This window comes from Amblyomma maculatum, chromosome 4 (assembly GCF_055883805.1).
Source record: "Amblyomma maculatum isolate TAMU_Amacu chromosome 4, ASM5588380v1, whole genome shotgun sequence".
Lineage (NCBI taxonomy): Eukaryota > Metazoa > Arthropoda > Arachnida > Ixodida > Ixodidae > Amblyomma > Amblyomma maculatum.
In genome coordinates this window covers 178788354-178860150 of record NC_139347.1, presented here as the reverse complement: position 1 = coordinate 178860150, position 71797 = coordinate 178788354, and the positions used below count along the sequence as shown (strand labels likewise).

Sequence of the window (71797 nt, the reverse complement as noted above, 5' to 3'; positions counted from 1 at the left end):
TGGCGCAAAGCCTTTCGTTTAGCTCGGCGAGAAAGTGCGAGATCTTGCGCAGATTTCGTTCTTTTGTACTTCCTTTCAGCCCGCCGACGAATCGCGCGAAGCCGCTCGAATTCCACGTCGATGCTGAGCACTGACGTCGGCACACAAAAATAGCGAGTGTTCTCATTGAGAGAGGAAGTAATAAGGTCCTCTATTTGAGATGGTGACTGCAAGTTCATGCTGGAAGTCTCCACCGATGCCCTAAAGGCGCGCCAGTCTGTGTATTGCACACGAGGCGAAGTGGCAGGTGCGAACCATTTGATGCATACGTACGTTGGTATGTGATCACTCCCATGTGTTTCCACATCACTACACCAAGAAACAGAGGGAAGGAGGATTCTGGAAACAAACGCCACATCTAAGCAGCTGCTGTATGTTGTTCCGCGTAGAAACGTCGGTGAGCCGTTGTTTATATTGACGAGATCTTGCGTATGCATAAAGTCTGCCAGGTCTCTTCCTCGATTGCTCATTATGGCACTACCCCACTGAGGGTGGTGAGTATTAAAGTCCCCCACAATAATACGAGGAGCTGCCCAACCTGGATTGTTGAAAATAGGTATGACTTGTCCAAACCATCCCTCGGTGGAATATAAGCGCCAATTACAGAGCATACTTGTCCTTTCAGGGTTAATGTCAAACAAATGTAGTGATTCGTGTTGTGGGGCTGTAGAGCGTGGCGTACGTGCGCAATGTCTTGGCGTATACACACCAGCACTTTGCTTGTTTCGTTTGCTTCCCGAGACACTGACAGAACGTATCCAGAAAGGCTGAAAGCAGCCGGCATGTTGGGCTCACAGATCACAATCACAGGAAAGTGGTACTTCTGTACCCGCTGTCGGAAGTCACTTAGCTGACCACGCAGGCCTCGGGCATTCCATTGCATCACTACACTGCGGGGCAAGTGCATCGTCACTGAGCTGGCGTTAGTTTGTTGCGCCATTGTGAATTATTGCAATGCCGCCAAGAGCGGCTCAAATGCGTCCAGAAACTGAACAGCAAACTTTGCTGTTTGCGTGTTGATGCTAGAGAGCAGCACCCGCATTGAACGAACAAGCTGTTTCAGCATTTATTTCACCTGTTGGCGGTCGGGGTTGTCGGAATTTTCAGCACGTGTGGCAACCAAACTGGGATGAGGCCTGGCAATGGCCTTTGATGGTAGAGCAGGCCACTCAGCATCAAAAGCGGCAGGTAATACAACAGCGTCTGTCTGATCATTGGTCTGTGACATTGCCTGCGACATTACAGCCACAGTATTCTTGACGGGATTGGGCTCAGTCTGTTGTGTCACCTGAGCTGACGTTAACTGTAGAGTTGTCTTATCCAGGCTAGATTTGCCTTCTGATTCCTTGTGTCGGCGTCGGGAAGGGTGCTTGTGACGACGAATAGACGCAGCCGCTTCTTGATGAGTGGAATTGTCTCGCACCATCTTCTTTAGTATACGTCTTTTGTTCCGAATTTTAGGACAGTCCTTAGCCGTCGCTTCAGGGCACCCGAGCAGTTCGCACACTTGACAGTCTCCGTCTGGCATGTGTCATGAGTGTGCGTACCGCCACATCGACGGCAGGATACCTCGATCGTTTCGACATACGGCACTCACATGTCTGATCCTGTTGCATTTGTGGAACTGGACAGTTCTTGGAACATACATTCCAACTGGATGTCTCACATAGCCCACTTTAACGTAGGATGGGAGGGATTCAGTTTCAAAGACTAGTTTAACGCACTTTGAGTGGCCGAACCGATGAACATCCACAATCCGCGCCGTAGATTTGATCAGCATGCAGAGATCGCTTTCACTTATCTCGGGGTCAACGTCAATTATGACACCTAGCTGCAGTAGTCTTTTTCCATGTGCAAGAAAGGAAACTACCGGCATGTTGCCAAGCGCACCAATTCCTTTCAGCTTGTCCACTGTAGCCTGGGACTTGACATCCACGGTGAGGACATTCTTCCAGGGATTAATTCTGACCTCCTCAACGTCACCGGGAACCAGCTGGTCGAAAAACTGGGTCAAGTGCTGTCGCTTTATAACATTCACATTTGCCGTCGCCGTTGTTGGTACGAAGGCCACGGAAAAGATCCCTTGTTTTTCAGCATTCTTTATCGGTGTTTCACTCGTTATTGATATACGGCGCAGCTTCCTTTTCAGGCGACGCAACTGTACAGGCATGTAGCTGCTGTCAGAATCCATCTCAGTCACTGTGTAGTCATCTGCCGAGTCCGGAAGCTCCACGTCCGCGATGTTGAGGTGACCCGTCGAGTATGCCGCAGGCTGTTCGACGGTGGCGGGTGGGCGCAGGGGTCGTGCGCCCGCCATCCCGAAGTATGACAATATCACAAATAGCTCACAGCAATAAAAAATCCAGAAATGTGGAAGAGCGCTAGCTTCAGGCGTTCGGAAACGTTGCCCTTCGGCAACGTTTGTATCACAATGAGCTGCCAATAAAAAGAAAGTGCACAAAAGTTTGCCTGCGGCGTAATAGCGTATAGGGCTCGTTTGACCGAAAAGCCGTCACTGTATCCAGCTTTTGAAATATTTCAACGAATAGTGGAACGATGGCCGAAAAGTTCTTTTAAGAGTAGATGAAGAAAAAGTGTTTGCCTCTCCTGGTCGTGGAAGGGGCAAAGGTAGATGACGACGAAGTGGAACTGGTTCGTGGTGCTGCTTGCTGCTATGCTAGTTACGCTTGTCTGGTAAATATTGTTGCGAAGAAGATCGGCAGTGGCGCGAGAGGAGTCCTCGCTTTAGGCCAGCCATTTAATGATCTTTCATCATGTCGCCACGATGTGCCGTCTTCTTGCTTGTTGCCACATAACATTTTGGTTGGAGGTGCGTGGTACGTCATCCCCATGCTTGCCTTGGAGCATCGATGCCATGCTTACGCCGGTACCATCGACCGAGAGCTCTGGGATATCGCCGCGCAGCTTCTCCCCTGCCATTCCTGCCCAGGCCCGACCAACTACCACCGCCCAGCCCCCAACTCAGATCTGAAGACAAGGCGCACACATGAACTGACCAGAGACCAGACCGGAGCAAAGACCTGACGAACCCGAAGAACCAAAAGACAAGAACACGCAGCTCCTGCCCCGCCCAGCCGCCCGCCGCGACCTCGAGCCATCGGTCCCATGGATGCTTTGGTGGCGTTTGGTTGATGAACTCCAGGCGAAGTGGATCACCCACGCATTATCCTGCTCATCGTCATCGTGGTGGCAAGCGCATCAATCTCTTCTATCTTTTCTTGAACATCTGCACTGACACGTCACCATCGACTTCAAAGAATCGGGACGATAGCTCGGTGGCCCCGGGAAGTGTTGCTAAGAAGACGATCGGCAGTGGCGAGAGGAGCCCTTGCAGTAGGCCAGCCATTTATTATTCCTTCATCATGTCACCATGGTGTGCCGTTCTGTTGTTTGTCGCCACGTAACAATATCCTGCACATGCAGTAATCCGTCACGTAACATCTTAGTGAAGATGCAGGGACAATGTCCATCAGGAATATAGGGTACACAACCGAAAGTGACGTACGTTGCGGCTTCAGGTGGCAGGCGTACAAAGTCGACACCACAAAGGCGGTGCACATCGGGAGAGTGCAGGTAAAAACCAGAGGCAAGGTCAAGCTCAACAGCGCTTGTAGCATAGTCTATGGTGGATGTGTTGTAAGAAAGAAAGTCAAAGCAAGAATGACGGCGTGAGGGCAATGCTGTAGAACTGAGAACAAGACGATAGTCAGGCCGCCAGATATCGTTACGCGGGCAGGGTACAAGCCAACGAACTTTGACGTTGAGCCGTCTACGATAAGCACAACCTGTGTAGCGGCAGAGGTCAGCCCCTTTCGCAAGCTGCAATGGAGTTCAGGCCTATTTACGGAAATTTGCTCTAACGTATCAACTAGGGCTTCAAAAACGAGGGTGGTGAGCAAATTACGCCGCGCACGAGGAGCTAGACAAGGATTTAAGATTGTGGCGTCACCTCAGCATCACATCTAGACGCTGCAGCACCTAGTTTTCCATGGGGAGCGGCAATAGGGACTTGGAGAGTAACCGCGACGGCGTTTGGGCGAACGGGATTGACGGTGGTGTGGGGAGGACGATCGGTTGATACGGGAAGGCTCGTTATCAACGGCAGTGCTTGAAGTGTGACAAGGTGGAAAGAGACGCGAGCGGTTATCGCATGAGAAAAAGGGTGGAACACGTAGCTTTGTGGCTGGAACCATCCGCTTCGACAATAAGGATGTCTGGCGCAGGGGCAAACGAAACCTGCCTGTGGCTTAGCTCAGCTAGGCCAGGTGTACGTAGCGAAAGCGTGTGTACTAGCCACTGGGCTGCCTACTTCTCTCCAATCCAATTTAATTCCATCCAATTCAAACCAACTCAGTCCAATCAAGTACGGGTTATTCCAGTGAACTAGAATCCAACTAATAGCGTCAATTTCATTCCAAACCTGTCTAATCCAAACCAGTCCAATCGAGCCCAATCCAATCCTGTCCAATGCTAAGTGCACGCTCACCCGAAATGCGCCGCTGACTAGCCTATCATCATAACTACTATCATCCTTACGCTATAGAAAGAGAATTAAGATGCACTACTCACTATGCCTAGATATATTGTTGTTCCATTAAAGACGATACGTCTTGTTTTTCTTCTAGTTGCTTGTTGATTGCCAGATGGCGTGGCGAGCGCGCGGCATCCGCCAGCTGCGGCGGCTGCTAGGCAACGAGTCTGTTCCTCCCGCCACGCGAATCTCCTCGTTCCTGGCCAATGTAGCTTGTGCTACAAAACAACTACGCATGTTTCAACAAATAAACAGGCCTGCATGTCACGATATACCGGCTGCTTCCTCTAAATATGTTACAACGTAGTCGCTTCTGCGCCCAAACAAAGATCTGATTACGTGCCATAAAGAAGACCAAACGAGTTATTCGCTACCTTTGAGCAGGTAGGCCGATCTGGCGTAAAAGTGAATAAGCGCTAGCTTTGCCATAACAAGGTGTCTGCTGCTTATTCGATGAACCAACGTCGGTATTAGTCGGTATCCAGCCTTCTCGCTTCACCGCGGCGGCCATCTGTTTACCGCGACCTTCGCCAGCAAGAAACCCGTGCAAGCGTACTAAATTTCCCTTTCATTGTCTTCCGACACTCTGCACGCCGAGGAAACTAGACGGCATGGTGCTGTTTTTTCTTCGGCAACAGCAAACAACCCCGCAGTCACTGTATCACAAGCGACTGATTTTTGTTTTGCCTACCACGCGAAAGTCACTGACGGCGACTGCACCAATGCATTTTCGTGACGTAGCCAGAATGAAGAAAGTCGATAATGCAAAATCCCACCGAACAGATATAGAGTGTACAGTAATGATTATGCGTATCCTCTATAGATCAAGCGGCAACTGAAGATTTGCTCATACATGACTGGTTTTGAATGTTCAGGTCGTTGTGCTCCTATTGTACCACAGTCCCGCTGAAATCGGGGCATCCAATGTTTTCTCGCTCTCCAATCTAGTCTAACCGAATCTAGTCCAATCAAGTACAGTTCGTTTCAGTCAAATAAGATCCAACCAATCTTTTCCAATTCAACCCAAACCTGTATAATCCAAACCACTCCAACTGAGTCCAATCCAGTCCAATCTAAACTAGTTCAAGTATGTCCAATGCTGAGTACACGCTCGCTAAAAATGCGCCAATGACGAGCCTATAATCATTACTACTGTCATCTCACGATAGAAAAGGAAAACTAAGATGCGCTACTCACGATCCCGGGTGTTAGTCTCGTTGTCTGGCTGTGTTGTTGCATTAAAGACCATACATCTTCCCTTTACTTCTTGATCGCCAAAAGGCGCGGCGAGTGCCGCGGCGTTCGTCAGCGGCGGCGGTTGCTAGGCAACTGCTTTATGCCTCCCGCCGCACGAAACTCCTCGTTCGTGGCCAATGCAGCTTTAGCTACAAGAAACATGCGCCAATTATCGGGTGTGCGCCAGTCGTCGGGATTACCGCGACTTGGGACGACATAAGCAGGTCAGGCAGAGTAAAGAGCGCGAGCGTGGGCGGGAGTGAGTGGGTTGATAGCAGCAACGTTCTGTAGACCTAAGTTGGCGAGCTCTTGGCAGACATTGGTCTAATTTAAGGAACGTGCCGATGGTGGCTCTCGCCAAAATGTGGCGGAAAGGTAGCGGGAGAGATAGCGTAGAGTTCGCGGCGGACGATACGGTTTATATTTTCTGTCTATATCGGCAGGTGTTGGGGCTGCAAATCTTGACACGAAGATGTCGTAGTTTTGGGAAGCGGGAGAATAACGGTGCGATGCGACGGCTTTTGGCGTCTTCAAAACGACGGCATTCTTTTGTAATGGTATCAAGAGTGCCGCAGTCTTTACACACAACAAATTGAATGCATTGTCTGCGATAATCTTCAAGACGTGATCAACTTTATCGAATTCTGACATTTAGTCATCTACTTTGCGGCAAAGGGCGAGAATATCCTGAATCACGACGAATTCATAAGCCACTTAAGGTTCGGTAGATGTCTGGGCACAGGTCGCGAGGGTTCCCTTTACGGTAAGCTGTCGACCAAGCGGTTTTCCAAAGATTTCGCGGAGCTTCTGTTTACAAGTATCCCAACTTATCAACTGCTCTTCTTGAGTCTTTTACTAAGCTAGCGCCGTGCCCTCGAGGAACAAAACAACGTCGGTTAGAATGATTGCGGAGTCCGAGCGACTATATGTGACACGCTAGAACTTGCGTATCCATTTTTGACGACTTCAGTGTTAGTGCAAGTAAAACAACCAGAATCGCGCTAGTGGGTGAGGATGACCGATGGCAAGATCTCGATTGGTGCAGGGATGGTATTCTGAAGCATCGTCCAGTAGGGAATCAGGCGGATGCCAGGATGAACGGCCACACCTCTACCAAGATGTTGCCTCACGGGAGGGGAAAACGTACATGACAACGAAGTTTCGTGTTTCGTGGTGCTGCTTCTTGCTATGTCAGTTGCGGCTATCTTGTATATATCCTGCAAATACATTAAGCCTCCACGTAGCAGTATCCACATGATTACTTATCACAAAGCGTGATGCAACATGTTTTGCCGCAGCGTTCAGGAGGGTGTCAACCACTTTGCTTTCCATTTAGCGTCTATCTATTAGTTAAGGTGGAGGCTAGTTTCCGACAGGGATTCGAACTTATGGCATACGTATATATCTCCAACTGTATGCCGGCAATTGTAAGTTCAAGAGTCTGCGCGCAAGTAAGACAAATATTGCGCCTCACCTTCCCCCCAAACCAACCAAAAAGCGGAAAATCGCAGAATGAAAAAGCGGCGTTAAAGGCGCCATGGCGTAGTATATACCCACAATTCTTTCCTTTTTCACACCATGGAATATGTTAGCCTGTTATTGCATTAAAGTTTTATAACCTATGTAACAGGTATTATATATTTTGAACATACTGCCGGCTGAGTGCCCAAGCAGGAGTGGCATACCTTTACATAAAATTAAAAAAAGCATGAAAGCACAAGGTACAAAACACACGAACACATCGAGTAGACCAGTTGAAGCGGTTATTATAAAATATAAGCACAACAACAGCAAGAAAAAAAACTGACACAATCAAAACCGACACCCAAGAACTGACAGTGGGCAAGATTTCATAAGTCACTACAAACTTAATTCCAGCATATCTAAAGAATAGAGGGAAGAAGCAGGCAAACTATTCCAATCTGCAATTGTATTAGGGAAAAACGGGAATTTGTATAAGTTAGTCCTTGCAAAGTGAGGCGCTAAAGACATGGCACGAGAGTGGCGTGTCTGCCTAGTGGTCGCATATTTCTCGCGCAGATAAATACGATCCGGACTACCACAAAAAAGAAACTGCAGGATGCCTGGCAAATGTTTATTATCAGGAGAAATCGTTCTTGAGTGAAGCCTTTAAGAACGATACAAAGCAATTTAGCTTTGTACTCCGACTTGTGCTATGTTTTAGTGGCAGCAAAGATTGCGAGGAAAAACTCAAGATATGGTATTTGAACACCTCCTTCAAAATATTGCAATAAAACATGCCATCCAACTCTACAATTAAAAAAAAAAAACTGCCTCCTAGCCTATGTGTGAAGAAATCATTGGAAGGATACAAGACGAGCGCCGCGACTTCTGCTTTTGGCCCTAAGTAGATGAAACGGCATATTTATTTATTTATTTATTTATTTATTTATTTATTTATTTATTTATTTATTTATTTATTAGTACCTCACAGGCCCCGAAGAGCATTGGGTGAGGGGAGCAAATCGGTACAACAATATCGTACAAGAACGCGGTACAAGTCAAATACAAGAAAGGAACACGAAATTTATACAAAACCGAGTTAAAATAACATCAGACACGAGACACGAAAAACAACGTTAAGAACAAATGAAACTGTTGTACATTTCGAACATCACTATGGCAATGGATGTATACATAGATGTTTTTTAAACTCACCAGGATCAATGAAAGAGATTATGTTGTCAGGAAGATCATTCCAGAGTTTTATTGCTCTAGGTAATGCAGAGGAATTAAACGACAGGCTCTTCCCATATATCCGGTTGAAGCTGAGTTGATTGTGTAAGCGTTGTGAAGAGCGGAAAGGTGATGCCAGAGGTAACAACGGGAAGGGACGGTTTGTTCGCAACAGTTCGCAGCGCGAAAACATGGAGCCGGTTAAAAGACAAGACTTTTTCTTGTATGCTCAAAGCTTTGGGCAGAGCAAACAGCGAAATTATAGCCTACCTTTTTAATCAATCCTTGAAAGTCGCGTGCATAAATGACGCGTAAAGCAGCAAGGTTTCGCTTCTTTGATACGGATGCTGCAACCTCTATGAAAAGAGCCGCACGTCTGAAAAAACATTTTTATTCGAAGTTAATCCGTGCTACCTTCTCAGCTCCACCATATTTGGGAAGGACTCAGAAAGCATTCCAAATATGTTAACGAATTTATTTATTTAGTCAAGGATGTGTCCTGAAAGCGCATTCTCGGGTTACCAGTTGTTCTTTTCCTGACTGGAGGACCCGTTTGCTAACGTGGCGGAAATGTTTTGAATACTACGACTGTCACTTGTCGGTCCTAAAGATTGTCATAAGTAGTTTCCCAGGTAAGAAGAGGGCTTTCACCAGGAGGGTGCTACGACAGTCATTTTTCTGACCTAAAGATCACCATAGGCAGTTTCCCAGGTGAAAAGAGGGCTTTCATCAGTAGGCCGCATATTTCCTTCTCTCAGGACAACCCGATAGGACATCTGGCGGAATTTTGCCACGGCTTCAGTTCTCTCACGACTACTACCAGAAAAAATAGAGGGGGGAGGAATGAATTAAGAGTTTGTTGAATTGAGAATGTACAGCAGAGAATCACATTTTTTTTCTTGTAGGGACGTTATGAAAATTTTTTCGGCAAATTGCAGTTCACCTTGGGCAAAATAGAAGGGTTTTCAGTGCTTAGGCAGATTTGAAGAGTAAATGTTGGCTAACTTACAGAATTATGAAGAGCAAAGGCTTCGAATGTTTCCAATTTAAAACGGGTTCTTGCAACATTCGTTGACATAGAGTATTTCTTTTCAGTGTACATTTTTTGGGTGTTTGAAGGGGAATAGCTTGAAGCCCAATAATCAGGAGATGGTGTTTGCGTGCTAGTGACTCTCTGGACGTAAAGTTATTTATAGGTGGACACTATCAAGTCACAAATCAATGCGCTTGTTATTTTTCTCATTTTAGGCTGATTTGCGCTGACCTTCAGATACTATATAATGATCACTTTTGACAAAGTTTCCGTACCTATTTTTCTTCGTTCGGTGCCTAAAATGGAATTTTAGCTGCTATTTTCGGCGCCAAAAGCGTGAATTTTAGTGCCTGAAAATCCGGCCTCTAGAAATAAGTAGTAATCACTAAATGACTACTAATGACATGTAATGACCAATATGTCTAATGATGACTTGTAATGACTAATTTGATTATATATAATTAAAATGCTTAGTATTGAGTAGTAAAAACTTGTAATAACTACAAATGACCAGTATATCTAACGACTTTTAACAACTACAACTGATTAGAAATGACTAAAATGATTAGTAATGACTAATAATGACTATTAATGACTACTAATCTCTTGCAATGAGCAATATGTCTAACCACTACCTTAAGCTACAATGAATTTGAAATGCCTAAAACACTTAGCAAGGAGTAGAAGCGACTATAATGGCTACTAATGAGTGGCAATCACTACTAATGACTACGAATGTCCAATTTGTCTAATGACGACATTTAATGACTACCATTCATTATAAAGACTAAAAAATGGTTATTAATAGGTAATGACTAAAATGAGAGGCCAACAAAAAGAAGGAAAGAGAAATAGGTAAAAGAAGAGACAAGAAAAAGTGGCGAATGATAAGCGGAGGAGGAATGGACTTTTGCCGTTCACCTCTTGGGATATCTCAAGAGAGCCTGTAATTTTTTTCCAGGATACATTAATCAAAGAAGAACTTCCTATTTTGTATTGTATCACATCTCTTGAATTTAAAAATTCGCATACGACCGTCGCCCATACTAATGGCATTCGTTTAGTCCGCATGCACAGCATCCAACGTGTACAACGTCGCGTTCATGGCAATAATTCTGAAGGATTATTTAGTGAAAGCTCGAGCCTGCAGGAGCGGGTTCAGTCAACTCCAGTGCTTTACTGTGAGAGGATTTCGCCTTGCGTTATTTTTTTATTTTGACTGTCACAGAGATCTGCCACTCTTCCTAGGACGCTATTTTCAGATTCTACTAGGAAGAATATATTGTTATTCCTAAAGAGAATGATTTCTCAGACGACGGAAAGAAAAGCGCCGTGCGTGCCAAGAAATGCTGTTGCAGATGGTTGTAAATATTCAGAATTTTACTACACAATTGGCCGCGAAATTGCTTGCTATGCTAAATAATAGTGCTACTCAGAAATCCACGTTGGGAAAAATACTTCTACAATAAATCCATGCTTCGTGATTCTGATGCCAAATAAACATTTTCTACTCTAACATTCTTTTTTTTTTAATGGCCGAGGCTTCGTTTTACTAGTGTTATTATTACCTCTTGAATGCGCTGTGTTGCAAGACTCGTGGTCACTCAATCAACCCAATCGCATTTCACCTTCTCCCACAGCGTGGTGACGCGCAATGTGTGGGCTTGGCATCGTTAACATGGAGTCGCTCACCTTCGAACTTTAACTGCCCTTTCTTGCTTACACAAATATCCTTACACAAATAACTATCTATTGGTTACTTGCCAAAACCGCTGAGTGAAAAATTTAGCTTGCCTCATTGGGCGCCTCGTACACTGTTTGTTAAAGAAAGGCACTGTTAATACTAACGGATGATCATATCATTGATTAGATGCTTGGATGGAATTAGGATAAATTGGGATTTGCAATCTTAAAGCGGCGAATTCTACGATGCCCGAGACCATCAGAAATAAATTCATTCACATTGTTCTGCATTTGAAAACACACGCACAAATCTCAACACTTGTACAGCACATTTCGCTGTAAGACGTGTCAAGGGTTATGAAAACAAATTAATGGAAGAGTCGAAAACTTTGCCTAAAGTCGACATTTGAACTGTACGGCTCACAATGTGCTGCAAGTTCAGATTTGACTACAGAATTAACCTAATGGCTTCAGAATTAGCCTCCTGTGCGGGACGGGAGAAGTTTAGTTAGTAAAAAAAGAACAAGTGTTTAAATCGACAAGGGTACAGGTGAGCATTTTGCGTCCTTGTCCTTCTGTCATGTGGAGTAGCGTAATGGACACTTGAGACAGCACCTCACAATGCTCCAGCCAGATACCACGGCCGATATGAAAAAGCATTGCAGCCAGGGCTGCAATGTTGCAGAAAATCAAAGACCGAAAGAGAAATGTGCAAACATTTAAAATAAAGGACTTAGGCACCAATAGAGTGAGTGACAGTACCGTCAGGTTTACAAGGACACAGTACAATTTCATGAAAGGGACATGTGTTTTGACACCCCACAATGAGCTCCTGCGCAATTATCTCTTTTTGGTTGTTTAGGTGATGCATTTGCTTGAAGGAATGTGCGTACGGCTCTGCGTGGCAATTTTCTCCCAGTAAAATGGAGTTCTGTTTCCATGGTTTGTTAGCCTGTGTACTCCTTCTGTTTGTGAATGCGTCTTTTTGTGCTCGCTTTTTTCGTAACTGTGTCCGAGAGGGGCCAACAAGCTATGCTCCCGAGTGCGCTCTGTACCTGTCTCTTTTCTCTGCCTCTTTCTCTCTTACTTAATGTCTACGTCATGTACGCTACTGCTGTGTAGGTGCTTACCAGTGGCGAAATGAAGAGAGTGGGAGAAGGTTTCTTCACCGACAGCCTTCATTGTGCGGTTCACTAAATATGCATGAAGTCGGAAATTTCAGCAAAATACCTACGTTCCTGCAGCATATCAGCCAATGACTAGCATGGATTAGGGCATAGTTTTGTTTTCGGACAAAACATCTCTAGAAGGGTCTTTGATCCCACCACTTGTGAAGATTATCTTATTGGACAAGGTGCTCTTTGACCGAAGCTCCGCTGTGCTCGATGGCTAATAATCACGACCAACTAAAATGCTGAACTGTGAGGTTAACCATCTTGAATTAACGCAAGACTTACGAAGGATAATATTTCCTCTAAACAAGCTGTGAATATTCAAAGACTTGGAATGGGAGCAGTTAGGGATAAGGGTAGATGGAGAATACCTCAGTAATCTGCGATTTGCTGATGACATTGCCTTGCTAAGCAACTCGGGGGATGAACTGCAAATAATGATTGATGACCTAGAGTGCAAAAGTAGAAAGGCTGGCTTGAAAATCAATATGCAGAGGACAAAGGTAATGTTCAACAGCCTCGGGAAGGAACAGGTAGCGAAATGCTGGAAGTAGTAAGCGAATATGTCTACTTAGGACCGGTAGTAACAGCAGATCCGGACCATGAAAAGGAAATAACAAGAAGAATAAGGTTGGGATGGAGCGCATTTGGCAAGCACTCGCAGATTATGACTAGCAGCTTACCGGTATCGCTCAAAAGGAAAGTATACAACAATTGCATCTTGCCTGTACTCACCTATGGGGCTGAAACGTGGAGGCTAACCAAGAGAGTTCTACTTAAGTTGAGGACAAGCCAGAGGGCTATGGAACGAAAAATGGTAGGGGTAACACTACGAGATAGAAAGCGTGCAGAGTGGGTCAGAGAAATAACTCAAGTTACCGACATTCTAGTAGTAATTAAGAAGAAGAAATGGACATGGGCAGGACATGTAGTGCGAAGCGAGGATAACCGATGATCGCTGAGGGTAACAAACTGGATTCCAAGGGAAGGAAAGCGTAGCAGGGGGCGGCAGAAAGTAAGGTGGGCGGATGAGATTAAGAAGCTCGCAGGGGTCAAATGGATGCAGCTAGCACAGAACCGGGTTAAGTGGAGAAATATGGGAGAGGCCTTCGCCCTGCAGTGGGTATAATCAGGATTATGATGATGATTACGAAGGATGCGGCAGGAATGGCTTGCGAAGTATTTTTACCACGAGGAAATGCTTACGCTTGCTTTTCAGCTTCACCGATAGCAGGGTTTGCATCCTCGGACTTGGGATCACCAGCCGAACAACCAAAACCATTCAGCCACCACTGCTGTTGCTGAGCGCTGTTATCACACTTACCATCATCACACCAGTGCCTTCGCGCACTTGCTATCACGAGCCGCGTATGCGTTTTCGCGGCCTTCTTGTATGCAACTTTGTCCCTCATCGCCTATGTATGTATGTATGTATGTATGTATGTATGTATGTATGTATGTATGTATGTATGTATGTATGTATGTATGTATGTATGTATGTATGTATGTATGTATGTATGTATGTATGTATGTATGTATGTATGTATGTATGTATGTATGTATGTATGTATGTATGTATGTATGTATGTATGTATGTATGTATGTATGTATGTATGTATGTATGTATGTATGTATGTACGTATGTACGTACGTATGTATGTATGTATGTATGTATGTATGTATGTATGTATGTATGTACGTATGTACGTACGTATGTATGTATGTATGTATGTATGTATGTATGTATGTATGTATGTATGTATGTATGTATGTATGTATGTATGTATGTATGTATGTATGTATGTATGTATGTATGTATGTATGTATGTATGTATGTATGTATGTATGTAGAAAATTAGGGGCGGTTTGTCCCAGACAATCAACCTAGGACCGTTGCGAAAGCACGCTCTCGCGCCGTGTTGAGATCTTGCTAGGCTCTGAATCCTCTGCGCCGTAATGTGGAGGAAAAAGGCGAGGAACAAGCGGAGATACAAGCTTTAGACGATTTTGCGAGGCTCTGTCTTTGTGGGGCAGTGCGCGGCTAAGGATAATAATGATAATAATAATAATAATAATAATAATAATAATAATAATAATAATAATAATAATAATAATAATAATAATAATAATAATAATAATAATAATAATGTTTTATTTACACCCAATGTGTACATAGGATGAGGGAGCACAGCAGAAAAAATTGTAATGACAACTTGAGAAGGCCGCAGGCACCCAAAACAATAACAATGACATCTTCACATCGGCAGTGCAGAAAATATACAATCACAAAGTATGCACACTAAAATTAACATAACGTTGCAACAGACAACAGGATGACGCGATGAGTCTAACGAAGCAGACATAGGAATTTTATATGATTATGCTAGACTCTCAGTTCCAGATTAGTGCTTTCGCTGATATAAATCAGCTATTCTTCGATGCCACGTCTTGTGCTGTTTGTCGTTATTCCAACCAGGCGATATCGATGCTATCAGTGAACTAATCCTGAAATTTAAGCGACAGCACGATGGTTCACATTAACAAAATTACTTCGTTGTGTCTTGCAGTGCAGGAGGGTATTTCTGACTTGGCTTGAGGGTGAGGACCTTACAAGGCCACGTGACAGCACCAGCCGCTGAGTGTTAGGCCCGTTGCACATGCTGCGACTGCAACGAAAATTTCCAGTGAAGTCGGTGACGCCGCAGTGCGGTTTTGCACAGTGCTTTCACTTGCAGCGAACCCGCGTGCGAATTTGGCGACATATGCCCTCAGGGTTGTTTGATGGTTGGTAAACAATGCGTGCAAAAAGCGTGTCTAATTTATATAGTCACAAGTATTGTAGATTCTAAATGATAATTCATAACTATTTATAAAAACTTAACTATTTAACTATTTACAAAACTATTTTCAGCATAAAAAAGTGCGTTTCTGCGTTGAATGAAAACACTCGGACGTGAAAATAGCGCCGTTTGCCTAAGCGTCGATATAGCTCTTCGTTGCCACAGCCGATCTCAACGTGCGCGCCGCTCTCTCCTTCGAGACCAGGCGTGGCTCTGCAGCGCCTTCTCGTTTCACGTTACCAGACACCACATGACGTAGCGACGCTCCCCAGCTCCTCATTGGTTAGTCGCAACTACAGTGCTCTACCACAATTCCTCCGTGGCTGGAGCGACGCTCGCTCTACGGTTAGACCGACGAGAATCGCAGCATTGCAGGACAAAAATCGCAGCATGTGAAACGGGGTTTAGGCGGGGTATGTAAACTTTGCATGGCCGGGTTGTAAGATGGAATACAAAAGGTGACACGGGCCGTGCTGACTGTTCTGCGGGTTGCGTGTCGTCGCGAGATAATTTGACGTGTCCTAGTTTGCAGGCGCTCTGGTGGATGACAGGCGGACTGCTGTCTATTTGGGCGGTGGCGGCTCATTCGGAAGCAGCTGACAGCTGCACTTGGTTGAGTGGAGACGTGCCTAGAGTCTAGATAGGTGCGCATGTTAGTTCGCAATGGAAGCAATACTGAAGCCGGTTTCGTCTTTTGCACAAGAAGGATATCCGAAACTTGTGTTGATTACGCAACCTATTACATGTGCTAAAGATTCACAGCACCTGAATGTATAGACTTGCTAAAGCAGGGGCATCTCTACCCAAGCAACAAAGAAGCCAGTGGGGAACGTCGCCATCGATGGAGTATCGGTGACAACACAATAAGAACGAGCACTCAGGGCTGCAATGGCAGCAACATGTACCATCAACGCTGGCTCCAAGTGTGTCGCGTTTCCTCAGATTGTTTTAGTCTTATAGCGCCGCGTCTGTAAATTGTATTTAGCCCGTACAAGTTCAGTCTTTCACTAGCTCTGGTACGTAGTGTTTATTGCAAACGGTTCCTCTCTTATACAGTTGAAGAAAGTTTATGTACCTTGCAAAATATTTAATTCCATCTTGGGACGTTCCTGCTCAAATCATGCACTGCATTCCCGTGTGCGATTTTAATTGCAATTTAAAACAATTTTTAAAATTGTAACTGCATGCTTGATTTATTACGTACTTCTTAGAAAACCAACTATCTGAATGTACTTGGTAAATATACAATCGATAAGAACTATGATTCTGTCGCCTTGCCACACGCTTTTCAAGACTGTGATTGCGTCATTCCTATTTGGGAAGAGAATGGTTGCTGGGCAGCCAGTAGATAATTGCTATAATTTTCATGCGGTAACTAACGTGTTTTTCTCGTTCTGACGGCATGATTATCGGATTTTAGAAGAAGCAAGCACTTTTTATTGTTCCGTGAAGGCCATAAAGAGTCTTTATGGTCGAAAAATGCTCGATCTCGGCTGATAGCGTAAGTATGCCTGATGCTGTGAATCCCTTCCTCTCCTCTCTTGCTTGCCCAAAATCTAGTAAGCGCGGACAGCTCGGTAGTTGGTGAACCGACATTTGAAGGATCGGTTTTGCACGAGGCACAGAGGGGAGGGAATTCGAGTGCCCATCTTGATTTGACTAAATTCTGAGTTGCTTGTTCTCTAGCAGTCGACTTTGTAAATATTGGTTTTGTTTGAGGTGTTTAACGTTCCAAAGCAACTAAGGCTATAAGAGACGCCGCAGTAGAGGGCTCCTGACATCTCGGCCATCTGGGGTGTTTTTACGTGCCCCGGCATCTCACAGTGCACAAGCGTCTCTCCGTTTTGCCTCCATCGCAACGCAGCCTGCCAAGGCCTGGATGCGATCTCGTATCCGTGAGCACAACTTTCTAGATAGCTCTCGACGGACAGCTTGCTAAATTGAGTACAGCTTTATAGAATGTATTTCTGAGATCACGCGCTCTGCTATTCGCACTGCCAATTCCAAGATTGACCTTGAGCCAAAAACGCCGTAGTGCAGGGCTCCGGGAACTTAGACAACCTGGGTTCCAGATCGTTCTCTTGAGCATTTGAACTTGAGCAGTGTTACTCCAAGACGCCGAGAAGGCGAGACTTTATTCCGACAGTAACACGACCATACAAACGAGGATTCAGTGGCTTCGTTTTATAAAGAAAGCCTTGGTGCAACCGAGGCATGCTATTGGCTAGCACTACAGTTGCACACGCGAACCATGACCGCGTACATCAGATAACGGCACACAGTAGCCAAGGGGCACACATTGTAAAGGTGGCACATACTATCAAGGCGGCAGCAAGCTTGATAAGCGTTGCGCCAATAGAACCCTTCCCCTCCAACAAAATCAGAAGCTATTACAAGTCCGACGATCCGGCATCCCCTTATCACGAGCGCTCTGCCTTCGTAGCACAGGTAACCCAGCATCGGTTTGTTCCGACTTTGATGCACTTTGGGCGTGACTTGCAAGTAGGCAACAATCACTCCAATCCAACACGGGCTGGTTCGAGGCAGCTGTAGGAGGTCGTTCACGTTCCAGCAAGCCACTTGCAAGGGGTAGAATTGTATCACTTTCGTTCAGAACCGCAGGCTTCACAAAAGAACGTCGCAAATGGTCAGCATGCAAAAACCGCATCTGTCAGTCTACAACCAGAATGTATGTCATTGCTGATTTAACATCCATGACCACGCCTGGATGCTACTCCACCTGTTCCCCACGTGTTGAACGCACAAACACTATCATTCTCCATGTACTGAACGCACAAACACCCTAACACAAACAAAAATCATCGAGGTGAACGCCTTCGCATTTTTGCACTGCGAACATTCTTCTCCCGATGTGGAATTTATTTCATCTTGCCGATTCGGTTTCAACAAAGATAACCTTGTGCGCAACTTCCTCCTCAAAAACAATTCAGCTGCCGATTGGCCGGTGAATGTATGCGGCGTTGTTCTGTAAGCGAACAGAAAGTTACTTATCCTGTTCTGCAGTGACCAGGAACTTTTGCTCTTCTGGCCTTCCAGCAACTGCTTCAACAGCGACTGTTTTGATAGCACCTGTATTGATAGCACCTTTTGCCGAACCGTTCGACTGACGATAATATGGCGGCGTAAGCGTGTGCAAAAGAAACTCCTCGAATTCTTGTGCACGAAACTGCGACCCGTTATCTCTGTCAGCAGGCCACGACTTGCGAACAGCGAAAACACTGATTGTGCTTTGCGCGGCCGTTCACGTCATGAATCTTAATTCCAATGATATGGAATAGAAATCTACAGCTAGAAAAAACATCGTTTTTTTTTCTTTTTCAGCACTATAGATGTACAGATGTAGTCAAAGGTTCCCAGACCAATCCGAATAGCCGAGGAGTGATTGCTTCGTATTCAGATATGTGGCGCAAAAAAAGACAAAACACAAGTAAAGATACACAACACACGCGCACACTACCAACTGTAATTAGAATTTGAAAACACTTCCTCTTCACCACGCCTCCTCTTCTACACTCAGGCACATTTCATCTTCCTCTTCTTCTCATCTTCCTCTTCTTTGCCAAGGGGATACTGGCACTCTCTTCCTCGCAGACTTTAACATCGTCCAAACTTGGTATTGACCAATCTCATCTTCCTCTTCTTCCTCTTCTTTATCAGGGGGATAGTGGCACTTCCTTCCTCGCAGACCAAATACCTCTTCCAAACATGACAGTCACAATTTCTCACTGTCTTTTTACCCCACACCTCTGCTTTGCCCAGTAACTCATACCACGCTGGACAAGCAAATATCACCACATAGTCACATAGTCATACACCATGCAGCACCAACTAGCCTCTCAAGCCGTTATATTGAGTGATTGCTGTCCGCTATTGCGGCGCTGCTATCGGATATGCGCCCCACCGAGCGCCGGTGGCGAGGGTACACGCTGAGAAGGGGTTCGGCACCTTCGTTCTCGCTCTCCTTGATGACAAAGCAGTGAAAAAGATAATGCGGTGCGCGCCTTCGCGATTCCTTCTTCGAATTACGCGGCGCTGCAGCCCCTGGCTAGGCTGACGACCATTCGCTGGAGTGAAGCGTGACGCTAGTCTCAATATTTTTTTCTATGCGCGCTTCTCCATTCTGTTCTTCGTCTTGGAGTACAATAACTTGCGTTTAACGTAAACATTAGCTCTTTCGCATTATACGGGGTTGTCACTGTGCCTTCTCTAATCATGTTGTTTGCTGGCAATTTAATTCAACACGAATTGCGATAGCACACGCATTGTTTGCTGGTGTTTCTGAAGTGTTTTCGTTGATGGTTAGCTACCATTTCACTGTCAGACACAGTTAGTGCGTGCTAACTCACCAACGTGAAACACGGGGAACCACTTGAAGATCTGCGTGTGTTGGAGAGTTAACATCTTACTGATGTATCAGCGAAGTATTTCATTGTTTTGCACGCAGTATGAACTATCACTGTTACGCTTTCAATGCGTTCCGCATGTTTTTTTGCTCTTGCGAGAATGAAAAGCGCACTTTTCCTTACTGTCAGAAAACAAGCGGACAAAAAAGGCGTCTCATGGCACTTGGTCAGATTATTAATTCTTTTCGATTAGGCAACATGCTCTTCAACCCGGTCCGCGATTTAGGCCCGCATTCGCTGCCTGCTTGCTTTCTGCCAACTGGGAATAGTACTGTTTTCTTTTTCTTGAAAGCAGGAAGGTGAGCGCAGGTGCTCAAAACACAACCGTGATAGTTCATACTGTGTAAAATCTATGAAGAAATGTCAGTAACATGTGCTTAATCCTCAACAATAGCGGGTAATCACGCGCGTGAGGATACTCAACACATACAAGGATTCAGATGAAGAGCTGGATATAACGCAACAAAGAAACCCTTCTAAAGCACAAGCAAACAATATGCGCTTTACCTCGATTCGTGTGCAGTAAATTGCCATCAAACGACACGATTAGAAAAGGCACCGGAACGGCCCCGCACGCTTTGAAATAGCTGATGTCAAGATAAACGCAAGTTATCGCACACCAAAACGGCGAAACGTACACAGAAGCGCGCATAGTACAACTAAATATTGAGACTAGCTTCATATTTCACTCCTGTGAACGTTCGTTTGCCGAGCCACGGGCTGCAGCGCAGCGGAATCCGAGGAAGGCATGAGGAACGCGCACGCCGCACTATCGTTTTCACTGCTTTGTCATCTAGGAGAACGAGAAAGAAAGGGCCGAACCTTCTCTCATCGCATCCCCTTGCCACCAGCGCGCGGCGGGGCGCGCTTCTGATAGCAGCGACGCGATAGCGGAGAGAAACCGCTCCCCGGCAATTCGGAGCGACCTAGGAACTTTTGACTACCCCCGTACCCTCTCCCAACTACTTGCGCACCACTTCCAAGAAGAAAGCGGCGCTAGGGGCCCCACAGATTTTGTACTTTGGCAAATTTCACACTGCTTCACTGTTTGTTCGAGGCAGTTGTCTGTCTGTGGCCACAAAACCATTGACCTCGCTAGTGCTTTTATTTTTGTAATACTGATGTGTTGCTCATGTAACAAGCACATAACTTCACTTTGAAGCGATTGTGGTACAACGACTCTGTTGTTCCACATCAAACAGCAGCGATCGACTGAAAGCTCGAACCGCCTAACATAGAAAGGCTGATAAGGTGTGTCCACAGCACGCGGCCGTCCGTGCCATACTATATCACGAACAGTAATAAGAACTGGACCTTTCATATTTTCCCGCTGGCTATCTTTCGCAGTTATGGGGAGTTCACTAACAGGCGAAAAATAAAATATCTATTCTGCCTCGTCCTCTGTTTCAAGCAGAGGAAGGCATGATAAGCCATCTGCATGGGCTATCTTTGTTGGGGCTCTGTGCAATATGCGACCTTTGTAGTTTGTTTGAAAAATTCCCCAGTGATGCACACGAGCTGCAGCTACTGCATTTGTGCAGGGCTTTACATCAAAAACAGTAGTGAGCGACTGGTGATCGATGATCGCTGATGGTGATCGATGACCATTTTCATGTGCTGCCTTTGCTTAACAGCTGATGGAGAGGTCCTGGCAAGTTTGCTAGGTCAGGCAAAAATTTGGCCTAGTAGTTTACTTGACCAGAAAATGCATTTAGTTGAGTCACGCTAGTTGGTTCAGGCGCTTCTCGAATCGCCTTTGTTTTTTTCTGGTGTTGGGTGTACGGCATGCTTATCTAGCTCATGTCCCAAGGAACATTTTCTTTCAGAAATTTGCATTTCCCAGCGCACGGATGCCGTGCTTACTGACCGTTTGTAGCACTTGCTCGGAACGGGGATAACACTCCGTCAGGTCTTTACTGTTATTAACACATCGTCCAGGTAACAGGCAGTTCCAAGTATGTTTCGTAACACCTGGTCCATCACGGCCTGAAACGTTGCAGGGGCGCTTACCACTCCGTACGGCGGTCGCCGGAACCTCACAGTTTCATGTGCGTATTCACCGTCAGCAATTCTTGTGCCTCCTCATCTAGCTCAAGCTGCAGGTAGGCCTTAGCCAAATCCAGCAAAGTGAATACGGTCCCTTCAACCAGTGACGCGAATATGTCCTCTAGCGGAGGCAGCGGATAGTGATCGAGTTCAATGCCACGATTTACAGTAACTCTGTAATGCCCACATAACGAGCGCTGTCATCGCCCAGTGCACGTTAAAGATATCCAGGTGGTCGAAATTACTACGTAGGTCTCCACTACGACTCCTCTTTCTCTCTTTTCACTTTCACTCCCAGCTTCCTCTCTTCCCTTACGGGACGGTTTAGGTGGCCACAAAAACAAGTCTGACAGATGCTGCGCATTTCGCTTCCTGTGAACCAATTATACTATAATCATCAGAAAGAGTTGCTAACGTGCGCTGACATCGCACAGCAGAAGGGTGGCTGTTCATGGCCCTACGGTGCTGGGATGGTGGGTCAATGCCGCTTGCTGCGATGGCTATCCAGCCACCAAAATTTTGCCTCTTGTAGGCCGTCATTGCACGTGCCACAGCCGAGATGGTGGACGATGGATATTGCGGCGCGCGTCTTTCTCTTCCTCTTCCTTTTCTTTCCTTCTCTACTTTCTCTTTTCTGTCCGCACGAGCCAGCGCAGGTGGCTCAGCTACAGAGCCAGTAGCAGGCCCGTGCATTTTCTTTTCCTCCTTTCTACAGCCACAACAACAGCAACAACAATGTCGCACAGCACATGGACGCCTCTCCATTTCTCCTCCAGTGGCAGGCTGCCGCCGCGGTCGTGATCGAAACCAGATACTCCGCCACATTATTCGAGTGTCTTACCACTGTACCACCGCTGTACACGACTTTTAGTTTAATTATTAATTTTATGTGCACATTGCAGCACTTGAAAGCAAATGGTTATAAAAATTTGATGCTTCGCTACAATTCTGCATGCGTAATTCACAGCATTAAAATAAGCTTGCGCAATGTCTTGTATCGTTTTCGATTTCTATATTGGCATTTTGAAAGGTCTGCTGTTATCATAGTAATCCAAATGGCATGGTGTTATGTGATTTGACTGCAATCTTTTTGACAAGTGACTAAAGAGCTCATGCATCCAGCTCTGCTCGGCCACTCTTTGAGAATTATATATATATACATATATATATATATATATATATATTCTCAAACCCAAAAATAGGACGGGTTTAATAATCAACCTGGACGAGTCTTGCGCTCCAACTTCCTTCTCTTCCAGGCTCGCGCTTGTGGGGCCAGTCATCATCTTTAGCGTCGTCTTCTATGCGGCATTTGCCCCCCTGCTCGAGAAGCATCGTCCCGATGAGCATAAAAGGGAGTAGGAGGTCAAGGTCAGTCCGAGTTGTACGGCTTCATGCGTACAACGTGTACGACGTCGGCTTGTTGCTGGCGTCGCCTTGAGGTCGACACCCTGTCTGGCACCACCTCATAAGTGACGTCGGTTAAACGTCGCTGAACAACATATGGCCCGAAATATCGCCGCAATAGTTTTTCGGAGAGTCCACGGCGGCGAATTGGCGTCCAGACCCACACTTTGTCGCCAGGTTCGGACATGACATGTCGGTGTCTATGATTGTAGCGTCGCGCATCATGCTCTGGCTGATTCTTGATCCGCACACGCGCTAGTTGTCGGGCTTCCTCTGCACGCTGAGCGATTTCCTCGGCGTCCTGATCGAGATCGTCGGTGTCGGAATTCGGGAGCAACATTGCATCCAGCATAGTTGTTACTGGTCGCCCGTGAAGGAGGCTGAATGGTGTCATACGAGCGGTGTCTTGGCGTGCCGTATTGTAGGCGAACGTGACGTAGGGAAGAATTTCGTCCCAATTCTTGTGGTTCACGTCAACGTACATGCAAAGCATGTCTGCGATGGTTTTATTGAGGCGTTCCGTCAACCCATTGGTTTGGGGGTGATAGGCTGTAGTTATACGGTGACTGGTACCACTGAGGCGGAGAACGGTCTCCAAAAGTTCGGCCGTAAATGCAGTTCCTCGGTCAGTTATAATGAGCGCCGGAGCGCCATGGCTCAGGACAATGCTCTCCACGAAGAACCGAGCTGCTTCGGCGGCGGTACCCCTTGGCAGAGCCTTGGTCTCCGCGTAGCGGGTTAGATAATCGGTGGCGACAATTATCCATTTATTTCCGGCTGTCGACGTCGGAAATGGTCCCTGGAGGTCCATGCCGATTTGCTTAAAAGGTGTTGGCACTTGAAGAGGATGGAGTAGGCCAGCTGGTTTTACAGGGGGTGACTTACGGCGCTGGCAGTCTATATATGCACGTACGTACATAGTGTTTCACTGTCGCAGGCAGTTTTGGCCAGTAGTATCCGTGCTGGACTCTAGCCAACGTGCGGGTGTAGCCTAGGTGGCCGGCTGTTGGGTCGTCGTGACACGCTTGCAAAACTTCACTGCGGAGAGCAGATGGGACGACGAGTAGATGACTGTTTCCCCCAGGGCGGAAGTTCTTCTTGTAAATTACGTTGTTGCGAATAAAGAATGAAGAGATTACTCGGGTAAAAATCTTAGGCACAACGGTAGTTCGTTTTTCCAAGAAATAAATTAGATGGAGCAATGCCTGGTCTTCTCGCTGCTGTTGGGAAAGCGTTGCGTCATCTATGACACCTAAAAACGCAGTGTCTTCATCAGTCATAGTGGAAGGTTCGACCGGCGCTCGCGAAAGACAGTCAGCATCCGTATGCTTTTTTCCAGATTTGTAAATAACTGCCATGTCGAATTCTTGTAATCGAAGGCTCCAACGCGCGAGTCTCTCTGAAGGGTCTTTTAGATTCGTCAGCCAACAGAGCGAGTGATGGTCGCTAACGACTAGAAAGGGGCGAGCGTACAAATAAGGGCGTAACTTCATAACCGCCCATACCACTGCAAGGCATTCTTTTTCGGTTGCCGAGTAGTTCGCTTCTGCTTTAGATAGGGTCCTGCTAGCGTAAGCAATTACTTTTTCCACACCATCCTGGCGCTGCACCAGCACAGCACCTAAGCCCACATTGCTGACATCCGTATGAAGCAGTGTAGGGGCGTCGTCATCAAAGTGCGCCAGGACAGGTGGTGTCTGCAGACGTCTCCGCAGCTCAATAAACGCTTGTTCCTGTTCTTCACCCCAGTGAAAGACAGCGTTGTCACGCGTCAGCGAAGTTAATGGCCAGGCAATTCGTGAGAAACCCGCAATAAACCGGCGGTAATAGGCGCAAAGACCCAGGAAACGCCGCAATGTCTTTTTGTCCGCAGGTGTCGGGAACTTGGCGACTGCGGAGAGCTTTTCAGGATCAGGCCGGACACCTTCTTGGCTAACGACGTGACCTAAGAATTGCAGCTCGTCGTACCCGAAGTGGCACTTCTCGGGTTTTAGTGTGAGGCCCGCAGATCGTATGGCCTGAAATACAGCGAGCAGACGGCGTAGATGCTCTTCAAATGTGGCCGAAAACACAATCACGTCGTCAAGATACACCAGGCATGTTTGCCACTTAAGTCCCGAGAGCACAGTATCCATCAACCTCTGAAATGGTGCTGGTGCTGAGCATAAACCGAACGGAAGGACCTTAAACTCGTACAATCCGTCGGGAGTGACGAATGCTGTCTTCTCCCGATCTCTCTCGTCTACTTCTATCTGCCAATATCCACTTTTCAAGTCCATTGATGAGAAGTAACGTGCAATTCGTAGGCGATCAAGGGAATCGTCGATGCGAGGAAGAGGGTACACGTCTTTTTTAGTTACTTGGTTGAGCTTGCGGTAATCTATGCAAAATCGTAAGCTGCACATGCACACTTTCTGTTCATAGTCGCTTCTCGACATGCATGATGTCCAAAGCCAGTCGCAGTTCCTGGCGCACAAAGTTCACAAGCACAAAGTTCAAAAGCACTTCTCTCGCGCACAGTCACTGCACAGCATGCAAATCGTTCACGATAGGTCCCAGATCCTGGAGGTCTACACCCATCATATGTAGTCAAGTCCGGCAAGTGTTCTTCGCGCTCTTTGCTTGTTACTCCGTGCTCGCGAGCGCACACACTTTCATGCACAGGCGAGCAGGACTGCTCACGCCCGCCGGCGCAACGCTGCTCAGGCCCAAGTGGAGCATTCGTTTCATCTCGACACTCGTTAGAGCTAGGGAGGGGTGCGGCATCATGGGGCTCGTGTAGGTCTGCAAAAAGGCCGCATGCTAAGCGCTTGCCTTCGAATGGGGGACTCATCGCTTCACTGAGCGTCTCAGGGTCACGAGTGAGAGTGGCGGTCAATTCAGCGCCTGTCATGGCACTGACCTTGATATTTACGGCCACTGATGAGATCGCTCTCCTACATACCGCATCTTCTTCGGTCAACGTGCTCGTAGCCGGCGCGTCGTGGTTCACCGCGGCGGTCTCGACTTGCGGTGTTGCTGTCGATAAACCTCCAACGATGATTCCCTGTTCTTTAGAGCCAGAGGGGTAGGACGTATTCTGTGACTCTCTTGGATTTTCGCTTATGCTGTCCCCTGTAAGCTCATCCTCGCGCGGGGTGCTCGCTACATCTGGAGTGTCTTTGGTTCACAGTTGTGAGTGGTGGCTAATTCCGCGCCTCTCGGGGTGCTGACTTTGATGCTTGCGACAGCTGCTGATACTTCTGCCCTACAAACAGCATCTGCAGCGGTCAACGTAAGATCGCGGATCTCGCCGATCGCATCGCTCGTGACCGCTGTCACTGAACCAACTGTGGCGCCCTGTTCTTGGTAAGCGCTCGCGCCCGGTATCATTGTTTCACCTGCATTTGCTGCCTTTGACGCGACAGGATCAGTTTGTAAATACGCCGCAACTTTACGCTCTTCGATTACCTCGTCTGCCACGGGTTTGAAATTGGTCTCCTGCTGCCGCGCGTCTTCCCGTGCACCTGGCTGAACGCTGACGCCTTCGGTAATCTGAGCGCCCGCGGGCACGTCTATCGCTACGGCTTCCGCAGTGGTTTGCTTCCTTAGCCGGCGACGCGCCGTTCATGCCGACTGAATTTCTCTCCTCGGCGAAGGTCGTCTCCACCGGATCTTTGCTCGCGGTAGTGTCTGACGCTGAAGCTGCACCTTTACCTGACACATTCCCTTCGAGTACTATTCGGGGCCGCTTTTTCGAAACGCTCTTTTTAGTTTCTTCAACTTTACTTGCTTCAATTTGGCTTCCGAGGGGCATTTGTCTTATTTGTAATAACTGGATCGCTTTTTGAGTTTCCAGTTCGTACTTTCTCAATTCCGTCTCCATCCTTGCGATTTCCAACTTAGCTGCTATCTCCAGTTTTCTGATTGTTTATTCAGTCTCTATTTTCGCCTCTGTCTCTCGACGCTTCACCACGTCCTTACTTTTCGTCTTTGCTACGCAACCCTTCCGTCTCAGTGAGGCTAATGGGACTCTTATGGACACACTGGTCCATCCGGAAAACACCGACTTTCTGGTGTTCATGTTTACTAATCCAACTAACTACACGTCGACACCGCGCACCTCCCGCTCCTAATGCCTGAGCCACGCACACCAACGGACGCAAGAAATCCCGCTCACCTGAGCAACGGTTCCGCCCTTCTCGCCGCGTCGCTCCTCGTTGTGGGGCACTTCCGATCGTCGCTGCCTCTGACCGTCACCGCTGGGGGTCCCTGGGTCCTTGCACGCGTCGACGAAGCTCTTACCCCGAACGACCGGGAGATCTTGGCACCTCAGCAACGGTTGCTCCCTCCTTGCCGCGCCGCTCCTCGCTGGTGGGCACTCGTACTCGCCGCTGCCTCTGACCGTCTCCTCTTGGGGTCCCTAGGTCCTTGCACGCGACGAAGCTCTTCCACATTGAACGGCCGACAGACTTCGGTGAGCGCCGATAACGTTGAGACGGCTCGAGTAACGGGCTGGGCTTGCGGAGTGCTGCAGTTGCCGAATCGTACTGTCGACTGCGCCAGTAAAACGTCAAAGGTTCTTCTTGTCTCTTCTTCAAATCTTCCGCACCTCTCCAAGGTGCTCCACGATTCGGCGGGCGACATGTAGTTCACATGCAAACACACTGAGACGAAGGCCGACGAACTTGCCATAACAAAACGAACATTAACTTTATATAACAAGAACACGAAGCACAGGGTACAGAAAACTTATTCACACCAGACAGAGAGGCGACACACTTTACAAAAGAGACTGAGCGAATAACTAACGGCAAAACGAGCGCGTAGCTCTTTTTACGACTTCTCAGTCGGGGCCTGCCTGCTACGACTAGCCTCAGCACAAGAACCAGAACCGTCAGTAATTGCGCGGCGCGCTCTTAAATAGCCAGCGCCGAACCTTCTAGGCGCGGAGGAGGAACGGGAAACAGCTTAGCGCTGCCCAAGCTATACCTTCCCCCCTTGGCCTTCTGGAGAGGCCTCGAATTTTCTCGAACATGGCCAGCACGCGCGGCCCTCCCGCGCGAAGCGAGGAGGGCCGGGACCGTGCGGGGGAATGCACGCTTGACTCCGCGCATGGCGACGAGGGCGAGGAGGCGCAGCGCGGTGGCCGAGATGACGTAATCGGGCGCGTCGCCTTCTCGTAGCTTGGGGAACATTCCATCGCCGTTTTCTGCGGCGCGCGCGCCGAAACATTAAAGAAAGGGCCACCGCGGCCTTACAGGGGCTGTGCCTCTACCCTAAGTAGCAATAGTTTAAATATGAGTAGAAGGGGAAGTTGTAAAGAAGGAACTTCATTGGTCTTAAAATACTGTATCTTAGTGTAGTCATGATCCCAGTTATTTGTGCCAGTTTTATTGAAACATAGTCCTCGTGGTGTTCTTAAAACATATTAGAGAAGGAAACAACTCCTAGGCACTTAAAATGTGGAACCAAGTCTATATATTGTGAGAATTATGTTTTATCTGAATGGAGGACGGCAGCATTTTGTTTTCGAAACGCAGTATAATAATCTATATTTTCTTGTCATTTAAGGCCCATTCTCATGACGGACTAACCTTCCCCGGATGTAGTGCCACGTCATCCGTTGTGACTGGTTCGGCCTCATCTGCGAGCGGCGGACGACGGCGCGGACGGAAATCGCCGGAGCCGCATCGCACCTTGCAGCACCACAACCATTGCTCCACCACCGCAGAAGAAAATTTCAGGCGACGGCATTCCATGTTAACTATGCCGCATTGTTGACTCGATGGCCAGGGAGGCAAGGGCATCGACGCACGCTATTTTTGACGCTACGAAAGCGCTCCCATTACTTAAAAAAATATATGAAATATCATTGTTGCCCACTTAGATGTTGTTCTGCTAGAAACAAATTGGCAATGTCTTAGCTGGCTATGTCAGGATATACGTAGCGAAGGCCAAGGCATAACTGTTAGCCGTGGTTCACCTTGATTGCAATCCAGGTTAGTCTGGTTGTCTAGCTACGCCGTTCTTTTAAAGACGAGACTGTCGCTGCTGCTAGCGGCCCAGACATCGGACGTTAAACGTGCCTGTCTCGCAGCACCATATTCCCGGCGTTTAGCCAGTCATTCGGAGTGCTGTTTCTGTATTTCCTGGCTGATTCGTTTCCTCTTCATCTCCTTACGATGTTGATTCCGTAAATGACTACGACATTGAAACTATCGTGAAAAATACACGGGACAGCCACAACAAGGTACCGACGGCACAGCACGCTAGACTTCATGAGAATCCTGGCACGGCACGTTCTGATGGCGATCAAGTTCACACTGGTCGTTGAGGGGTCGCAAAGAAGGAGGAAGAAGGAAGGTCACGAGGAAGAAGGATGTCAATTCCAGGTCTCATTCTGCTTAGCAGACTTGTTGCCATCCATACAGTAGCCTCAACTGTGGTGGCGGCGGACGCGAGCTCTGCTTTTCAATCCTCCGATGTGTTATATCAGGTTTGCGACAGAGCTGCTGAAGCGAGCGGAGGCGAGCGCGACGAGAAGGCAAGCAGTGCGACGTCATACTAAACGGCAGTGATGGCTCCGCGGCGAGGCGCGTGGTGTGACGTCTAGCAAAATGGCGCTGCGTGCGCGCGGCGCACGCCGGCAGCGGCAGTTGCTAGGCAACGGCTCAAGGTCGATCTCTCTGCTTTCTCGGGGCACTGTCACGCGAAATTACAAGTTCGTGGTCAATGTAGCTTTCGCTACAAAAGGCCGATGCAGCCAAATTTTGGCAGGGGAAATGCTTATAAATTTTTGGCTTGCGAAAGCTGACGAGGTGGAACCAGAAACGTCGGGCTACGTGGTGCTCCTCCCTTCGCGGACTCCAGCGATTCCTTCCGACGTGTGAATCGGCCTTTATACGCACACATTTAAATTCGGACCATTTTTGTAACTCACCCATGATGACATATCATTCCCCAACAAGGAGATAAAGGCTATTTTCAGTTAACAAGACGCTGGTACCAACGGCATAGATAGTAAATTTTGCATTGAAGTTAATGTTTGAAATATTGAGATACACGTTAAAGAGTAATGGGCTTAGAATAATGCACTGAGGTATGACAGAAGTAATAGGTTTTAGTGCTTTTATATTGTCAATTTAAAAATCCGGTTTTCTGCGCGATAGATACGATTTCAGGAGCATATGAGCTTGTCCGCGAATACCATAACACTAAGCTTTTTAGGAGTGCTTTGCAATTCACTATATCGGGTGCCTTTGAGATGTATAACTAAAATTATATTTACAAACTGTGGTAATATAGTATACTCCTTTTGTCCGAGTGGAGCTAACTCAGCCGATTTATGTTTACTAAACTATAATTGAGTTAGTGACTGAAGATCACGCATATCAATAAAATAAGACAACCTTGCATGTATATTTTTTCAAAAGTTTTCCAAAACGATAATGGTGTGCATTGCCTAAATCTTTGCGATTTTCCTTCTTATACTGAACTTTGGCTATTAGCATTTTATCAGGAAATGTACCGATAGCAAAGAATAAATACATGCAGGGGCAATAGCATCTACAACAGCTTCACAGGCCTGACTTGTATGTCGTCGGTGTCACATTTATCACTGTTATTGACATTTTGATCGACTGGTGAAACTTATTTTGTCGCGAACAGCTTCAGAAATACTATTTTATTATTATAATTGTGAGGACAAAGATTTACCTACAAAGGTGAAAAAGATTCCATGAGCTGTATTCAGTGACATCGCTAAGCCTAGGCCATATATATTTAGAATTTACAATGTACCTTGGCCAATTCTCCGCCATGGGTATGTGCCATTTTGTGGGAGGTTATCACCCCATCGGTGTGTATTGGTGTTGGCCTGCCTACAGGCGGACTGTACCTGCCATGCTTTTCGAGTCCCAGTACTTCTAATGAACTCCCCTCCTACATTTGCTGGAGTGGGCGGTAGAAACGTCGTCGGCCCTGGAGCTCCGTAGCCGCGCTCTCCCTCTACTTGCAATGCCAGACGACATCCAACATCAAGGCATGCAAGTGGGTCGAACTGTCATCTGCAGCGTCTCCCTTCGGCAGTGGACCCAGGCTGGAGTTTGCTCCGCGACGCCAGTTCTCGGTTTCTGACGGAGCGGTGAGGAACGACAAAACCATGAATAGCCGCGGCGGCGCAGCGCACGGCCGTTTGTGGTGTCTGCGCAGCCCGCCTGCTCGGGAATGCGTGTCAGGTGCAGCTGCGCGTGCACACTGAGCAGGAAAATAATAATAAGGAGGAGAAACAGTCGCATACAGACGCGCGCAAAGCCGGCGCTCTTCGCCGGTGCTGTTTCTAATTTTCGCTGTTTTTGGCTCCCCGGCTGACAAAGAAAATTGTTGGAAACGTGTTTATTTTCGGTGCTTTCGAAAACTAGGAATTGTGATTAACTGATAGACTGTCGTCACTGCGCGACATTTCAGGTCCTGAAAAACAGTCGCCGCGAACACTGTTTTCAAAACGGTTCATTGGCAGGCTCTGATACATAAAGAAAGGACATAAGCTCGGATTCGCTAATCGAAGGCGAGAGGCAGGCGACAGGTATATTGAGGAACCAAAGGCGGTACCTATTCTGTCGTTACATTATGGGAGAGTAAAGAATAAGGCGGAAGACCCGATATCTCTGTCCATGCTAATTAGAGAGCGAAGGGTGCACACTACTCGTGAAGAATCATTGATACGCGTGTACACAGCGACGACTGCTGCTTCCCCAGTTGGAGAGCTTCTCTTTCCTTAGTGACTGCTCACTTGAAAGGGGCCCATCAAATCTTTGGGGACAGACATTTTAGGCAATCCCCCCCAAAATCATCAAATCATGAAACTATGTAATAATTACCCAGACATACTTGATATCGCAAGAACAAGTAGAAGTCTGCCAACTTTCAAACGGGGAATAAAATCTCTTTTCACTTCAATAGAAAACCAAATACATGACTAAAGTAGATGCGAAATCGAAATGTATTGTGCTATTCCTTTACATTGTTCCAGAGTTTCATAACTGTTGTTACTTTTCTTTTTGTTTTGTTATTGGCACGTGTCTGAATGCGTATTTTGTACTACGGTGATAGTTTTTAACTCGGTGTTTTTGTTTCATGTGTTTTTGTGTTTTTGTTTCATGTTTCGGTGAAGATATACGGTGAAGATTGTTGTATGTAGTTGCATGTGCATTGCCTGTACTTTGTACCCGCTGCTGTTGCGCCCAGTGGGGCCAGGACCTCGTCAGGAGACTAATTACCTCCTTTTGTCCTGCCCCACGGGCAGTACCATGTATTGCCCACACAATCACTGAATAAATAAATAAATAAATAAACCAGGCAAAAAAGTAAACGTTCCAGTAATATGCGTTGTGGGGCTAGTTGGTTCATACTCAGATAGGTTTTATGCGCACAAAAAGACGACACAAAAGACAAGGGAGACAGGATGCGCTCCGTCCTGCCTCCCTTGTCTTTTGTGTCGTCTTTTTGTGCGCATAAAAGTAAACGTTGCCATCCATGACCCATTCGCTTCAGAAAGGTGGCGACTACACAGGATCTTACCGGTGCCGCGGTGTCTGTCTTCGGTGCGTTTTATTGCGAAAGCAATAATACTTTCACTTTCAGCTCCCCGCATGGCGAGGCCGCGGTAGCTACCATTGGCATTTAGCTTGACCTCTGCTATGACGTCATACCATCTGCTGCAAAAGCCAGGGGCCCAATTGTGCGGTCGCGAGGTGGGGCCGCGTGTGGTGGCTGCTAACTCCTGCGCCCGCCGCGCGCGGCGCGCCTGTGTGACATCCCAGCTGCAAGAGCAGGGCTCCAACTTGTGCCGCCGCGAGGCGAGGACGCGCGTGGTGGCTGCTGCCTAACTCCTGCGCCCACCACGCGCGGCGAGCTTAGCGCTGTGACGTCACGCCATCTGCTGCCCACCACCACAACCAAGTATATCATTGCAGCCACAGCAATTCTCGCATCGCTACTAGTTGTACACAGAATAACCAGGTAATATAACTGCATAACCACAAGTCCAATCACAAGCATCACCACCAGCAACACTACCAACTGAACTAAGCATAGATACGGTATTGCTTTCGCAATCACCAGGCTTAACCAAGCTAAGCCTTCAGCCAAATTTTCGACGTTGTCTTTACAATGGCACAAAACACTAACAACCCTTTGATTCTTGCCGCCAATGCCCAGAGGAAGTTCGCTGCTGCGGCGCTGCTGTTCGATGTCAATCACCTATCTGTCATTAACGATCACTGGTTCCTAAGAACCGGGGTCATTCACCAGAAGCTGAGGCATGCCATTCCTGCGGCAGTTTTCTTTCTTTCCGCGAGACGAACAGAGAAGAAATGCCTGAAGTCTTCCATGCAGATGGGTACATCTCTCTACGGAAACCTTTGCCTTCACAGTTCTACCGCTACTGTGTGCAACCCCTAGTTCAGTTATCGCCTCTAGCGAATGCGCTGTTTTGAGCTCCCGAAGCAGGATCGCGTATGAGGATAGAACGATTCAAATATCTGTATTTGTGGCGGACTCGGTTTCGCGATGGGCGTTTCGGCTTTTGTTGTTGTTTGTTGCGCCACATTTCTGGATATTATACAGCACCAACTAGCCCCTCAAGCTGTTACTTTGAGATACAATTGGTATAGTACTATAACAAAATATCAGATATGATTTGGCTTGTCGTTAAAGCTGGAATTATGCGAAAGCAATATGCACGGCTACGCTTAGGTTCGGCTTCGAAGTAAAGGCACGGCTTTTGCACGTATAGTTTAACATTTAAGCTTTATTTATGACATAGGGGAATCACTTCACGTATGAGCACCCCTTGACTATTGTCGTTGATCATTCTCGTTCGGGCGTAGAAGACTTCTAGTGGTATGACATCGTCTCTACGATGAACTCAAGGGCACACCACCGTCATAACGTTCGAACGAAGCTTCTGCCCTAGGAACTCGCTGTTCTCTTCCGCCTCTACCGACTACAGAGTTGTCTGTTATCTTATTCATTTTCTCCTTCTTTTGCTTCTTTTTCTTGATTTTTTTACTTTTTCTTTCCTTCCTTTTTCTACTTATTTTCATTCTATTTCTTTTCCTTCTTTTTCTTCTTCTTTACTTCTTTTTCTTCTGCCTTTACTTCTTCTTTCACTTCCTCTTCCTCTTCTTTAACCTTTTTTACTTCGTTTTCTTTTCTTCTTCTGCTGCTTATACTTCTTCGTCTTCCACGTGGCACGGTAACACAGTGTCACGCCGTCTGCTTGAAAATCTAGCACAGTGCAGCACAGTGCACGAAACATCGTGGCACAATTTTATCAGTATATTTTTTTTGTCCCCATCCTTGGAACGCGATGGCGTCCAGAACAGGACTGCAGGAGGAGAGCAACAACCGCCAGCGCGCCCGTAAACACCCGCTGGAATGCAGCGCGGAGCAGATAGCATGTGTTCCCATTCAGCGCAGAGCAGACGACGCGGCCGGACTGCGCGGATGTTTTTCCGAAATGACGTTGACGCACAGAGCGGCGCAGGGCCCCATGGTCGAAGTTGTCTTCCCTATCTTCAGCGGGACCGATAAGCCCAATGTTGAACATTGGCTCACTTCTTAAGAATGGGTGAGCCTCAACAATAAGAGGGAAGACAAAACTGAACAACGTAATATTTACCCTAGTGGCGTAGCTAACTTGGGGTACTGCAAATGAAAGCTATATCCGCACGTGGGCTGCATTAAAAACAACGATTGCAGATATCTTTGGTCGCCCACCTGTCAGGAAATTGCGCGCCAAACAGCGCTTGCGTAAACGATCGCAGCAAGTCGGCGAAAGCTTTGCCAGTTATATCGAAGAAGTCATCAATCTGTGCAAGCGTGGAAACGCCAACATAACAGAAGCTGATAAGATCAAACGCATCTTCAAGGGTATAGACGATGATGCCTTCCAGATAGCGTGCTGCTTGCGTAGCGTCACTGAAAGCTTCACGCTCTGCCAGAGCTTCGAGGAGCTACGCAAGCAGAGGGCACCGACGCGTCAGCCACAAAAACATGTTGATTGACTTGCCAGACTCACGCCTGCAACCTACAACCTATCGTTTTTAAAGAAAATTAAAACAGTTGTTCGTGAAGAGGTAGCGCTTCAGCTTTCCCTACTTCCTAGCCCCCAAGAGCAGCGGACCTTAGAGCAGCCACTCCATTTGGCTCCAACCCTGCGGCAGGCTCATCAGGAGCAGGTTGCTGAGCGCTTCCATCTGTCCACCCGCAATCAGTTGTCGCTGCTGTTCCTCTGAATTACGCCGACGTCTTTCCAAGGCCTGTCGCCATTCCTACGACCTGTGGCGATGTCATCCCAAGGCCTGTCGCCGGTCTCTTAACTTACGCCGACATCGTTGCACGACCTCGGCCGCAACGTACTCTACCGTCAGTGCCTGTGCAAGCGCCAGCAGCCTATTTTCGACTGGCTCCAAGACAACGCAATTCCTGGCAAAACGCAGATAACCGGCCAATTTGCTACACTTGCCGACTGGCTGCTCATATTGTCCGCTATTGCCGCAACAGTCTCCGAGTGTCAGCAACTCCTACCCAAGGTTCTGGGTACTCGTCACTGACACCTCAGTATTCCGCATATAATGAGCCTGCAGCAAGTCATATCATTTCTCACCAGATATTCAACCTTCTGCAAACGCCGTTCCTTCTCGCCACGACGCCACTCCATCTTTCCAATGCGACGTAGACTGAACACACTTCTCGTGGGGAAAACTAGAGGCCGCCGTTTCTGAGACGAGTCCTCATCTACCTCCTCATCTAAGTTCTCATCTACCAACAGCCAACTTTATTGAAGTTTCGGACGAGGGCATTTTTGTCGTGGCCCTCTCTGACACTGGTGCTGCGATTTCGGTAATGGATGCAAAACATTGTAACTCAAGACTTCCATTGCAGGACTTCTGTTACGAACTCCCAGCGTTCAGCAAATCAAGCCTTTAGCAGCATGCACTGCTCGAGTCGATCCAGAATTTGCCTTTATATAATTGAGTTCCTCGTGCTGCCAAGTTTCAAACACACTCTTATCTAAGTTCTATATCTACAGCGCGATAAACGGGACAAGAGAACACAATAACGACAAACACAGCGCTGACTGACAAGTGATTTTTATTGCTTGTCCAGCCGGTATGTATACCCCACTGGAAAGCAGAGATAGAAATCAAGACACACAGATCATGAGTACACATAAAATTCCCACTACTACAGGGTCGCATTAACATTCGCATTCGAGATAAGCTGTTTCTTTTTTTGATAATGCCACAGATGGTGCACTTATACAACTTTCCGAGAGCCTCGCTATCATTTGTGCTTCCACCACCTCTCTAGTCAACTAGTCACGATGGATTCCTAATATCAAACACTCATTGTACAAAGGTTGGCAGGCACTCCTATCGTCACCTTCGTCACCTTCCTTGCAGCTGCTGCAGTGCTTAGCCACGTGACCGGTAATATGGACATGCGTAACGTTATAATAATGTTCTTTTAATCTTTCGTTAAGACATCGGCCAGTCTGGCCGATGTAACTCTTCCCACATGATAGCGCCAGGGAATAGATTACACCTTCCTGGCACGTCAAAAATTTTTGGCGTGTCTTTTTCTGCAACCGCTTGGTTCATCGTTAGCCGAATTAACTTTTTTGACCAGTTTCGAGAGTCGGTTAGGAGCCGAAAAGACGTCGACTCCGGCATGCTTGCCAACCTTTCTCAGGTTATGTGATACCTGATGCATATATGGCACCACAGCAAACTTCATCTTCTTTTTATCTGGTCTTTTCTCGCCTTTCATCTCAGCTTTCACTTTCTTCTGTACTTTCTCTGCCACAGAAGTCAGAACGTCAGAAGGGTAACCGGCCTGTGTGAGGCGGCGCACTTGGTTTTTGAAGCTAAGTTCCAGCCTGTGCTGACATGTCTTTTTTACAGCATTGTAAAACACTGAATGAACAATGGCTCTTTTTACGAGCTTTGAATGAGCAGATGCATACGGAAGAATCGGTTTTTGACCGCGCGGCTCGAACGCCCAACAAACATGGGATGAGGTGAAGTGAAATGACAAATCTAAAACCTAATAAAACCATTTTCAGGCACTTCGTGCGTTAAGACCATAGGGTTAAGATGCTCTAAGAACATTGAAAAAACATGACGGAATTGCTGCTCAAAATCGAGGTTGTCGCATTCTAAAAACGCAAAGTAGTCATCTACAAACCTAAAAATTCCACGAACACAGGACCCCTCAAGGCGTTCTTTCAAAATCCTATCGCGCGATGCCAGGAACACATCACTAAGAACAGGTGCAAGGCACGAACCAATACAAATTCCATTTCTCTGAATGTATACATTTCCATTCCCTTCAGTGAATGTGGATTCTAGGTAAACAGACAGCAATTCACGGAAACTGCCTGTTGACATCCCGCAATCATTTTGGAATGCTATGGCACCATTCGCATCAATAAGATCATTTACCGATGACAAAATCTCTTCCTGGGGTATCGTGTAGTACAAATCTTTTATATCTATGGAAAATCCTTGAAGTTTTTTGCTGCAGTTCCCTTCTAGAAACTGAATGACTTCGTCCGATCTCCTTACTCTAAACGGGTCATCAATAGTCAACGCCTTCAAGTTACCTTGCAGAAATTTCGCAACGTGCTTCTGCCAAGTTCCATTCTCGGAGATTATCGCCCGAAACGGCCACTCAGGTTTATGGGTTTTCACTGTAAAAATACATTTCTAGGCTCAATCCTTGGCTGCTGTCGACCATACTTGAAAGCCTACTCAGGTTCAGCCGATTAATTAGCTTTTTTGCCTTACTTTTAACCTTGACTAACGACACATCATTCCGTCTGTAGAACAAAGCTCTTACAGCATCCGATGCCTTCGATACATACGCATCATTGTCGAGAACAACAAACCCCCCGTCTTTATCTGCAAGTAACAACGAAAACGAACCTTGCTTTAGCCATCTGACCGTCTTCTGAAGAGGTAGTTTCTTGGTAGAACACCTATACCTCGTTAGAACGTCAACCCCTTTAGAAATGCAACGTTCCGCCTCCGTTTTGTCGGCCTGCCTAGAGACTTCTCTCACCATGGCTAGGAGTTCCGGTCTGGTTTTCCTTGGTTCTACCGCGAACTTTGGTCCCTGGCTAAGGAGTTGCCGCACGTACCCAGGGAACGAGATGTTCTCAGAGGTATGGATCGTTTGTCCAGCTTATCTAAGGCTGAGATTTCCCGTCGCGTCAGGCCGCTATAATCGATTGTGCTCACGCTGAAGACGGGTTTTCTGCGCTGCCTGAACCCGTGTCAGACAACGCTCCTTTTAGTCTATGCGCTAAAGCCCTCGTCGGCGAAGACATCGACATTCTTCCCTCTGTTTGCCTGCTTGTAAGTATCGCTTGTGACGGTGTATGCGACCAAACTATGCCGATCACGCCAGCCCATATATTTCTGCGCCGAAAGTGACTTCCGTTGCCCGATTCTTTAATACATTTTCCGCTGGCTCCTCGGCGCTATGGGGCTCTAATCCGTTTGCCTACCCAACTGCTTTGTGCCACGGTGTATGAAGCGTGCAACACATCGCATCTGTTCTCCGTGAAGAGACTGACGACGCGCCACACCTCGCAATGACTGCGCTCTAACCTCCACTTTCTGTACCCGCTACTTCTTCCATAGACCTGATCCGCCACTCCATCGACGCCACTTCTTGCTTTACTTCAACACGTCTGCTCCTCCTCAAACTCGCACTAAAATTCCCTAGACCAAAGTTCAATTGCCACTCGTTTGATCGAGACTGGAGCCCACGCCCCACTGCGGCAGCGGCCCTACCGTGTGTCTGCAACTGAGCGCTAGGTTACTGAAGCGCAAGTAGACCAGATGCTCAAGAACGGCCTCATTCAGCCCTTAAACTGCCTTGGGCTCCGCCTGCTGCACTCGTTAAGAAGCATGGCTCCATCCGCTTCTGTTTAGATTACCGCCGAATTAATGAGGTTAAGAAGAAAGACGTCTATCCTCTTCAGTGTAACTATCAGTCTATCAGTGTAACTCGCCCAACTTTCGGCATTACTTATCCTCTTCAGCACATTGACAACTTGCTGGTGTCACCCGTTAATAATTAGGGGTATAATTATTAACGATGCGCCCTTAATGGCGCGCACACTCCCAGACACCCTTTGAGTGAGGGGGGGGGAGGTAGCTGTTCCGGTCGCAAAGGAGATGCCCTCGACCTGCGTGGCAAGCTCAGCCGGAATTCAACTACCTTGTAGTGACAGAAGGGGGTGGTCGTTTGGTGCCCAGCGGTCGCCGGTTCAAACCAGAGAAAGGATCGGAGTCAGAAGTAACAAACAAAACACAATTTATGCACAGCAAGAGACGATACAAAGGAACACACAAGATCACTTGAAATGCAAAGACGAGAGGTTCCCAGAATACAAACGCTAAGCATGCAACTAGAGAATGATTCAATAAGACAGGCTTTACAACAGATCAAACATGAGAGAGTTACATAAATAAACACCAAATTGTTCACCGGGCACTGTTGCAGTCCGACGCCTCAAGAGTCACGATGTGGCCGCCATACGAGATGAGCGCCGCTCCCTTAAAAGTCCGTGGGCTTGCCAGCAGCGGGTGATCCCCGGGAGTCCAGCCGAAGCACAGGCGAGCACGTCGCAAAACACTGACGAACTGACTGACTCAACAAGCGGCGCGGTCGCTTTACATAGGGCGCGCCGCGTCTGTTTATTAGCACGCGTCAAAGCTAGCGCGCACACACACTTAGATTCGCTGGTTATAGCTCTCTCTTCTCCTCCTGTCGAGCCGCGCGTCGCCATTGGCTAGGTCCCATAGAAGATGCTGGAATTTTCTGGCGTATTCCAGTCCGATGAACCACCGTCCTCCCCGGGCAATGGGAAAGAGGGTGACGGCAACACGTACAAAGCTATGCGCTCTCCCGCGCGGGGAAGGAGGCCTTTCTCTCCATGCTTTTACACGCGACGGCGCGCGGGCCTCGCGCCGTACCGGCTTGATGAAAATGTGCGCCGATTTCGTGACAGCTGGACTGTTTGCAAGATGATTTTTTTCCTCCCCAGATGTATTGAACGAGTAAAACTGCGCGAAAAAGACGGGACGTAAGAAACACACAGGCACAAATAAGGCGCAGTGTGTTCCTTACGTCCCGTCTTTTTCGCGCAGTTTTACTCGTTCAATTAATATGAGCTAACTTGCCCTTCAGAGTGTATTACCCCAGATGTATGTTCCGGGTGCTGACAGGTCCTGATCGAAGCAGCCGACCGCTCTAAAACCGCCTTTTGTTACTTCCGACGACTTGTAGAAATTTACCGTTATGCCTTTGGACCTTTACAGTGTTGCTGCGACATTTCAATAACGGACATCATTTAGCGTGGATTAAAACGGAGCACCTCTTCTGCTATCTCAACGACATTGTAGTCTTTTTTCCTGACTTCGACACTCATCTCTACCACCTGAAGCACGTATTGAACTACCTTTGTGATGCCGGCTTGCAGCTCAACATGTAGAAGTGTCAATTTGCCGCCCTTTAACTGACCTTTTTAGAGCACGTTGTCTGCAAGGAAAAGGTTTCTCCAGGCCCGGCCTAACTTCGTGCTGTCGCTGCCTTTGCCCCCGAGATCTATCAAAGAACTGAGCAGCTTCCTAGGCTTGTGCTCCTACTTTCGTCGGTTCATTGGAAACTTCTCTTCCATTGCTGACCCTTTGACACAGCTTCTGTCGGGCCGTTCCGGATTTTCATTCTGGTCCCGGTCACACGATGACACCTTGAATGCGTTGCGCCGCAGCCTCACGACGCCACCCGTCCTGCGTCACTTAAACCCCACGACCCTTATTGAACTAAACATCAGCATCAGGGGTGTTGGTCTGGACGCTGTACTCGCACAGCAGAAATCTGGCTTTGTTGAATACGTCGTTACCTGTGCATGTCGAACGCTCACGAAGGCGGAGGCAAATTAGTCGGTCACTGAAAAAGAGTGTCCTTGACGTCGCAAGCCCCTCCTCATCGTTCTGCTGGCGAGTTGAAGAAGTTACTTTGCCCACCGAGCGCATTTGTGGCGCCGGTATTGATTTGTACGGCCCGCTCCCGTACACTGCTGCTGGAAACCGCTGGACCATCGTCGCGGTTAACCACCTCGCGAGATATGCAGAAACCGCTGTCCTTCCATCTGCCACAGCGTCCCATGCAGCCGCATTCATTTTTCAGCGATTCGTCCTTCGCAACGGAGCACCTTGTGAGCTTTCAATTTTAGCCGTGCAGCTGCGCTTGGCGGATGCTAATGGGTAAGATTACTTTATGGCAAATGTACTTAACACTGTTCAACTCCAGTGAAGCAAGGGCCTTGAGATGCAGAGTTCTGGAATCATCTCGTATGCATTCGCAAATACGTTCAGGTGCTTATGCGGGGCCTTCGTCATCATTTCCCATCGAGCTTGGAAGTGTCAGAGTATACGCAGTACTCGAGATATCTACTGATGCAGATGCTGCATCGAAGGCTGGCTCTCTCTCTGTCTCGCTGTAGCTTACAACTCAGTGCGGGCTTCTTATTACTTTTATTTCTTTTTAGCTGGCCAGACTACTATTTCTAGCAACTACTCAACCGCCGGATTAGTAAAATTTTAGGGGAAAAAAACGCATCACCTTCTCCTTCTTTATGTACTCAGGGGGATCATTTGTCCCTAACTTCCACGATGCCATCGCACATGGGGGCGGAGGGAGAAAGGGAAGGAGGGAGGGAAGGGTATAGGTCATGACCAGGAACCACAAAACGAATATTGATTGGCGAAAAAGCGACTCGCATGTCTAGACCCTGGTAATGTGTGAGTTGATTCCGCTTTCGGTAGGGCCTCGAGACACGGAGCACAAAATGCGAAACAATTATGAGTATATAGCGATTCTAGTCAGTCTGTGTGGCAGAATGTTTTCTGCTACACAGACGTGTGCTTGCTGCCTGTGCGTTGTTGAAATTCATGCGCAAAGCCCTGTTGTCTTCTTTTAACTGTCATTTATTGCTTGTCATCGAGAGCTGCCTACTATACCGTTCAGAGGTCAATCAATTAACATAACTAAAGACGTCTAGAAAAATGTGTCACTTTACTGACGCACTGAATCAGGATTTGCTGTAGTACAAGACTCGTTGCTACATCACAAGAGCAAAACGAAATTCTCTGGGCGTACATAATGACCTCATCTACCGACATACTCGTGACATGCAAAATACAAGACTCTTTCCTGTGGACTCCTTTATCGTCGCCAGTTCATCTTTTTTTTTGCTGTCCCGAACAAGCTCATGGATTCTTTCCGTTCCTCTTAGTCGTTCTTGGAATCGCTGTCCACCGGTCTGGATGAAGTGCCGACATCGCATGGCACGGATAAAAAGGTTTGCGTGGACACCAGCACTCAAGAGCCAGCGTCGGCTGTACCGGAGTTGTCCTTGAAAGAGGACGTGTTCAGTCAAGGCGCCGCACAACAGGGACCAGCAATGAGTGTGAGTGCTACCACGGAAGTCGGAGCTCGGCCAACGGGCACCGATTGTGCGCCAAAGCGTCCGCATGCCGAGGCCGGCAACTGTGCTGACAAAGGGAACCCGAGCAACAACGAGGAGCCACCAGCGAAAGCGACACAAAGCCGACGACCACCGTTCAGGCCCAAACCTAATACCTCGGCAGACAGGAAAACCGCTGAAAAGCCTTCCCCGCAGCAAGTCGGGCCCACCACAAGTGATGGCGGTGGGACCTCTGGAACTGTCTAGCGGCACGCTAGACGTGAAAGGTAAGCGCCTTGCTCCCGGTGTCCTCCTTATGCATGAAAATGGCGATGAAACAGGCCCTGAGCGTAGCAACGCTTAACGCCCGTGGGTTGGCAGGGAGACGAAAACAAATCCAAATACATCGCCTTTTGAAAGAGCTAGACACAGACGTGCTAGCGGTTCAAGAAACCAAAGTGGAAGGGGAGGAGGCGACTGGGAGCATGGTGCAGCGTTTCACGCAAGGTATGATGTGGCTGTTAGTCGCGCGGTTGGTTCATCGGCTGGGTGCCTTCTGCTTGTTAGGCGGTTGCCAGGACTGACAGGGCAGGCCGTGACCTCATCCGCATGTGGAAGGCTCATTGTCTGCGACGTCGTTTTTCACAATAGCGAATGGCGCGTTCTGTGTGTATATGCACCCAATACTGTTGAAGAAAGGTACAACTTCTTCACAAGCATGCTACGATATTTAAGTTCAGAGAGGAAACTCGTGGTGATGGGGGAATTTACCTGCGTGTTAAGCGCTAGAGATAAGACCTCAAACCGTGCCTACAAAGATGCAAGCACTGACTGTTTGTCTAGAGGATTGGTGAATTTTCGCTGGAAGACGTTGCGGAGTGTTTGGGTGGTGCGCGCAGTGTGCTTTACGCTCATTTCCAGGGATCTAGTCATGCGCGACTCGATCGGATTTATGTTTCGTTGGATGCGATACCAAACTGTCAAAATTGTGCCGTTATCGCGATTTCGTTTTCCGATCACTGTCTTGTGAAGTGCAGTATTGGACCTAGAAATCAAAGCAAACATTTTCTCTGGGAACTCTGGAAGTTAAATTCTAAACTCTTAGATGACCAGATTTTACGTGATACTATATTAGAGAAGATAAAAGAAATAGAGAAGCGACCTAACAGTAACATTGGGGAGCAGTGGGAGCTATTTAAAAAAGAAATAAAGATGAAACCGATAGAAAGAGGTAGTCGCATTCGGCATAATGAAAAGCGAGAAGAGGCAGGACTAATGTCAACACTAAACATGTTAGTTGCTCAGGAAAGCAAACAGCCGGGGGTGTGCAAAGATGACATAAAAATATTAAAAAGAAAATAGAGTTAATGGATGAGGAACGATATCGTGGAGCGATCGTTCGTGCTAGGTTTGCAGGATTGACAGCTGGCGAGGCCCCCACTAAGCGGGCCATCAGTCTCGAAAAAGCACACGCACGTCGAAACGAAATACTAGAAATAGAAAGGGACGGCAGCCGTATGACGGATAAGGATGACATAGCACGTGCGTTCTATGATTACTATCAGCAGCTATTCGCAATAAGGGACATTGAGTTGGAGAAGTTTAAGGAGGTGTTTGTTTCTTTATTACCCCGACTGGACAACTGCACAAAAGAAAGACTAGAGCAGGTAATTTCCGAGCAAGAAGTAGCACGAGCAATAGAAAACCTAAACCCAGGGAAGTCGCCTGGGCCTGACGGTTTGATCGCAGCTTTCTACAAAGCATTTAAGGAAGAGCTATCCCCGCTGTTGGCAGAAGTTTTTAACGAAGGTTTCCACCTCAAGTGTTGCCGCCTTCGTTTGCCACGTCACACACTGTGTTAATACCTAAAACTAATGAAACGGAGAAATTAAGATTTGTGACATCCTACATGCCTATATCACTAACATATGTTGATCACAAAATTCTAATGAACGTTCTTGCGGCCAGGCTGCAGACAGTAATTCAAGAGATAGTCGGCGCCCATCAGACTTGTGGCATCAAAGGACGGTCCATAACTACTAATATACATAAGGCGAGGTGCGTGCTGGAGTGCTGCGACGCTGTTTGCGCTAGGGTCGCGGTTCTCCAGCTCGACTTGGAAAAGGCTTTTGATTGTGTTTCTCATGATGCTTTGTTTTCTATTTTGGACTACATCAACGTGGGTTCTGTTATCAGAGAGGGCGTGGCCCTGGCGTATCGAAACTGCACCGCGAGATTGATTGTCAACAAGGAACTGGGCGATCCAATAAATGTGCAACGCTCGGTGCGCCAGTGCTGCCCCCTCAGCCCTCTTCTGTTCTGTATTTATATAGAAACTTTGTGCTTGTCTATTATACGAAGCGAATTTGTCCAGGGCTTCCAACTGCATATGTGCGAGGTGAAACTCTTGGCGTACGCAGATGACGTAGCAGTTTTCTGCTTGGACAAAGAAAGTGTACTCAAGGCTGTTGAGATAGTGAAAGAATTCAGTGCGATCTCAGGAAGCCCAGTAAACTGGAGAAAGTGCTTAGGGTTCTGGCATGGGGAGTGGTCATCGACACCCAATGTTTTTGCGAACGTAACCTGGGTCACAACACCGGTGAAGTATTTGGGCGTACCTTTGGAATGCTATGAAGACAGGGATTCATTCTGGCGTGCCGCTCAAGAAATAAGCGAGAAGGTCGACAAGTGGAAAGGGGCGCCGCTATGTATCTTCGCACGAGCCACTGTGTGCAATCTGTTTTTTTGTGGCAAAGTTGTGGTATGTCATGCAGGTGCTTCATTGTTACAGGTTAAATGTACGAAAGCTTCATCGAGTTTTTTCAGTTTTATTTGGGCATCCAAATGTGAAAGGTGTAGCCGAGATAATTTGTTTCGCCGGGTTCGAGAAGGTGGACTTGGGCTTGCTCATCTATTTGTACGCCAACTGGTTAATCGTTTTATTTTCCTCCGTGACGTCTGAGACCCTTTCTTACGTACTGCGTGCCAAGTAAGGCTCGTTCGGGCAGTGCCCAATTTTGTTGTCTCTACGAGAAGTATTCCAGGGCGAATTTCCAAGTTTTTTCAAGAAATAGTAAGCAGTGTCCGAATTTTAACTGCTCGTTTTTCGGTAGAATACTTGAGTACAGTCAAAAAGAAGAAACTGTACAATGATATTTGTGACAACCTTTTCCCTCTTCCTATGTACAGAGCCTTGTACAGCGAGAGTCTAGGTCAAGACGTATTAAAACGCGTGAAAAGAATGCCAGTTTCTCCGGGGGTAAAGACGTTTTTCTTTAAGCTACATACAGGTACATTATCGGTGAAAACATTTTTCGAAGACAAGGGTTTTTTTCTGCCTTGGGGTTCACAATGCCTAATATGTAAACAACCAGAGACAATAGACCATGTTTTTCTGCACTGCTGGGAGGGGGTTTATTTCGGACGTATTACAAAAAACACTTAAAATAGAATTACCTTTAAATTCACACGGAATCAGGTTCCTGCCGACTGATAATGAAGATGATGTACCCCTAGACACCGTAATGTTGCTAGGATTACACAGTCTTTGGCGGTCCCGAATGGCGGGCTTCCACGTTGACCCTGAAACTCGCCCTGCAAGGCTCTACTTTCGCGAGTGTATGTACACCTTTGTTGAAATGCACAAAGCGATGAGTGCAGTCCCAGCATGGGTGGTGAAGGATGAACCATTGGTAGAGTTGAAAGAATTTTAACTCGACAACGTCAACCCCAATAGGGTCAACGGCTTTTTTACCTGTGTCATATTTATGTGAACATCACGAGCTGGAGTGTTCAGTTCAATTTGTGTGTCAACCTTGGTTATGTGTATGACAGCCGGCAATAAAAAAAAAAGTCAGGATGGCCGAGCGGTCTAAGGCGCCAGACTGAAGGTTTATTACTTTTTCGCTATGTGAATTAACCGATGCCTCTGGTCCACGGATGTGGGCGCGGGTTCGAATCCCACTTCTGACACGTTTAGTTTTGCCGTACTTCGAGAATGTAGTGTAGTGCAGCAACTAAAATCAGGCTAGAACAGTGTCAGGATGGCCGAGTGGTCTAAGGCGCCAGACTCAAGGTTTATTACTTTGTTTGCTATGCGAATAAACCGAGGCTTCTGGTCCACGGATGTGGGCGTGGGTTCGCGTCCCACTTCTGACACATTTATTTTTGCCATACTTCGATAATGCGATGTAGTGCAGCAACGAAAATCAGCCTAGAACAGTGTCAGGATGGCCGAGTGGTCTAAGGCGCCAGACTCAAGGTTTATTACTTTGTTCGCTATGCGAACTAACCGTGGCTTCTGGTCCACGTATGTGGGCGTGGGTTCGAATCCCACTTCTGACACATTTATTTTTGCCATACTTCGATAATGCGATGTAGTGCAGCAACGAAAATCAGCCTAGAACAGTGTCAGGATGGCCGAGTGGTCTAAGGCGCCAGACTCAAGGTTTATTACTTTGTTCGCTATGCGAACTAACCGAGGCTTCTGGTCCACGGATGTGGGCGTGGGTTCGAATCCCACTTCTGACACATTTATTTTTGCCATACTTCGATAATGCGGTGTAGTGCAGCAACTAAAATCAGGCTAGAACAGTGTCAGGATGGCCGAGTGGCATTCTACTTCCGGCCACCGCAGTGTACGGACGCGGAATCATGTGCTCCGACGGAGCGGCGATTGCGGCTTTTAGCGGCCGCGGAAACAGGATCCCAGATAGCGAAGACAGCGATTATCAGCTTATTCTGCCTCAGCTTCCAACCGAACGCATCGTTCAGAACACCGTGTTTTTGCACGGCGACGTGCAAGCAAGGCCCTACAGGGTTGAAGATTTGCGAGGTGCGCTCTTGCCTACAGGCTTACTGCCGGTTGTGGTGGCCCTGGGAGCCTACCAGGTTAACCACGTTTGGGCAGTCACCCTTAATGGGGCCGATGCTACAAAACGGCTGCTTGGCGTGAAGGAGCTAATGGTGAAGAGGCGACGCTGTGTCATCATCGACCCGCAGGAACAGCAGGTGAAGCTGAAGCTTCACTGGCTATTGCATGGAGCGGCGGACGAGGACGTCCGGTCCGCACTTGCGGCATTTGGGACTGTAATAGATGTCAGACGAGAGCGCTGGCGAGTGCAGGGTGTGAGCGACAAGGGCTCCACAACAAGGTCAGTGCTTTTGAAGCTGAAGAAAGGCATGAAAATAGAAGACCTGCCGCACCAGTTACGGGTCGCTGGTGAACTGGCACTGGTTGTCGCACCTGGTCGCCCGATGCAGTGCCTGCGATGCCATGGCTCGGGCCACGTGAGAAGAGAGTGTAAGGTGCCGCGTTGCTCGATCTGCAGGCGATTTGGGCATGAGGACTCGCAGTGCGTCCGTACCTACGCCGCGGCAACGAGAACGGCGACGAGTGATGACACCGAGCACCTTATGGACGAGGCTGAGGCGGAGGACGCTGCGGAGGGGACTGGTGAGATAGCGACTTCTTCGGGAGCAGAAATGCCTCTCCTTAGCGAAGGAGTCTAGGATAAAAGCACGGACAGGGCAAGTGAAATTGTGGAAAACCCATCATCGGCAGAGTCCGACATCAACGAAGATGTATCCAGTCAAGCGCAGCAGCCAGCAGCAGTGAAGGGTCAGGAGCTCCAGGGCAATGACAATGTAAGTTCAGTGGGTTCCGGAACTGCAACTAAACGGCCCCACGACGCAGCCGGCGATCTCGACGATATGCCGAATGCAAGCAGTGTTGACGAGCCGCCTGTGAAAGCGGTGCAGGTTCGGCGGTCGTCCTTCAAGCCGCGACCTAACTTCGCAGCGGAAAGAAAACCTGTCGACAAACCACCCCCGCCGAAAAGTGAGACCGGCCAGCCGGGCGGCTCCGGAGGCGTCTAGCGGCTTGCTAGACGTTAAAGGTAAGCACCATGCTCCTGGGCCTACCTCATAATTAGAGCAACAATGGCACCTGAACCGTCTCTAAGTGTAGCCACGTTGAGTGTCAGAGGACTAGCGAGCAAACGAAAACAAAGTCAATTGTATCGGCTGATAACAGATTATGACATTGACGTACTAGCTGTTCAGGAGACAAAAGTCGAGGGAGAAGAGGAGACTGGGAGCATGGTGCTGCGTTTTACCTCAAGGTTCTACGCTGTGGTTAGCCACGCTGTTGGGTTGTCGGCAGGATGCGTACTCTTTGTCAAAAAGTTACCGGGTCTTACTGTGCAGAGCATCACATCAGGGTCCTCTGGAAGATTCGTTATTTGGGATTTTAGTTATTGCCAAAGGGAATATCGGGTTATTTGCATATATGCACCAAATGCAGTGGATGAGAGATATAATTTTTTCGCTATGATTCAGCAATATGTGGACCTTGAAAAATGCCTCATAATTTTGGGGGACTATAACTGTGTCCTGAATTCTACAGACAAAACCAGCGGCACGGCTTTCTAAGATAAGAGCACAGATATATTAGCCGATATCGTTACCGCAGCCGAATTTGTCGACGTGGCCGAAGTCCTAGAGAGTGGACAGGCAGTGAAGTACACTCATTTCCAGGGGACAAGCCACGCACGCCTAAATCGGGTTTATGTAGCACTCGACCTGATCCCGAAATGTCGCACTTAGACCGTGCTACCGCTGTGTTTTACTGACCACTGTCTGGTTAAGTGCGTGATAGGAACAAAGAAAAAAGTTAGGAAGTTTGCTTGGGATATGTGGAAAATGAACGTTAAGCTTCTCGACGACGAATATTTTGTAGCAAAAGTGACAGAAGAAACAAACAGAATAATTATGAATAATTACTGCAGGGTGGGACAACAGTGGGAACTATGCAAAGAGCAAATCAAAATCACAGCGATTGATAGGGCCAGTTCTATTCGATTTCACGAAAAAATTAAAGAAAACGAACTGCAGAAAGCACTAAAGATGTTAATTACAGAGGAATGCAAAAAGCCAGGTGTTTTCAAAGATGACGTGAGGATTATAAAACAGCAATTACAGCTGACCGAAGAAGAGCGTTATCGGGGCGCGCTGGTGCGAGCTAGAACAAAGGCACTAAAAGCGGGCGAAGTACCCACGAAGCGGGCTTTAGGTTTGGAAAAAACGAACGGCCAACGAAACCACGTATGCGAGATAGAGCGGAACGGCGTTGTGGTGTCAGATAACGACGGCATTGGGCGAGAGTTCTTTGAGCATTATCAGGCGTTATTTGCGTTTCATGAAGCTGACTCAGACGGTATCAAAAAGATGTATCTGGGCCAGATGCCGCGACTGGCCGACGAGGTAAAAGAAGTTTTCGAGCGGCCAATAACTGATAGAAAAGTGTGCCGAGCAATTGAAAACTTGAACGACGGAAAGTCGCCTGGGCCCGATGGCTTGAGTGCCGCGTTCTACAAGTTTTTCAAAGATAAGTTGTCTGCAGTGCTTGCAGCTGTATTCAATGAGGCATACCAGCTGAAAGAATTACCACCGTCATATAGTACGTCACGTACTGTTCTCATACCAAAAACTGACGATACAGACAGACTTCGCCTTGTAACGAGTTACAGGCCCATCTCTTTAACCAATGTTGACTATAAAATAATGATGAAAGTCTTAGCAACTAGGCTGCAGACAGTGATTAAGGACATAGTAGGGTGCCACCAGACATGTGGAATCAAGGGAAGGTCTATAGTAAGCAACATACACAAGATGCGGTGTGTGCTTGAGTGCTGTGATGTCATGCAATCTGGCGTCGCGGTTTTGCAACTTGACCTAGAGAAGGCCTTTGACTGTGTATCACATGTTATCCTGTTCGCCATTCTTGACCATATTAATGTCGGTTCGGTTATCAGAGAGGGTGTGGCCAAGGCGTACAGGAATTGCTCAACGCGGCTTATTGTAAACAAGTCACTGGGGGCCCCCATTGCCGTGCAGCGTGCGGTACGCCAAGGCTGCCCCCTCAGCCCACATTTATTTTGTCTGTACATTGAATCACTATGCTTGACTATTATTAAGAATGATTCTGTTCACGGTTTTCGGCTCCAAGCTACTGAAGTGAAGCTCTTAGCATATGCCGATGACGTCGCAGTGTGTTGTATTGATAAAGAAAGTATTATAGCAGTGGTCGAAGAGGTAAAATGTTTTCGGGACATCACAGGGAGTTTGATCAACTGGGAAAAATGCCTGGGATTTTGGCATGGAGAATGGGCGTCAACCCCAGACACGTTTGCAGGCGTAACGTGGGTGAAGACCCCAGTGAAGTACCCGGGTGTCCCTCTGCAATTCTACGAAAGCAATGATGACCTCTGGAGAAGCCAGGCGCATGAAATACGTGAGAAAGCAGACAGATGGAAGGGGGTTCCTCTCTCGTTTTTTGCCAAGGCAACTGTGTGTAATCTTTTTTTATAAGCAAATTATGGTATCTAATGCAGGTTTTGCATTGCTCGAGGCTAAATGTGCAAAAGCTGCACAGAGTGTTTGCCACCTTTATTTGGGCATCGCAGTGGAAAAGGTGCAGCCGAACAAATTTGTTCAGAAAGGTGGAGGACGGCGGTCTTGGTCTGGCGCACCTCTTTGTGCGACAGCTTATTAACAGGTTTCTGTTTTTCCGGACACAAAAGACTCCTTCTTACGAACAGTGTGCCAAATGAGATTAAGACGGGCGTTGCCAAACTTTGTGATCGGCACGAATGAAATGCCAGGGTCAATTAAGGGCTTTTTCAAGGAGGTGGTGATGAGCGTATGTTTCTTGACAGTACGATTTTCTAACGATTATCTGTCTGCGGTGAAAAGGAAAACACTGTACAAACATGTGTGCGACAGCATACTTCCTGTACCGATGTACAGAGCCATGCACAGTGGAGGGCCGGGCCAGAATGTGTTAAAACGGGTGAAGAAAATGCAAGTGACACCAGGCATGAAGTCTTTTTTTTTAAACTTCATACTGAAACACTTCCAGTCAAAACATTCCTTGAACAACGAGGCTTTTTCTTGCCATGGGGAACTAACTGTCTAATCTGCAAGATACCCGAAACTATAGACCATGTTTTTCTTCACTGCTGGGAAGGAGTGTATTTCTGGGATGTTCTGCAGAGAACAGTGAAAAAGGATTTCCCTCTAGATACACATGGGATCAGATATTTGGCGATAGATAACGAAGATGGTTTTCCTTTCGATCTCGTAATGTTGGCTGGCCTCCACTCTGTATGGCGCTCCCGCATGGCCGGCTTCTATTGTGATCCTGATGCGAGGCCTGCAATGTTGTATTTTTTGGGGAGAGCAATTCCCGCTTCGCTGAGGTGCAGAAGACACTTGAGTGTGTGCCGCAGTGGCTGCCAAGGATGGAAGCCTTGGCAGGGCTAAAGGAATTTTAAGTGACAATGTCAGTACAAAACTGACAGCGTTTCCTTTTTGTTCCACGTCTTGCTTGTGTTTGTATATAGTGTATCGTGATGTACTGAGTTAGTTGTCGGAGCCCGGCAATAAAGAAAAAAAAAAAGGATGGCCGAGTGGTCTAAGGCGCCAGACTCAAGGTTTATTACTTTGTTCGCTATGCGAATCAACCGAGGCCTCTGGTCCACGGATGTGGGCGTGGGTTCCAATCCCACTTCTGAAACATTTATTTTTGCCATACTTCGAGAATGTAGTGTAGTGCAGCAACTAAAATCAGGCTAGAAGAGTGTCAGGATGGCCGTGTGGTCTAAGGCGCCAGACTTAAAGTTTATTACTTTGTTCGCTATGCTAATCAACCGAGGCCTCAGGTCCACGGATGTGGGCGTGGGTTCGATTCCCACTGCTGACACATTTATTTTTGCCATACTTCGAGAATGCAGTGTAGTGCAGCAACTAAAATCAGGCTTGAACAGTGTCAGGATGGCCGAGTGGTCTAAGGCGCCAGACTCAAGGTTTATTACTTTGTTCGCTATGCGAATCAGCCGAGGCCTCTGGTCCACGGATGTGGGCGTGGGTTCGAATCCCACTTCTGACACATTTATTTTTGCCATACTTCGAGAATGCAGTGTAGTGCAGCAACTAAAATCAGGCTAGAACAGTGTCAGGATGGCCGTGCGGTCTAAGGCGCCAGACTCAAGGTTTATTACTTTGTTCGCTATGCGAGCTAACCGAGGCTTCTGGTCCACGGTTGTGGGCGTGGGTTCAAATCCCACTTCTGACACATTTATTTTTGCCATACTTCGATCATGCAGTGTAGTGCAGCAACTAAAATCAGGGTAGAACAGTGTCAGGATGGCCGAGTGGTCATTCTACTTCCGGCCACCGTAGTGAACGGCCGCAGAATCATGTGCTCCAGCGGAGCGGCGATAGCGGCCCTTTCCAGCCGCGGAAACAGGCTCGAGGACATGGATGATAGCGAGTATCAGATTATTCTGCCAACTTTGCTCACCGGACGCGTTGTTTTTAACACGCTTTTTTGGCACGGCGATGTGCGAGTCAGGCCATACAGGGTCGAGGATTTCCGCGACGCCCTTGTCAACGCTGGTGCGCTCCCCGACGTTGTGGCGTTTTGGGCGTATCAGATCAACCATGTTTGGGCGGTCACGTTAAGCAGCAGAGAAGCAACGAAGAAATTGGCGGCTTTCATGGAACTCGAAGTTAAGGGACGCCATTGACTCATTATCGATCCCGAGGACCAACAGGTGAAGCTGCGACTTGACTGGATGTTGCACGGTGTGGCAGACGATGACATCCGGACGGCTTTTGCTGCTTTTGGGAATGTGACCGAGGTGACCAGGGAGAGGTGGAGAGTTCAAGGCGTCAGGGATAAGGGGTCCACCACGAGGACTGTGCTCCTGAAATTGAAACCCGGCATTATGGTCGACGACTTACCTCACCAGCTGCGAGTTGCCGGAGAGGTAGCCCGTGTCGTGGTGCCTGGGCGAGCGATGCAGTGCCTGCGCTGCCGCGGTACCGGTCATGTTCGATGAGAATGTAAGGTACCGCGTTGTCCAAAGTGTAGACGCTACTGACATGACGAGGCTGCCTGTGTGCTTTCGTACGCTTCGGCCGCGGGACATGGAACTACGGAACGGTCGGCGGAGCTCACCATGGACGTAGTCGAGGCGGAGGAGGCGGCGAAAGGTGCCGGAGAAGTGCGAACGCAGACACGGGAGACAGATTCGTCGGTGGACTCGGCAGAAAACTGCAATGCTGCGAGAGATGGGGGAGAGCAGACTCTACACCTGAGCTCCCTAGCAATGAGGAAGGCACGTCACTTGAGCCGGCAAACGGTATGGAACAGGAGAATGGGGAGGAGCACTCGGACACCAGCGGTGTTCGTAAGCCAGGCGTCCCAGCCCCCGCCAAGCAATCCCACGCACAGTTCGAACCCGAAGGTAACCAGGCGTCAGCGCCCAGCGTTGAGGAGCCACCAGCAAAAACGGGGCAATCCCGGCGGTCCACGCTACGTCTGCGGCCAAACATTTCATCAGAGAGACGGGCAGCAGATAAAGTGCCCCCGCTGCCGGGTCAGCCGCTCGCACCGGACGGGGATGGATCCAACGACGGCGTCTAGGAACGCGCTAGACGGGAAAGGTAAGCACCATGCTTTCGGTCTCTTCACCCTTGATGAAAATGGCGCCTGAAACCACCATAAGAGTAGCCACGTTAAATGCCAGGGGATTAGCAGGCAAAAAGAAGCAGAGCCAGGTGCACCGGCTCTTAACTTACCACGATATTGACGTGCTTGCCGTGCAAGAAATTAAGGTTGGTAGGGAGGAGGAGACCGGAGGCATGGTGCGGCGTTTCACGGCTAGATTTTACGCCATTGTTAGCCACGCAGTTGGGACATCGGCCGGGTATGTATTGTTTGTCAAAAAGCTGCCCGGTTTGGTTGTAAAGGGCTACTCCTCATGCTCTTCTGGACGGTGTGTAGTGGCTGATTGTGTATACAGTGGTGTTGAGTGGCGCATTATTTGTGTGTACGCTCCTAACTGTGTGGAGGAAAGAACAGTGTTTTTCGAGAATGTTATGCAGCAGTTAAGTACGGAAAGGCAGGTAGTATTGCTGGGCGATTTTAACTGTGTACTGAATGCTCGAGACAAAACCAGCACACGCGGATTCAGAGACAAGAGCACTGAAATGTTATGCCAGTTAACAAGCGAATGAAATATGGAGGATGTGGCTGATTGCTTGGAAGGACCGCGTGCCGTTCAGTACACGCACTTCCAAGGTTCTAGCCACGCGCGTCTGGACAGGATTTACGCGTCGCTGGATTTGATTCCTTCTTGCAATGAATAGCGAGTTGTGCCTATGACATTCACGGATCACTGTTTGGTGCAGTGCTTATTCGGCACCAAAAAACGAAGCAATGCATTTAGCTGGGAGTTATGAAAATTGAACAATAAATTGCTTAAGGATGATGCCTTCAGACGCGTGGTATCGAATGAATTCATTAATGTGAGGCCAGGGACTTTTCTCGAAATCTAAAAACAGTGGGAGTTGTGCAAGGAACAGATTAAAATTAAAGCCATTGACAGATCCTGTTGCCTGCTGTACGAGAAGAAAATTACAGTAACCCAGGTGAAGGCTTTGCTCGCAAATCTACACGAACAGGAATGTAAGGCACCCGGCAGATGGAAAGAGGATATTCGAAAAAGAAAAGAACAGATTAACCTGATAGAAGAAGACAGATACCGAGGAGCGTTAGTGCGTGCAAGAGCGGAAAATTGGGCCATGGGCGAGACGCCATCGAAAAGGGCACCGGGGATTGAAAAGGCTCATGCCGAGAAAAACCGCATTGATGAGATCGAATGGGGCGGCGTGCCATCGTCGGAAGACGATCATATCAGGCATGGTTTCTTCCAATATTATCAGGAACTGTTCAGCAAAAATGTGGTCGACATGAAAGCTTTCAAACAAAAGTTTCTTGCAGCTATGCCGCGGCAAGACGACGATAAGAAGGAAATATTGGAGATGCCAATCACAGAAATCGAGGTAGAAAAAGCGATCGATAGTTTAAATATGGGAAAGTCGCCTGGGCCAGACGGCCTAAGTAGACCCGTTTGCTCAACACTTTGGATCTTTGTTTCTTGGACGGCTATTAGGTCAAGTTCCTTTTCCAGAGAAGTCTTTTAAGCTGGTACTGTCTTTTTCTTGCTCCCAGTGCTCTTACGTTTAATGTGGCAATATGTAGCTCTGTCTTTTTCCTAGGATTCATGATTTAGTTTGAATATTGGAAAGTATGGTGACGGCCTTTGCCGTCACCATACTCCAGACAGTAGCTAGAAACTGTCCTCACAAAGTCCCCTCAACACTTTGCAAAGCAGCCAGCACCAATGCACAGGTTCATGATGGTTACGTTGGCGGTTTTCCCGCCGTCTGTGCATCAGGTGGGATGTTGGGGCGCGGCGTAAAACTCGGCCGTCTGGTCGAAGCCGCTTTTGGTGGCAGTTCATTTCCAATGCTGTTTCCTGTCGTCCGCGATGCGTCGCTTGTTGCATCCCGTGGACGCTTTCCCGCTAGACTACCGGTTGCATCTTCCATGACGTCCATGGTTTCACCTTGGTGATGCATCTCGTGAGATGAATGTTCAGCTAGTGGCCTGTCCTTTCCTTCTTTTGAGGTTGTTTTGCCGGCAGAAACTACCGGCTGCTGAGTCTCGGTTGAATTATTCATTTTAGGGATCGTCTTCTGCTCAGATCCTGAAGCGACTGACAGTGTTTCGTCCACATCAGGTACAGTTTTTGCTGCCTCTTCAGATTCAACCTCGTTCATGAGCAGATCGGACGTATCATTCAGCTCACGGGGCCTTCAGCGCTGGCATATAGGCGGGTGAATTGATTCTGTTCGTACCCATACCTTCGGCAAGCCCCGCAACGTGGTACTTTACACTGTCATCGGATGTGACCAGCAGAATGGCTCCGGAGGGAGAGTGGCGGTCGCCTCGATACAACCACAAGTGCCAACTCTCCTGCAACAATAACTTGGTGTGGAAGGTCGTCAAGCTTCATCCCTAGCTTGAGCTTGAGAGACACCAACGTCGTAGTTGAGTCTTTATCGGCAACACCTTTAACGCGCCACCGCTATCTCGTGAAATCTCCTACTGACCTGTATGTGGCAAAAGCTAGCCTGACGTCTTCGTCAGTCACGCTATGAAGACGCCAGTGCAATTTCATACGCACGCATTGGTTCACCGAGTCAATAACAAGACACCGATGTTCTTTAACCTTTTGCTCACCCGCACTCAAAATCGTCTTCGCATCTTCCGCATCCTTGAGAGTTACCGCCCATACATGGCTCATTTGATACACTCCCAGAGGGATACCGTGTGGGAGCAGCGCCATTCCGGCTGGCGCCTCGCGAAAGTGTTCCACCCTGTATGGGCGGACCCTTCCACCCTTCCACCCTTGTTCCACCCTGTATGGGCGCTGAAAAATATAATTCAAAACAGCTCGCCCGGTTGGCAGACTTGGCAGGATAACCTGGTATTCTTTGTCAGATGCAAAAACCTCGTTTCCGCGGTCAGACATGGCTGCTGTAGATGCTCAGGCGGAGCCTTGCATCCTACGTCCGTTCACTACCGTGGCCGGAAGCAAAATCTCACTCGGCTATCCTGACACTGTTGCCAGTCTGATTTTAGCTGCTACACTACACTTCATGCTCGAAGCATGACAAAAAATAAATGTGTAAGAAGTCGATTCGAACCCACGCTCACATCCGTGGATCAGAAGCCTCGGTTAGCCAGCATAGCGAGCAAGGTACTAAACCTTGAGTCTGGCGCCTTAGACCACTAGGCCACCGTGACTTTTTTTTCCTTTATTACCAATTTTCAAATACACAGCATACACTCTGAATACACAAAGATAAAACAAAAACACAAAGGAATGCTAAAAGCCCTAAACACATCCTGCCTAAAGCGCTAGATTTAAAAGGGCTTTACTAAAGCCAGCTGGTCCAGTACAGGTAGTCACTCCGGAGAACTATATTGTGCACGCAGTATTTCTCAGGTATACCACGCTCTCGATGAAGTAGTTTCGAGCGGGGTGTACAGCGGTTCGCTCATGCTTGACATCCATACGCGTTTTCCATGCGGTATGCATACATAATAGCATCAGCACGTCACTCGGCACTCATTTAAGGTCAGCGCATGGCAGATATCGAATTTCATATCGCGTTATTGGTCATTCCTTTTTTAAAGTTCGCTTCAAGATATCCCAGAGGAAAACTGAGTTATGGCACTCCAAGAAGATGTGTTCAATGGTCTCGGGTTTTCTGCTAATAATGCAGTTAATAGACCAAGGTACAAAGAGCCCTTTGTTCTGCAGCCATGGTTTAACTGGAAGAGTTCCGGAATGCAATTGAAAAAAGAATGATTTTGCACCAGCTCTGACAGGCATACATTTTACCCTTTTCAAAACGTCAAGCTAAGACGCTACATTATACACAGCGTGGTACACTGGTACTGCCAAAAACACATCGCGCAGATCCTTATACAACTTCTTCCGCGCCACAATTGAGAGTCATTCAGTTGAGAACCTTGCCTTAAGGATACTAAAAGATAAAACAACTTCCCGCAAAAAGGGGCCTAATGCCACCATTTTTGAAAAGGCAGATATGACGTAATCAGGCAGTGACTCACGTAATCTCACTTGGATTACTGCCCTTAGAAAACAGTCCTTAAAAATAGATGGGTCAACCCAAGGCCTTCATTCTGAACTGCGTGAAACAGATTGCACCGGTCCGTGCGTTCCCAAGTGGATGCCTATATAAACGTTGCCAATACATGGGAAATTTCTGTCCAGACGCTCTTGTCATCGATAAAGCTTGAAGAACATAAAATATCCTGACAAGCAAAACCACGTTACACACATGAGCTCTGGAAAACACGGAAAAGTTGTGTCCTCCAGAATTGTTCGTTTGATTTTTAACTCGCTGCGTTTCTTCCTCCCAGTAGTCTTTAGTGTTCTTGTGTTGATCAAGTGGTACACCAAGGTATGCGCCCGGTGTTATCATCCATCTAATGCTGCAAAAGTATTCCGGTGTGTGCTCCCAGTCTCCATACCAGAAACCTAACCATTTAGTCCAGTTAATTGCACTGCCAGTTGCCTTACAGTACTCCACAGCTTATTTGGCAACTTCCTTTACACTGTCTTGGTTCGCACAAAGCACTGCGATGCCGTCAGCGTAGGCTAGGGCCTTAATTCCAACATTGAAAAATGTGTACCCTGTAATAGCTTGGCTGGGGAGAAGCCTTAAACAGAAAGGTAAGAAGTATAAGGCAAAAAGAAGGGGCGGCAATGGACAAACGTGTCCAACAAAAGAGAGCACCGGTATGCATTCACTCAATTTATTGTTTACTAATTTTGCAACGTAGTCGTTGTAAACTTTTTAAAACCATTTGTGATTACACCCCGACATTTACATGCTCCAAAAGTGCAAACACGATATCATGCCCAACTCGATCAAAGGCCTTGTGCAGGTCCAGTTGTAACATTGCTACGCGATCTTGCATGACCCCCCTCCCTCTCCCCCCCCCCCCCATCGCAACAATCAAATACGCTTCTCGGCACGTGAGTATTGGTGAATATAGTCCTGCCTTTAATTCCGCACGTCTGATAAGGTCCTACAAGGTTTGTAATGGCAGTCTGCAATCTTCTGGCAAGGACCTTCACGTATACTTTATAGTCCGCATTTGTTAATCTTATTGGCCGGTTGTTTTCGACAAGAGCAATCAAGACGCATCCTCGGTTTTCGTAATCAGTACTACATAGGACTCGCGGAAAGATGGTGGGAGAAAGTCATTCTTATAACATTCAGTTATCACCCGTTCTAAACACACAGGTATTTCTGTCTTGAATAACTTATACGAGGCTGCCCCAAGCCCGTCAGGTCCAGGTGACTTATGAAGACTTAATTCATCTATGGCACTTTCAATTACCGATGCTGTTATCGATTTTTCCAGCATTTGCTTGATGTCATCATCCAACCTCGGGATGAATGGTGAAACGCTCTTCACAAAACAATCAAGGTCCTTTAGCTTCTGGCTAAGCAATTCTCTGTAAAAATTCGCAAAACGCTCGTTCAACTGATGCTTTTTCAATTGTAACTTCATTTTGGTAACAACGTTTGTTTAATTCTTTGTTCACCGCGTGCCGCTTTCATCATTGAATACCCGCTTCGTGGACGTTTCCCCACACCACAGCCTCTCAGACCGCGCCCTTATCATTGCGCCGCGATAACTGTCTTCATCGATCACTTCCAGTTTGCTCTTTGCTTCTTTTGTTTCTTTTAAAATTTTTTTTTCCCGGATCAATGCTTTCTACGCTTAGCATATAGTCGAGTTCGCTACGCAGATATTTTTCGCGTTCGCTTTCCTTAAACCGCAAGACACTTGCTTTGTTTATTGCGGCTACTTTAATGTCACACTTAATTCCCAAGCTTGCACACAGTCACACACATTGCCCAGTAATAGGTTTGTAATACGTTGTTCTACTTGAGTAACGAATGTTTCATCTTCTAATACTTTATCAATAAACTTACACGGTTCCCAATTGAATTCAGTGGTTTCCTCCTTTCCGCCAAATGTGACCATAACTAAGGAATTGCCACTAAAGGTGACACGCTCGCACTTGTAACTAAAACCCATTGAGATGGTCGGAACAGATACGTAAATGCGATCAGGTCTAGCATGCCAAGTACCTTGAAAGGGCGTATAATTCGCTTGGCCTTCAAGCATACGCACATTGCCAACGTCTTCAGACTCTTTCTCCTCAACTACTATGAAAAGTAACTCTGCGCTAGTGCGTCGGACAACGTTTTTGGTTGACCTATGCTCGATCTGCATACACAGTTGAAGTCACCAAGCAGTAATATACGCCTCTCGCAAGCCAGGTACGATTCGACGTATTAAAAAAAAGAAAACTCACGTTTCGCACGCTTATTCGGAGCGTAAAAACACACTACTCTCCATGAATTCCGTCAAAAAGGAAATCACACACCACTAATCTATCCAAACGTTCCACACATTATCTAGCTTTAACTTGATTGATAGTCTTGCGGATATTAAAGTAATGCATCCGGCAGATTTTTGAACCGCATGGCATACACATACATTGTATCTGCTGCGAAAAACTTTGACCATTCGATCTGTTTGCTCTTCACTTTCAATTTTTTTTTCTTGTACTGCAAGTAAGTCGATATCGTTATTTTTAACTGCTGTTGCCGTCGGCGCGCTGAGAGGCCCCTCACTTTAAGCGTTGCAACGCGCAGGCAAGTTCGAAAAGAACGAGCCATTTTAAAGAAAGAAGACGCCAATTATTCTACTCACACTTGTAATGCAGAGCGACATAGTACGACACCAAAAGTTTCGCGCCGTGAAGCGATGCCAGGTGCGTTATACAGCACCAGGTCTCAAACGGTCTTTAGTCCCGGTCACATACCGGGACATCACAGCTGCTTTGAAAAACCCGCCCCCGCTAAGGCGGAGGCGTTGATGACGAAGTCTTCTGGTCTGGAGGGACGTTTCGCCTCGGTTTGAAGCTCTGACGACGGATCAGGTTGGCCTTCGTCTGTGGCTCCGCGTTGCCGTTCGCATTCCTGCCAGCTTCACGCTCTTTGACGCCCTCATGTGCCCGCTTTACAGGCATGCTGAAAGCCGGGGCTATGTCAACGTCTTGTGGTTCACTCGTGGAAGCCTCCTGTAGACTTACAGGCGTGTTTAAGCAAGAGGTTTGTCTCCCTTCGCCTCTCCCTCAGTTGTCGCGCCCGCAGCAATTGGCATTGCTTCTACAGTTTTATCTTGAAGCTCCTCCGCCGCCGCGGCTTTGTCTAGGGGCGTCGCACTTGGCCTCTTCACTGCTTTCAGCGTCGTTTCGACGGCATCAGCTGCATCCGTCAAGTGGTCCGCCACATCAGCTTTCCGAGCCAGGCCCGCAACATTCGTATATGTACGCACACACTGGGTCTCCTCGTGTCCAAAGCGGCGACACAACCCGCAATGTGGAACGCGGCACTCTCTGCATATATGCCCAGCTCCGCGACACCAGAGGCACAGCGGGGCCCTGCCCGGGACGTAGACGAGAGCAACGTCCTCGGACATGCGTAGCTGGTACGGCAAATCCTCAAAGGTGACGCCTGCGTGTAACTTTAGCGCTACGGAGCAAGTCGTGGACCCCTTGTCAACACAGCCATTCACCCGCCAATTGTATCTGGATAGTTCCGTTACTTTTCTGGACGGAGATAGGGCCACTCGCATGTCTTCATCGCGCACGCCGTGTAACAGCCAGAACAGTTTCAGACGTACCGCGTGATTGCACGGGTCAATCACAACACACTGACGCTGCATGGTTCAAGCATGTCGAATGCTTGAACCTGCAGAATGTTCTTTTTTCCTTCTTCATCTTTGAAAGTTCCACAGGTGGTTCATCTAAGCCCCAAGGGCAACAACTTCCGGCAGCAATGACATATATTCTTCAGGAAAAGTACACAGCGGTAAATGCTAGTTCAATGTTATACGCACACCACACACCGCACACCACAGAATGAAGTAATCTAAGCCTGAGCGTCGTCTTCTTCCCTACTTCACTCAGCACGTCGTCGTCGTCTCGATACTGTGCTCCGTAACATTATTCCCCGCGCCGAAGAGGCAGTCTCGGTGCGTCCTATACAGGAGAACTCGAATGATATGGTTTTAGACGGGCGACATGCATGATTTCTGGATGAGGGGTTGTAGAAGGATTCTGGGGCTGTAGAGGGGCGATCTCATATAGGTCACATCGGTGACTTACCGCAAGACGGAGTAAGGGCCCATGTAAAGAGACAAAAGTTTCTCACACATACCACACGGCGAGCCGCGTGCCAAAAAAGTACGAGGGACCAGGATGGTAGTGGACGCCTCGGTGATGAAGGTCATAACGACGCTTTTGAGAGCGCTGAGACGCTCCAAGACGCTCTCGAGCAATGTGACAGGCGGCATCAGCGCGGGCGACGGCATCTAAAGCGTACCTACAGGAAGAGTCGTCAAGAGGCACCAAGGTGTCGAATGGGAGTAAAGGGTCACGGCCGGAGTAGATAAAAGGGAGAGTATCCGGCTGTATCATGGCGTGAGGAGTTATAGGCGAAAGTGACGAACGGTAAGGAGACGTCCCAGTCATGATGGTGATCGGACACATACCTAGACAGCATGCCGGTGAGTGTGCGATTGAGGCGCTCAGTAAGACCGTTCGTTTGCGGATGGTAGGCCGTGGTGAATTGGTGACGAGTAGCTCATGAGCGGAGAAGGTCATAAACGACTTGACAGAGGAAACAGCGGCCACGATCTGTGAGCAGTTAACGTGGAGCGCCATGAATCAAGATGACACCATGCAGAAGAAAGTCAGCAACGTCGGAGGCGTAGCTGTTGGGGATAGCCCTGGTTACAGCATATCGGGTGGTATAATCAGTCGCCGAAGCAAGCCGAAGCAAGACCCCAGGCCACTGGGGTCTTGAAATGAAGACTCCACTCACTGCCCCTCTTTTTTCCCTTTTTATTTTCTTTTTCTTTTTGAAATAAAGCTCCCTCTCTCTGTCTCCATTTGTTTCCAAAAGTCGATGTCGGAAAAGGCCCAAGAATATCGAGGCCCATACGAGAAAACGGCTCGGTTGGCATTGGAATTGGTTGAAGGGGCCCACTAGGTTGAAGCGAGGGTGTCTTACGGCGCTGACACAGCTCGCAAGCGGCGACGTAGCGACGGACAGAGCGGAGAGACCAGGCCAGAAAAATCTGCGTCGCACACTGTCATACGTGCGTGATACTCCCAAGTGTCCTGCTGTAGCAACGTCGTGAAGTTGGGCGAGGACACTAGAGCGCAGATGAGCCGGAACGACCAGTAAAAGGTCCGCGCCATCTGGACGCATATTGCGTCTGCATAATGTCTCTTTATGAAGCACAAACATGCTGGCGGAAGTATCGGGGTTGTTGCGCAGCTGGTCAATAATTGGTTGGAGGGCAGGATCACGACGCTGTTTGGAGCCGATATTGATAAAGGCCGAGATGGACAAAACGTAGTCGTCAGCAGTATGGTCGGGCAAATCGGGAGGATCTACGGGATGGCGGGACAAGCAGTCAGCGTCTTGGTGTAAGTGGCCAGACTTGTACACCACAGTAAATTTATACTCTTGTATTCGTAAGGCCCAGCGACCTAAGTGGCCAGTGGGGTTCTTAAGTGAGGACAGACAACACAAAGCATGATGATCAGTCACTACACACAAGGACCGCCCAAACAAATAAGGGCGGAATTTGGTCAGCGTCCAAACAAGTGCAAGGCATTCCTGCTCTGTAATTGAATAATTGCGCTCAGAGAATGAAAGAAGCGGCTAGCATAAACAATGGCGCGTGAGGAACCATGCTGGGACTGGGCAAGGATAGCACCAATACCATGTCTGCTAACGTCGGTGCGCCGTTCGGTAGGTGCAGAAGGATCGAAGTGCGCCAGAACCGGTGGGGTGGTGAGGGCGAAAATAAGCGTCGTGAAGGCATAGGCTTGGTCACAACCCCTTGGGAAAGGTACGTGTTTTTGCAGAAGAGTGGTAAGCGGACGAGCGATGTCTGCGAAGTTCCGAATGAAGCGGCAGAAGAAGGAGCAAAGGCCAAGGAAACTTCGCACGTAACTTGAGCTACGTGAGGTAGGGAAGTCGCGCACGGCTCGAACTTTGTCAGGGTCGGGCTGCACACCATTTGCATCAACCAAATGACCCAGGACTTTGATTTGGCGCCGGCCGAAGCTGCATTTGTTGGCGTTCAGTTGAGGACCGATGCGGCGGAAAACGTCCAGGACCGTAGAAAGTCGATCAAAGTGGGTTACTAACGTGGAAGAGAAAACAACGACGTCATCCAAGTAGCATAAACACGTCCATTTGAAGCCACGAAGGAGCGAGTTCATCATGGGCTCGAATGTCGCAGGAGCGTTACAGAGCCCAAATGGCATCACCTTGAATTGATAGTCCGTCGGGGGTAACAAATGCGGTTTTCTCGCGATCCCGTTTGTCGACAGCAATTTGCCAGTAGCCTGAACGCATGTCGATGGAAGACAAATAGCTGGCACCATGCAAGCAGTCAAGCGCGTTGTCAATTCGCGGAAGAGGGTAAACATCCTTCTTTGTTATTAATTAAGGTGGCGATAGCTGACACAAAATCTCCAGCATTGGTCTTTCTTTTTGACCAATACGACAGGAGACGCGCAGGGACTGCAGGAAGGCTCAATAATATTTTGCGCCAGCATCTTGTCAACTTCTTTCTGTATAACATGCCGCTCAGTAAGGGAAACACGATAAGGCCGTCCGTGGATGGGGCTGGCGTCACCCGTATTGATTCGATGGGTCACAACGGATGTTTGGCCCACTGATCGGTCCCCGAAATCAAATATATCAGAGTATGACAGCAAATGGTCGGAGAGAGCTCCGGCCTGGTCATATGGCAGATCCGCGGCTATCATGCCTGAAAATAGGTTCGAATGAGAAGAAACCGATATATGCTGCTCTGACAGAGGCTGAGAGGTTAGAGCAGCAACTTCGCAGTCCGCCAAAGGAAACAGATCAGTGAGTACGAAACCATGGGGTAAAACTTGAGTCGTACGAGAAGATAAGTGTGGTTAGTAGTCACTGTCACGACGGTATGAGGGAGTATGACGTTGCGACGGAGAACAACATCAGTAATTGTGCAAGTGACGTATGTGTCGTCAGGAACTGCTGGGAAACAGATCAGTGAGTACGAAACCATGGGGTAAAACTTGAGTCGTACGAGAAGATAAGTGTTGTTAGTAGTGACAGTCACGACGGTATGAGGGAGTATGACGTTGCGACGGAGAACAACATCAGTAATTGTGCAAGTGACGTATGTGTCGTCAGGAACTGCTGGGATCGGGGCCAGCGGAACATAAATAACAGCTTCGGGTGGTAGACGAACCAATTCGGCGGATCGGAGGCGGGTTTCACATCGGTGTTTTCGGAGCAGTAGGGCAGGTCTAAGCGAAGAAGACCAGTTGAGCAATCAATCACAGCAGAATGGGCCGTTAAAAAGTCAATGCTGAGGATCACGTCGTGAGAGCAGCGGTCGATAACAGTGAAGAGGACAGGGGTAGTGCGACCGGAAATACTCACGCGCGCAGTGCACAGTCCCACGACGGCAGCGACGCTTCCATGGGCAACACGAACGGTGGATCAAGCGGCGGGTGTGACAACCGTTTGAGAAGGCGGCGAAAGGATGAGCTGAGGCCTGAAATTTGGGCACCAGTGTAAATGAGGGCAGTAACAGGGGCACTATCCACACAGATGTCTAAAAGGTTACGGCGATGAGCGAGGATCAGCAGAGCGTTTTCGGGCCGGGTCGTCAATGAAGCGTCACCTCTGGGAGCTGCATTGGTTAGTTTTCCGTATGAGAGCCGGAAAAGTGGGGAGATGAGGCACGGCGAGATTTGGGCGAGCGGGACCGCCGGATCTGAGAAGACGGTGAGCGGCTGGACATGCGCGGGGCTGGCGAGTTAAAGTCCCGAGTGCGCGTATCACGGACATAGGTTGGGTGTGAAACAGTCGGCGATGCGGTCAGAATAGTAGCGAAGTCCAGGTGGTGGAACGCGACGGCTGCGGCAATGGCGAGGAATGTGGCCGACACGTGAGCTGTTCAAGTAGATGGGTCGGTCATCCGAAGTTCGCCATTCGTCCGGGTTGCGGTAGCGGTACTGAGTCTGAAACGGCGTGGTAGGAGCCGCAGCAGCTACGACTGGAAAGTTAGGTTGGAGCGAGGGCTGTGCGGAAGGTTGGCTAGAGTTGGAGCCCACGTTCGCGTTGAGGCCCACAATTGCGAATTCCTGGCGAACGACAGATTTGATTAAGGCTATAGTAGCACCCGCTGGCTGAGGAGCGAACGCAACGGGTGTGATAGCTTCTATCTCTCGGCGAACAATCCTGGTCAAGTTTGAGGGATGAGATGGCTGCTGCAGTATTGGACTATATTCGCACGAGGACATAGCAGCTTTGTTCGGCAAGCGTTCGAAGCGGGGAGTAATACGGCGGTGTTTTGCTTGCTCAAACTGGAGTCAAACTTGGATAACTGAGTCGACCGCTGGACAATCTTTGCAAAGCAGCAGATTGTAAACATCGTCTGCAATTCCCTTTATATGCGGCCCACCTTGTCTAATTCGGACATGGCGCTGTCCACCTTTCGGCATAAGGCTAGAATGTCTTGAATATAAGACAAGCATGATTCCGTCGATGACTGGGCACGGGATGCGAGGTCTTTTTGTTCTTCAAGCTTGCGTCCAATCGGCTTGCCAAATAGGTCTCGAAGCTCCTCCTTGCACATCTATTACGATGCGATATCTTCTTCATGCGTCTCGAACCAGATGCACGCCTTACCTACCAGATAGAAGATTACGTTGGCGAGCATGAGGGTCGCGTCCCAACGGCTGTGCTGGCTGACCCGCTCGTACATAGAGAGCCAGTCTTCTACGTCGACGTGGTCGATGCCGCACAAGGTGCCTTGATCACGAGGCTGCGTCACGACGACGGTGGGAGCTGATGGTGCCGCTGAAAGTGTCGCGTCGGATGGCATAGTGATAGTACCAATCTGGCGGCCACTACGGAGATCCAGGTTTGGCGACGTACTTCCAGCAATCCTCCACAAAAGGTTAAGGAAAAGTACACAGCGGTAAACGCTAGTTCACTGTTAAGGCACGCTCACGCTAGCGGGAAAACGGGAAACGCTGCACGTTCTCCGCGCGCCGCTTCCCGCAGAAACCGTTTTTTTTCTTCCCCGCAGGCTGACTTGCTTGACGTTCCGCGGATCGATGGGATCGGGAGCAGAACAGAGTAGCCCGCAGAACGGAGTAGCCAATCGCAGCGGAGCGCAGACCGTGACGTCAGTCCAAGTTCAATGACTCCCGGCGGCGGCTGCGCGCGCGACCGGAGCATCGCTGGTTTCGCTTGAGTAGCCCGCTCACTTGTGCACGAGAAAAGCGCGTGCTTTCCCTTCGCTCTTGTCACGTGACTACTCTTTCTCGCTACGCTCGCCTTCGCCTCCTCTACAATCCACGACAAACGCAGCGGGAAAACGGGCGTAGTGTGAGCGTCCTTCCGAGGAGCTGCGACTCTGCGGCGCCATGAACGTTGCGCCGCTGCGGGAAGTTTCCCGCTAGTGTGAGCCTGGCTTTAGATGCACACCACACACCGCACACCATAGCTAAGCCTGAGCGTCGTCTTCTTCCCTACCTCACATCAGCACGTCGTCGTCGTCTCGATACTGTGCTCAGTAACAATGTGTTCGAGTGCATCTCGAAAATGTTCCACACGATAAGGCCTAGCTGAGACATCCCCATGCAAAAAACTGTGTGTAAAACAGTCGAACCTGGTGGCAGATGTGGGAGGATCATTTGGAAATTATTGGCAGCGTTGCTCATACTCCTGATACTGGGGTCCATCCGGGCCGCTGAATCCGCTCCTTGGGTGTCCATGATGCCAACGTCCGTCACGCTCGGTGGCCGGAAGTCGTATCCACTCGGCCATCCTGACACTGCTGTCGATCTGATTTTAGCAGCTGCACTACACTTCAGGCTCGAAGTATGACAAAAATAAATTTGTCAGAAGTAGGATGCAAACCCATGCCTACATCCGTAGACCAGAAGCCTCGGTTACCCCTCATAGCGAGCAAGGTACTAAACCTTGAGTTTCGCGCCTTAGGCCACTCGGCCGTCCTGACACTGCCGCCAGTCTGATTTCAGCTGCTCGAGCTGAAGTAGGGTTCTCGACTGCGCCGGATGCCTTACCAGACACTCATCAATCAAATTTCTGTGCTAAAGCCATCGTCGCCGAAGATATCGACCTTCCTCCCTGCTCTTCAGTGCTTTTGTAGAGACAAGTTGCGCACAGAAGGACACACACAGGAAAAATGCCTCTGCTAGCTGTGACACCGTTCTCTTCGCACCAGCCCATACTTTCCTGCGCCGCATGTGCCTTCCATTGCCCTACGCAGTGCTCGCTATTTCCGCTGGCCTTTCCATGTTATGGGTCTCCAATCCATTTGACTCCCCTACTGCTTTTGGCCATGGTGAATGCCTCGGAAGTATCTAGCCAATGGCATCCCTTCTGATCTCTGAGGAACCAGACGACGCGTCGTACTCTGCCGTGACTGCGCCCGCTCCCCCCTCTACAGACTTGTTCCTCCGTTCCATCGACGCCGATCTCCCTCCAGAGCAGCGCACTCGGCTTTTGAACCCGTTACATCACTTTGGCTCCTCCTTCGACTCTCATCAAAGTTCTTTCGGTCAAACATCTACAGTCACTCATCGCATCGACACCGGCACCCACGCACCACTGCGACAGCGCCCCTATCGTGTGTCTGCAACCGAACGCCAGGCTATTGAAGAGCAAGTCGACCTAATGATCCAGAATGGCGTGATTCAGCCCTCAAGCAGCACTTGGGCATCGCCTGTTGTCCTCGTGAAAAAGAAAAATGGTACTATCCGCTTCTGTGTCGATTATCGCCGCCTTATTAAGATTACGCGAAAGGACGTCTATCCTCTCCTACGCATCGCCGACTCTCTCGATTGTTTGCAAGGCGCCGAGCTCTTTTCTTAACTAGATTTACGTCCCGGGTACTGGCAAGTTCCCTTGGAAGCGGCTGATCACCCCAAAGCTGCCTTTGTAACTCCCGATGGCTTGTACGAATTTACAGTTGTGCAGTTTGGCCTTTGTAATGCTCCGGCAAAATTTCAGCGGATGATGGACACCATTTTGCATGACCTAAAGTGGAAAACGTGCCTCTGCTACCTCGACGACATTGTCGTCTTTTCTCCTGACTTTGACACACACCTCTACCGTCTGAAGCACGTTTTGGACTGCCTATCTGATGCCGGACTGCAAGTGAATTTGAAAAAATGTCGTTTTGCCGCCCGCCAGCGCACCATTCTCGGCCACGTTGTTTCCAAAGAAGGTGTATCTCCAGACGCTGCCAAACTTCGTGCCGTAGCAGCCTTTCCCAAACCGACTTTTATCAAAGATCTACGTAGCAACCTCGGGCTGTGCTCTTACTTTCGTCCCTTTATTAGAAATTTCGCTTCTATTGCTGCTCCGTTGACAGAAATTCTGCCCAGTTCCGACCTTTCGTCGTGGTCGCCAGTGTGCGACGATGCCTTCAATGCTTTACGTCACATCCTCACGGCCCCGCCTGTTCCACGTCAATTCGACCCCACAGCGCCTACTGAGGTCCACACGGACGCCAGTGGTATTGGTCTCGGCGCTGTTCTCGCTCAACGCAAATCAGGTTATACTGAATAGGTGGTCGCCTATGCTAGCCGTACACTCACGAAGGCTGAATCAAATTACTCTGTCACTGAAAAAGAGTGCTAGCGATTATTTGAGCTCTTACTAAATTCCACCCTTACCTCTATGGTCGCCCTTTTGGCGTAGTGACGGACCACCATGCGCTTTGCTGGCTTTCCTCACTGAAAGACCCGTCCGGCAGACTGGCAAGATGGGCTTTTCGCCTTCAGGAATAGGATGTCCACGTTGTTTACCGCTCCGGCCATGAGCATCACGACGCTGATCTGTTCCCGCTGCCCCTTACAGCTTAGGTTGAGAGCCTTTCCTCTTTCGACGATTCCCCGCCATCACTTCCCATCAATGAAATGCCGTCAGTGCAGCGGCAAGATCCTTGGATAAATTCTATCCTCGATTTTATCTCCAATCTTACAGCTGCTTCTCCATCGCGTGCTATCCGCCGCCGTGCTTACCACTTCGCCATTCGTGATAACCTCCTCTACCACCGCAAATACTGCGCAGATGGCCGCAAGTGGTTGCTAGTTATTCCCCGGCAGCCTCGTTCGCAAATCTGTGACTATTTTCACGCTGACCAGCAATCCGGTCACGCGGGCGTCTTCAAGACATACACTCGTCTCTGGCTGGGTTTCTACTGGCGGGGCATGTACACCTTCTACTCAAGTACGTTCGCTCATGCCTCACCTGTCAACGCCGCAAGCCATCTCCTCAACGTTCTGCTGGAGAGTTGCTGCCGTTACCCAGCCCACCACGCTCTTTCGACCGTCGGCACTGATTTGTACGGGCCGCTTCTCTACACTGCGGCCGCCAACCGCTGGGCTATCGTAACTGTTGATCATCTGACGAGGTATGCAGAAACTGCCGCACTTCCATCTGCCACAGCGTCAGAAGTAGCTTCCTTCATTTTGCAGCGATTTGTTCTTCACCAAGGCGCACCTTGAGAGCTGCCCAGCAACCGAGGACAACGTTTTCTTGAGTGACGTTGTGAAGGCCTTGCTCACCAAGTGCAACATTATTCATAGAACCACCTCCGCCTATCATCCCCAGGGTAATGGCCTCACTGAGCGTTTCAATCATACCCTTGGCGACATGCTCTCTATGTACGTCTCCTCCAACCACTCAAACTGGGACCTCGTCCTTCCGTATAACACATACGCATACAATACCGCGACGCAGTCTACTGCTGGCTTCTCTCCTTTTTTTCTTCTTTACGTCCGTCACCGCTCTGCTACAATCGACACCATACTCTCGTATCAGCCAGACATATGAGAGAATACTCCTGCGTCACAAGCAGCCCAACATGCGGAAGACAGTCGACAAATTGCCCGCGCATTCGCGGCTAACACCCAGTACGGCCATAAATCCACCCATGACAGCCAACACTCGACACCGGACTTCTCGTCTGGCACTTGTGTGTGGCTGTGGATACCTTCCAATGCTCCTGGACTGTCTTCAAAATTTCTTGCTAAATACCATGGCCCATACGGAGTTCTGGAGCGCACCGCTCCGGTTAATTATGTGGTCGAACCTGTTAAGCCGTCCCATGATCTACGCCGGCGCGGACGCGAGATTGTTCACGTCCAGCGCTTCAAACCCTATTACGACCCTGCCGTCTTGCTCGCGCCCAGGATGTCTCCTCTTCGCCCCGCGGGTGATTGCGAAGAGGAAGAAGTGCACGAGGAACATTCCAGCCAGTGGCATCGTGATCGATGTGCGTGACTGCGTTTGCTGTCGCTGTGTTCGCCGCTGATCTGCCCAGTCATACTGATCTGCTCAATAAACCCACATCGTATAAAAGTAACAAAATTCCCATAAAGAAAGGTGTTATGCAAGGAGCCACAATCTCCCCAGTACTATTCACAGCTTGCTTAGAGGAGGTATTCAGAGACTTGAAATGGGAGCAGTTAGGGATAAG

General features: G+C 48.3%; 1 protein-coding gene and 5 non-coding genes across 6 annotated transcripts; all 6 read left to right on the top strand.

Annotated features, from left to right (window-relative positions):
* Positions 1-46512: 46512 nt before the first annotated feature.
* TRNAF-GAA (transfer RNA phenylalanine (anticodon GAA)) lies at positions 46513-46632 on the top strand. The gene is made up of 2 exons: positions 46513-46550; positions 46587-46632. It is a non-coding gene; the product is annotated as a tRNA-Phe (tRNA).
* A 65-nt stretch (positions 46633-46697) lies between these two features.
* Positions 46698-46818, top strand: TRNAL-CAA (transfer RNA leucine (anticodon CAA)). Its single transcript has 2 exons — positions 46698-46735; positions 46773-46818. It is a non-coding gene; the product is annotated as a tRNA-Leu (tRNA).
* Positions 46819-46883: 65 nt separating this feature from the next.
* TRNAL-CAA (transfer RNA leucine (anticodon CAA)) lies at positions 46884-47004 on the top strand. Its single transcript has 2 exons — positions 46884-46921; positions 46959-47004. It is a non-coding gene; the product is annotated as a tRNA-Leu (tRNA).
* Positions 47005-47069: 65 nt separating this feature from the next.
* On the top strand, positions 47070-47190 carry TRNAL-CAA (transfer RNA leucine (anticodon CAA)). Its single transcript has 2 exons — positions 47070-47107; positions 47145-47190. It is a non-coding gene; the product is annotated as a tRNA-Leu (tRNA).
* A 111-nt stretch (positions 47191-47301) lies between these two features.
* Positions 47302-51525, top strand: LOC146193570 (uncharacterized). The gene has a single exon (XM_084600113.1). The coding sequence runs from the start codon at positions 47314-47316 to the stop codon at positions 48169-48171; it is 858 nt and encodes a 285-aa protein (XP_084456239.1). The 5' UTR covers positions 47302-47313; the 3' UTR covers positions 48172-51525.
* Positions 51526-52488: 963 nt separating this feature from the next.
* Positions 52489-52609, top strand: TRNAL-CAA (transfer RNA leucine (anticodon CAA)). The gene is made up of 2 exons: positions 52489-52526; positions 52564-52609. It is a non-coding gene; the product is annotated as a tRNA-Leu (tRNA).
* The last annotated feature ends 19188 nt before the right edge of the window (positions 52610-71797 follow it).

What these genes read in the sequence shown, in the direction of transcription:
- LOC146193570 (XM_084600113.1), top strand. Translation starts at nt 47,314, where the DNA reads ATGTGCTCCGACGGAGCGGCGATTGCGGCTTTTAGCGGCCGCGGAAAC.